General features: G+C 34.1%; 5 protein-coding genes and 1 long non-coding RNA gene across 7 annotated transcripts; 2 read left to right on the plus strand and 4 right to left on the minus strand.

Annotated features, from left to right (window-relative positions):
* Positions 1 to 13,916: 13,916 nt before the first annotated feature.
* On the minus strand, positions 13,917 to 18,176 carry LOC107941183 (gamma carbonic anhydrase 1, mitochondrial). The gene is made up of 5 exons (XM_016874734.2): positions 17,788 to 18,176; positions 17,473 to 17,616; positions 16,432 to 16,557; positions 16,199 to 16,350; positions 13,917 to 14,505 (listed from the first exon to the last, which is right to left on the minus strand). The coding sequence occupies exons 1-5, from the start codon at positions 17,900 to 17,902 to the stop codon at positions 14,227 to 14,229; spliced, it is 816 nt and encodes a 271-aa protein (XP_016730223.1). The 5' UTR covers positions 17,903 to 18,176; the 3' UTR covers positions 13,917 to 14,226.
* Positions 18,177 to 19,993: 1,817 nt separating this feature from the next.
* LOC107959933 (ARS-binding protein 1-like) lies at positions 19,994 to 20,515 on the plus strand. The gene has a single exon (XM_016896106.1). The coding sequence runs from the start codon at positions 19,994 to 19,996 to the stop codon at positions 20,513 to 20,515; it is 522 nt and encodes a 173-aa protein (XP_016751595.1).
* A 716-nt stretch (positions 20,516 to 21,231) lies between these two features.
* On the plus strand, positions 21,232 to 21,552 carry LOC107959942 (uncharacterized). Its single transcript, XM_016896117.1, has one exon. The coding sequence runs from the start codon at positions 21,232 to 21,234 to the stop codon at positions 21,550 to 21,552; it is 321 nt and encodes a 106-aa protein (XP_016751606.1).
* An 11,587-nt stretch (positions 21,553 to 33,139) lies between these two features.
* Positions 33,140 to 36,457, minus strand: LOC107901303 (putative glucose-6-phosphate 1-epimerase). The gene is made up of 10 exons (XM_041081499.1): positions 36,147 to 36,457; positions 35,918 to 36,031; positions 35,626 to 35,739; positions 35,355 to 35,406; positions 34,948 to 35,085; positions 34,648 to 34,746; positions 34,295 to 34,392; positions 33,931 to 34,038; positions 33,767 to 33,848; positions 33,140 to 33,382 (listed from the first exon to the last, which is right to left on the minus strand). The coding sequence occupies exons 1-10, from the start codon at positions 36,212 to 36,214 to the stop codon at positions 33,317 to 33,319; spliced, it is 939 nt and encodes a 312-aa protein (XP_040937433.1). The 5' UTR covers positions 36,215 to 36,457; the 3' UTR covers positions 33,140 to 33,316.
* A 1,704-nt stretch (positions 36,458 to 38,161) lies between these two features.
* Positions 38,162 to 39,186, minus strand: LOC107901310 (uncharacterized). The gene is made up of 2 exons (XR_001685222.2): positions 38,929 to 39,186; positions 38,162 to 38,621 (listed from the first exon to the last, which is right to left on the minus strand). It is a non-coding gene; the product is annotated as an uncharacterized lncRNA (long non-coding RNA).
* A 25,970-nt stretch (positions 39,187 to 65,156) lies between these two features.
* On the minus strand, positions 65,157 to 69,436 carry LOC107901313 (U-box domain-containing protein 5). 2 transcript variants are annotated; one of them, XM_016827271.2, is made up of 6 exons: positions 68,568 to 69,436; positions 68,344 to 68,427; positions 67,904 to 68,045; positions 67,642 to 67,749; positions 66,376 to 67,538; positions 65,157 to 66,170 (listed from the first exon to the last, which is right to left on the minus strand). In XM_016827271.2, exons 3-6 carry the CDS (start codon positions 68,039 to 68,041, stop codon positions 65,411 to 65,413), a joined length of 2,169 nt encoding a protein of 722 aa, XP_016682760.1. In that variant the 5' UTR covers positions 68,042 to 68,045; positions 68,344 to 68,427; positions 68,568 to 69,436; the 3' UTR covers positions 65,157 to 65,410. The 2 variants fall into 2 exon arrangements, with proteins under 2 accessions (XP_016682760.1, XP_016682751.2); XM_016827262.2 differs by having other exon boundaries at positions 67,904 to 68,089.
* Positions 69,437 to 72,089: the final 2,653 nt, after the last annotated feature.

Genomic DNA, 72,089 nt, shown 5'->3' on the forward strand with positions numbered 1-72,089 from the left:
TCTCGGTTTTTTCTTGCCCAAAACTCTCCGTCTAGCTTTTCTTCTCATCTTCCCTTTCTTGACGCTCGTAGACTCTTTTCAGATTTTCATTACTTTTACCGGTTTCTTTCTCCTGCCGTCCATTCTCTTTCTGTTCCATAGCTAGCCCAACTTCAAGTTCATTGTCTTTTTGTTGAGCATATACCCCTTTCTCATATTTTCCTAATTCATCAACTCTAGTTGATTGCTCACAATTTTCTAAAGGATTCGTGCTATTATAAATTGCCCATTCTCCTCTAGTTCAGTGACATTTTGAGCTGCTTTTACTTTTTTCTCCTGCTCTTTATGCCTGCAAGCCTCTTTAGGTGGTTTCGTTATTGTAGGGAACTTCTCTCTTCCATGACTTTCTTTAGTTGTTTTCATATCTTTCTCTGCTTTCACTAGTTCATGGCCTTCCCTGACAGCTTCTACTTTCATATCACTTTTTAGTTGATGCTCCAATTCTCTGATGCTCACCTTTTTGGCTTTATGCTGAAGCTCATGATATTTCGTACACTAGACCAAATCCTCCTCATTGTTTGTCTGCTTGAAACCCATACTTGACTTATCAGTTCTAAAAAATTCAAAAAACTGGGTTGCTTCCTGCCATTCATTAGTTCCATTAAACTCTTGAGTTGATAGAGAATCCTTCCTGTGCACCTCAACTGCAAATCTTTTGGGCACATTACAGAGTTTTTTGCCTTCTAGTGACTCAAGTACCTGGCTTTTCAGAGCTTTTTGACTTTCCTCTCTAACAGGTATTTTCATGGTACTGTCTTCTTTTCTGAAAATGCCCTTTGCTCTCTCATCTTTTATATCTCTGGACCCATCAATAGCCTTACCTACCATTTCCTTCTTAACTTTTCCATTAGATTTTGAGCCTAGTTTTGTAGAGCTTTTAATGCCATCCCTCTTCCTATCGAGTACTTCTTTCGCGTTTTTTAGCTTTACTTGAGTTTTGTCCATAGTTTCTTTCACAGCAGAGGCAGAGAACACAGCAACTGAGCTCACATCTACCTCAACATCTAAGAAAGGAGGTGAGTTATCACCCAATCTCCTTCTAGAAGGATCATATTGACAGCCACCACTTTTGACATTAACAGATGGCGGAGGTCTAGAGGGAGGTGGCACATGTAACAGCACCGTTCTTAGGTTGATATCTGAAATTGTTACAAACATCTCATTAGAACAAGTGTTATTTCTTCTGCATTTTTTTGGGTCAAATCGTTTGTAGATATTTGTTCACTAGTAGTCCTGCTAGAAGGATGGGGCGTAATTCTTCTAAGCTATTTTTTCTTTGTAATTCCCCTGGTGATCGCAAAATCAATATCATTAGTCACATGCAATGGTGGATTCTTATTGTCTGCCTTTTGCAAGGGAGTTTCGATTATACAAGCATATTCAGGATTAGTATGCAGCTAAGCAACCTGCCTAACCCCATTTGACATGCATTCGTTGCTTCTAAGATTAGCCTTATAGTATGATATATTGAATCCCATACTACTATCAACTGGCTAGAAACAACTTCCATCGGTGACGTACTTATATTTTCCAGAACGATCTGATCCTCCTGAAAGAGACTCAGTTTCTGGCTGCATCCTATGAGAGGAAACAAATGGATATCTATCATCAAAATTTACCCCTTTTTACATTGAAAAATCAGTCATGGAATCTCAAAACATAACATATCCAGAAGTTTTACATAGAACACATAGAATCAATGTATGTTTATGTGCCTCAGCTCTGTCGATAGCCTAAGAACATGCGGTGGGTTCATAGGCCAATGGATACATCAACAAGCCATGTATTGTGTTCTCACTACTCCGTTTCAGGCCCTTGGGCTCTCGACAAGCCCAGGTACATCAATAATGTGCATCAATTCTTGTTCGAAATAATGTTGATTCAAACACCAAAAGAACGGGTCTACACTTCAGCGAAGAATAAAAAATCCAGAATCCAAGAACTACAGGTATATAAACTTATTCAAAACAACTCTCTATAACAAGTAACCAAACTACGAAACTCATCTACATTAAGATTTCATTAAGATGAAAGTTCATTCTATTAAAGCCCGCAAACAAAAACATTAAAGTTTAATTACTAAAAAATATGAATAGAATTCAAAACTTTACACTGCAGCGGCTATCATATTTATTTTCCTAGGCAGTAACCACCAAAGAAAGAAAAAAGAAATCAATATTTGCTCATTTCTAGTTGTAAAATTAGCATAAAGCTAAAAACTAAGATAAAAATAAAAATAAAAATAAAGATATTAGAACATTAAAAAAGAAGTAATGAGCATACCAAGCTTCTTCTGATGAATCACCATCCAGATCATGACTATCATCACCACCATTGGCTGATCTCATTAGCTCCTCGTATGAAGAAACGCATTCCAAGCCGTTAAATCCACCGAAAACGTCACCGTAGTCAAACCTAGGGTCCCGTACATCAAACATTACCTCGACACTGTCGCCTACCGGTCGAAGATCCAATACTGGAACCGACACGCCACAAGACGCTTGGAATCCGTTGAAAATTTCATTATAGTCCTCGGGCCTCGGCGACAAAGCCGGACCACTACATGTAACGAAACTCAACGGACCACCAAAAACGTCATCGTCATGGTTTTGCTGGAGAAGTTGGTGGCCACATTGCAAGAAGTTGTTCATTTGGTGAGTGTAGCTTGAGCAAAATCCCTGTTTGGTTTTCGAAAATGCGAGAGATTTTCCATGAAAACGAAAGTTTCAAGGTTTCTCTCACCGAGAGATTTTTTTTCCTTAAAGCAATATATTATTTACAAGAGCCACTAGCAGACTGAAGAGAGTGTCGAAGGGACAACGACGAAAAAGAAAATAATAAAAACAATTTGTATGAAATGACCAAAAACGTCTTAGGATAAATATAATTAAATTACCTAATATATTTAAATTACCTAACCTTTTTACCTCTATTAGAAAAATCAACCAGATCAAGTTACGAGAATAGGTCGTTTAATAGTGTAACACTCCTTACCCGTATTCGTCGCTGGAGTAGAGTACAAGGCATCACCAAAGTTTACCAAATTAGTTTTTCATTATTACAACTTGAATACTATTCATTTAGCGAAACATGTCATGATGTCCTTTAGATAGGCCTCCAAAGCCCAAAACATACTTCGAGAACAAACCGAAATTAAATCGAAACCATAGGAAATTTTTTGCAAAATCCCAAAGTTTTTTTTTTAAGCTCAATATAACCCCTTTATAAATATCTAACATTCCATACAATTTTAAAACCAAGACCAATCTAAACCAACCAATTCATTTTAACCAATTTGATACCAAATCATACTTTTATTATAACTATACCATTTAGCATATTCATCACTCTTTACTTTAATACATATTCATTAAACAAGTCTTAGCATTTATTTAATCATCAAACCATATACATGCCATATAAATCAAAAAAGAAATTTACAAAAGCTACCGGAGATAATCTGGATAGTGTGATCCTCAGTGTTGATCCGATCCTCCATATATTTTCACGTCAATCTACAAGAGACATTGAATACACTCAAGTAAGCTTATAGAAGCTTCATAAAACATAAATCTTACCAAATATTCATACACTTATACAATATACACAATTATTAAGTTCATTTGTTAACCACAATCATTGGTGAGTTCCCTTGTATAAACTCACTACCACTTATCCATTTACTTTAATTCTTTTGGGCCCATTTGTCACATGCCATTTTTAATCAAATTAGGGAACGGTTACGAAAAATTGAGTACTTCATTTCCACTTTGTCATAGTATAACTACAATCTTGCGTATGATCACTTATCATTTTCCAAAGCCATAGTCCTGCCACGATCTTACACGGATCACATTTATCACTTGTCACTTGTCACTGATCAGATAAGTGTAGCTGAGGCTACCACTTATCACTTGTCACTGATCAGAAGTACTTAAATCCGACGTTCCGCTTAATTTGATCATTTATTCGATTTTCATATTGTTATTTTATTCTCAATTCATCAATAAATATACCTCATCATATATTATATAATTCATAAAATTAACATGTAATCATTAAATCGATTTGTAAAATTTGTGAAAGTTCAGGGACTAATTAGCTACTTTTTCTTTTCCTTGAATTGATTCGGGTTCTGGATCTATCATTGTAAAATCATTCACTTATCAGTATCGACTTCACTCACTCTATTTCACATCCTTAATGTTTATAACCCGCTTATAAGTAACATTATCTATAATTTCACTATTTACTTATGTATATTCAATGCTGTCCATCCATGTCATAGCACTAAATTATTTTTATCTTGAGATACAGAACTCCAAATTAGGATCCGATAATTTTCCATGAAACTAGACTCACTTATACTTTTATCATAAAATTTTCATAATTTTTGGTTTAGCCAATAAGTACAGTTTGTTCTTTAAAGTCACTCCTATTCTGCAGTCTAACAGTTCCGACCCTTTTGCACTAAAAATTAATTATCTCCTTGTACGGAATTTAGATGATGTTTCTATTTGTTTCTCATAAAAATAGACTCATTCAGGATTTTAAAAATATAAATTTAAGCCCTTAATTATTTTTATCCAATTTTTTATAATTTTCCAAAGTCAGAATAGGGAAACCCAAAATCATTCTGACCTTGTCTCACAAAATTTATTATATCTCATTATTTACAATTCTGTTGCTTACACCATTTCTTCTATAAGAAACTAGACTCAATAAGCTTTAATTTAATGTTTTTTTTATCCTCTAATTCGATTTCTAAAAATTTTTGTGATTTTTAAAAGTTATACTATTGCTGCTATCCAAAACTATTTTAGTGCAAAATGTTGATTTCCATTTTGCCTCAAATTTAACAGTTCATACAATTCAGTCCTTGCTCAACTAACCTCTCAATTAAGCTAATTTTTCTCAATTAATACTTTACCTAGACATTATAAGTTATTTCACAACTATTGAAATTCAAAATTTCCACATAAAACACTAACTTCAAACTCTTTTATGATTAGGTCTCAAACATTCACTTTCTATTCAATTCTTTCAATAAAATCAACATATAAACAATTTAAAGCTCTAATACTTCCAGCACATATTCATAGCAACTTTCAATTTCTTTCATAGATTCAAAAACTAATGAATTCAACAAGTGGACCTAGTTGTAAAAGTCACAAAAACGCAAAAATTTCAAGAAGTAGTCAAGAATTGAACTTAATTGCAGTAAAATATGAAAACCCAGCTTAAGGAAACCCTTATATGGTGTTTTTGCTGTTGAGAATGCAGAAAAATAAAGAGAAATCTAGATAATTCCACTTTAGTCCTAGCTTTATTAAGTAAATTTTGCAATATTCCAAATTTTCCCTTAATTCTCCTTATTTTCTTATTGATTTCATGCCCTTGCCATCCAGCCCAAATAGACCTTGGGTTTATTTGCCTTTTAAACCATCTTCATGCCCTTGCCGTCCAGCCCAAATAAACCTTGGGTCTATTTGCCTTTTAAACCCTCTTTCTTTTATCATTTAAGCTATTTAATCATTTCCCATAATTTTACATTTGTTACAATTTAGTTCTTTTTGTTCAATTAACTATCGGAACTTTAAAATTTCTTGACCAAACTTTAATACTAACTTATTAACACTCCATAAATATTTATAAAAATATTTATGGCTCGGTTTAAAATTTCCAAAGTCTCGATACCTCGTTTTTTATTCTAATTATTTTAATATTTATTTCTAGTACACTATTCACTATTTCAAAAATTTTCCTAGCTTCACATTTAACTTATACTCACTAAATTAATAATATTTTCTACTCATTTTTCGGATTTAGTGATCTCGAATTACTGCTCTGACACCACTGAAAATTTAGGCTATTACAAATAGAGGTAAAAATGTCATGTTTTTTTTTCTTTTATAAAATCAACCAAATCAAGAAAAATGGTTGATTTTTGGAGGCATTTTTCTTTATTATTCGGTAGTTAAAAAAACACGGCATATTTCAATAATTTAAAAAAATCGGTTTATTTAAGTTAGAAGCATTTTCCTTGCGTTACATTAAGATTTTTAGGGTTATTAGGGTTTTTAATGTGTTAAGATTTAGGGTTAGAGTTTTAGAGTTTAGAGCTTTAAATTGATTAAAATTTTAACATAATAATTGTAATTATTGAATTCAATATTTAAAATATTCGTATTTACATCAATCGTATGTAGCTGCCTATATCGAGCACTTCGTTTAAGTTGTTAACCAATAGTTCATTGCGTCGCAAACAAAAAGGTCGATCGATGTTGACTTGAATACGCGACAGCATGAATATTCGGGACAAGTCAAACCAACAGAGCAAGATGCAAACTAGAAAACAAATATCAATTCCATTGTAAAATGTAAACTCATGGTTCTGTGAAATGATAACAAATATCAACTTTCATTTTGTAAAATGGTAAAAAATATTCCTCTAAAAACATAATAATAAAGATCATCAATACAATATAAACATTCGATACAACAATAAAATTAATCAGCCTAGATGTCGGTCAGAATCTATGCCACATCGGGGTGGTCGACAGTTGCACGCTAGATTCCATCTTGGTTCAGCCTCTGGGCGAGGTTGTGGTCTCGATAGCTCCTTTTCTTTGCCTTTAGTTGATTGCGATCCTTGCATTCTCGATTGTCATTGTGAATTCTTCGGTCTAAGAATAGATGGTTGGGAAGATGACCCAGCTTGGTAGATTAAAGATCCCGAAGGTGTTTGCGTCACAAACGAAAAATGAACATAACTATGTTGAGTCTCATACACTGATGGAATAATGAGTGGACTCTCCATCGGTGCCTGAGACATAGACAACTTATACATCATCATCGGCATTTTCGTTGGCAGAGGTGCCGATGGCATAAGCATGTAATACATCGAGGACAGATGTATTACATTCCAACCTGACATAGGACTAGAAGCAAAAAAATGTGGTGCAATATATGGTGCTTGTGTGAAGATGATAGAGTTAGAATACGCTTCAAAATAAGATGGTACAACTGACTAGTGGGTGGTGTAGGCATCGGTTCTACAGCCGTCGGTGCTGGTTCTTGCGTGGGCATTGATGATTGACTAGTCTCGCCAGCCCTTGAATTTAAAGGGGGCTGTCATAGCCTACTCATATGGGGATGCCGACACCTCGCCTCTTCTCCATACAAATATGACTTTATCATGGATACTAAACTATGACATGTACTCCGGATCGCATGCTAATTCCGGAACAATAATAGGTTCGCGAGTAGGTAAGAAATCATACTGATTATTCCACATGTTGATATGTTGGGAGTGGAGTACCTGCTAATTCTCACCCAACTAACGCAAGTCGATAGGATGCAAATCATCAAGGTCTTGGGGTGCCACGAGAACCGATTGTTGGAATCCAAATTGCTGCAACACTCTATTGGTTTCGTGCATCTCAATGGTAGCGTACATTACCAATAAGACCTTTACATGCTAGATGTTGAGATTCACAAAAAATTCCTCAGGAATGACTTCTTGAATTGTTGCATCCTCGTATAGTGTCCATTCAAACTATATTAATGTGTTAAAAAATTAGTTATATATATACTAACTAAATATGAAATAAACTACGTTAATAATATATAGTTCAAATTTAAATAAATAGATACATCCGCTTCTGATCGTTGGTCTAATAGAAGCCATATATCTTGAAACTCAATAGGTAATCCCACGTGACTCGGCCATGGTTCCACCTATTTAAATAACTTGTTAACATAATAATATTAATTTAAATCAATTTTATTATTAAAATATATACTAAAATTTACCTTGTTACGAGTGGGAATGTATACGGGTAGTTCGCTCAAGGACGTAAAAATGAAAATCGGTATTGTCCTCATGATTGCAATAGTAAAATGCAACCACCAATTTTGATTTTTCTTGGTTGCGTCGACCGACACATCTCCCGGTACAATGTCGCCAACACAACGGACCTTCAATGGAGTTCGCCCACTCCTCTAAAATCGACGAGTTTCAATAGCCACCTTAGATGGACGAGTGTTCGTGACATGTCCGGCATCAAGATACCCCGATGATCTGAAGGATGTACACCCGAGCGTGTCGTTCTCTTTTGACTTCAGTCAAATCTTAATCTAGCACTGCGAAAGTTCTTTGTAATCAAGCCATTTCGATCTGACCTCCGCAAATCGTCCCCGGGACTGAGCCTAAAAGTTCGCCACATATGCCTAGCCAATCACCAGACTGAATAGACCCGGTGACTATCGACCCATCCACGGGTAACCCCAACTATAAATGCACGTCCTACAGAGTGATAACATACTCGCCGTATGGAAGATGGAATGTGTGTGTTTTGGGTCTCCACCTCTGCACTAATGCGCCTATGAGTTTCAGGTCAAACTTACATCCCTGGCTTACAAGGGCCACGTGCCAAAACCGGCTTCCCTCAAGTATGGTTTAATCAACAGTGATGGAGGACCGAGTAGATTAAGAATATCGCATTGTAAAAGTCAACCTGTCACCTATTTACGTAAAAAATATACAAAATATTAATTTAATAAATAACAATGAAATAAAAAATTAAACAAAATTGAAATTTATTAAAAATTATTCTTACCATTTGCAATTGAATGACGAAAATGTGTTTGTCATCATGACGAATTAGAGAACCAGTCATTGCTAATTATACAGAATACAAATTATTTTTTAAAATATTTTCAGAAAATATTAATAAAAAATATAATATAAAATATAATTTGGATTTTTGAGAGAATTTGAGAGAATTTGGTGAGAAATGAGTAAGGGCGGGAGTTTTTATTTTTGTTTTTACCGTGGGGGGGCAACAACTATTTAAAATAGTTGTTGGAAAAGTATCCGTTGGGGGTTTTTATTGGTGACACGTAGAAAGCGCTTCTAGTTGGAAGCGTTTTTTTGGATTTCCCCTAAATTAGCCTATACCCGTAAATATTTCAAAAATTGGCCTATTTAGGTAATTTTGGGAAAAAAATCGGCATTTTTTTGGTAATTTAATCAATATATCAAATAATTTCAAAAAATATAAAATATAAAATTCTAATAAAATTAAAATATGTATGAAAATTCAAAAAAATTATTGTAAACATATATTAATTATATAAATAAAAAATATAATACATAACTAATTCAAAAAATATTATTTAAAAATTAAAATATATATATAAATAAAAAATTATAGAAAATATATAGAAAAACCAAAATAATTAGATGCTTTTAGAAATTTTAAAAAATATATAAAAATTCGATATATTTAAAAAAATAAAAAATATTCAAATTAAGTTTGATTAGCATTTATTGATATTGACTAGGGGTTGACCCCTTCGTCAAGTTTTAATTTGAATTTTTAATTTTAAAATTTTAAGGATATATCTCAAAATTATATATGAATTATGGTTTAATGTGTAATTGTGTATACAAACTTTGATTTTGTATAATTTTATACATGAAATTTTAGTTTGATCCAATTCTTTTAAATTATTAATACAATTATTGATATAATATAATATTATGTTTATATATTGCATACATAAATAATTATATTTATCCAATATAAAAATAAATTAATGTATTTATTTTTTAAAATGTAAATGATTAAATAAAAAATAAATTTTAATTATACATTTGAACCACAATTAGAGTTTCACGTGTATAATTTCACCAAACTAAAATTCATGTATACAATTGCACATTAAATCAAAGTTTATGTATAATTTTGAAATTTATCCCAAAATTTTATATATTTGAGTTATTTATATTATGTAATTACTTTTAATTATTTATTTTATATAATTTATATACTATAAAAAGTAAAATTTAAAAATTTAATTTTATATAATTTTTAATTTTATTTATATATTATAAAATTTCAGAATTTTTAAAAATATATATAATTTTTAAAAACATATTTTAAATTAATTTTATTTTATATTTTTAAAATTTTATTTCAAAATTTAGAATTTTTCATTTTTTTTGGAATAACTTGTTATAAATAATTACATGACAATGGCTATATATGCATTTTTTATGTGAAATGTCGCACTAAGGGTGTAAAAGAGATATTGGTACTTGCAAGCTACTCAAGTTCAATTCGAAAAAAATGAACTCAATTAGATAGTTATTGAGTCGAGCTCAAGCTCGAGCTATCGATCAAGCCGAACTTGAGCTTAATAATACTTGACTCAAATGGCTCTCAGACCTTATTGAGCTTTTATATTATTAAATTACATTATTACCCTTAATATATATTATTAACCCTTTTATATTATTAAATTACATTATTACCCTTAATATATATTATTAACCTTAAATTTAATTATTGAGCCAAGTTGAAGTTCGAGCTGAAGTACAAAATTTGGTAAACAAGTTTAATTGAGCTCAAATTTGAGTAGCTCGATTATATCTCTAGTCGAGCTCGAACTTAAAAATAGATGTTTGATTGAACTTGAAGCAAATATCGAATTCCAAATTTTGAGTCAAATTTAAGTTTAACAGTATTTGAACTTGGCTCAATTACACCCATATATCACACATGATTTAGCGACATTATTATTTGCCATTGTTAACTAACCATTAATACCGTGATGCAATAAAAAATTACTACTTTTAATAAAAAGAATTTCAATAAACAAAGGGTGAATTATATTTAAGCCTATTATTTATTACTATTAATCAATTTTAAATTGCTTTGTTTTTGCTGTTTGAATTAAGATTTAATCATTTATTTTGCATTGAGGAAGACGATGAAGAAAGAAAATTTAAAATCTATGATAAAAATTTATGTTTTAAGAAAAAAAAAAGTTGCAATGAAACAAGAACTAAGGAGTGAAATCAGCTAAAATCAGTAGCATTAAATAAAGGTCATCAAGCAACATGCACACACCTTTGGTGGGAGCTTGGGAAAGGAAGTGAAAGTGAGTGTAGATTTTGCAGCATAAAGGAAAAGGAGTCTCCATGTGTTGTCAACATGCAAAACAAGGTTTAGCCTTGGTTGCACTTGCATCCATGTATGCAACCCTGGTTCCAAGCGGTCCATTAGACAGCTTCATGCAAGCTCCATGCATTTGTACCAATGTTATTTTTTACACATATTTTAGTATATAAGTAGGTAATTCTATTGGTAATATTTAGTCACTTCTCTGACTTATTTTTAGTGAAGAGAAGATAATTTTTTCATTTATTTAAAGATGTCTTAATTTTTACAAAACTTTTTATTCATTTTTAAATTTTAAGTTTAAAATTGTACCTCTTATATTATTACATTAAATGGAAGTTCCCTTGTTAATATGTCCGGGAGTGGAACTGTGTAATTGATCTGTTTGAGAGAAAAAAGAAAAGTAGAATTATTGGAGAGTTGAAGTACCGAGTGAGGGTCGGGGACCCTTCAATTACCTCAGTCATATATACACCAATTACCAATACGACCATAACATAGAAGATGGCTAATTGGGGCCTCATGCTTGCCACTTTTTCATCAATGTATACCTATGCACTGCTCAAAACTAACTCATTATTCTTGCACTTAAACTTGTCTCGTTTTGCTTAATCATGTAACATCTCTTAATGGTTACACATTAAGAAGCCTGACCAGTTAATGCAAAAACATGGTCAATTACCGACTATCAGCCCAACATAAACCATGTATGAAGCAGTTTAGACCAACTTTATTTCAGTATTCAAGTGGCTATAATTGGTTCCATTATTGTTAGCCTGTTTAAAAGGATTGGAGTTGAAGGTTCCAGTTTTACTTATTTCATTCAACATCTCCACCAAATAAAAAAAAAAAGAAGAAAAGAATTGATTTGAAAGAAGAGTAAAGGAGGGTGGGAAACAATATTATCATACGAATGGAAATTGCTTGGCAAAGAAAAAAAACACAGTGGAATCGGTCCCATACATCAGAGATGCTGAGTGGTTGATATGGAGCAGGTTTGGTTTCGGAACCAAAAATATCAGAAGGAACTACTAGTCTTACAAGTTTCGCCATAGGTTTGGCAATTGTTTAGAGAGAAAAGGAAGGGAACCCAACAACCAGGACCAAAGACAGATTACGGGCTCAATGTCGTTATTAGGGTTAATACACAACAATTATCAATAAAAGTAGGTTCTGTTGGTTGGATGATTTGTAAGATGAATATGATGTTTGTTATGAGTTCAGGTAAAAAGCTATAGAGTTGGCCATCCATATTCGTCTCCGAAGTCTTTTTTTGGATTTAAGAAACATTCTAGATGGACGGTTTCTATGATTTTTTTTTTTGGTGCATCCATTTATATGGCTTTTCATACCCTTTTCTTCAGCTTATTAATTACTACTTTAAATTTCATTTTCTTATTTTATCTTTTTTTCTCGAGATCAAACCGATTGGACCAGTTGTATTGGGAACCAATTAGAATATCAATCTGGAGAAAGAAGTTCGATTTTTTTTGTTCAATTTATTTTTTGTAAATTTTTAATAATTTATTTAATCAATCAGATCAATTGATCGAACCGATTGGTTTGAGAACCAATGACCTGACTGGTGATCTGGTTACAAAAATATTACTTTTCCTTTTAAACGTGTTTAACCTATCATTTAAATTTTAAATTAGTATTCACAATATCAACATTGTATTATTTAAATTCTTCCATCTGCCTGGTTATTAATTTAGACATTAAATTTCTATTCAAATATGTCGTGGGATATATTTAAAACACATGAGTTAAATGATAAATGTATATATACTTACCTAATGACCAAATTGAATCTCAGATATTTAGAGACAATATCATTAAAATTTAAGAGACTATTTCTTATCTTCTTCATTTTTAACATGTCGGTCCAAACTATCCAAATAGTAAATAGAATATATTTTAAATATGTTCCATGAAATATATAAACTAAAATTTAACTCTTACATTAATGACTGAACTAATAAAATAATCTGATTGATATGATATTAATATTTTAAAAAATTAATTAAAATATTTTAAATTTTGTGACTGAATATAAAAGTTTAAAAGTTGGGCTATAATTTCAACAACTTCTCGTTGAGTTAACCTTAATTATTACTTTCATAAATTAAGAAAAGTAGTAGCAATTACTACCATAAAGTAGGGAAGTGGACACAAGTAGTATATATTTTGCTTTAACTAGAAGCAAACTAATGCTAATGGAGAAATATGGTAAGCACAAATTAGTTAGACTGGTTTGATCAGAATCAATCAAGAGATTAATCTAGAGAATGATTTTAAATCGTTTAGATTAGAAATCCATACAAATAGGTAGAAATTATTAAAAAATCGATTGAATCTATTAAACTGATTGAATCAGATTTTTTAAATTGATTGAACCTATGAACTAATTATCTAACCAATTTAATCTCGGATTTAAAAAATAAAAAAAAATGAACACAAAATCTGAAGGATGGGATGGTTCAGTAAAGTGGGTAGTTAGCCGCATTGTGAATGATATTTGTTTTCCTTATTTCTTTTCTTTTCAAACAGGAAGAAAGAAAATTCAAAATTTTGGGGATTAATCAACCCTATACTGGCAAATTACTCGTCAAACACATACGTATTAACCTAAAAATAATATTTATCTAATAAGAAAAAGAAAGTTAAAATTAAAAGAAAAATCAGCACATAAAAATAGTAGTAAATGCTTATCTCTTAGAAAAAAATTTAAGTATTTCACAAATTTCACCTTTAGTGTTGGGTTTTGAAAATAAAATTTTTTTATTTCAAATTGTAAGAACTTTGAAAATTCAAATATTTATTTCACCAATCGATGAAGAATCACCTCTGAATTTTAAAAATCCCTCTGCATCTTTGGGATCCTCAAACACCAGTTTGCAGCATAACTGGAAACAACTACCTGCACGTTCTTATTGGCAGTAAACATGATCAAAGCAATTGAGCTCAATTACAAATACATAAGACATCACATTGGATGACTTGGAACATCCAGAGATTAGTTTGCAAAATGAAGTTCGACTTCTAAATAGCCAAAACGGATGATAAGGTTAGCCGAATGAGTGTGCTCTATAATTCAACTTTCAACACCTCAGCCAGCACCACCAAAATTATTGCAGCTAAAATGCAGCCATTCTCAGCTGATTACAAAATATCCAGTAACATTGAATCTCAAAAAAAAAAAATTGAATTACCACTCCTAAGCAGCTTTTGGCGCTTTATCTGGTATAATGTTATCAGGAAGGATAAGCTCAGGAGGTGTCTCACGAACAACCCCAAGCATTGAATCATATTCCTCATCACGGCGTGCAAATTTCTTGCGGAGCATCGTCTCTAACTCAATTTCATCAAAGCTCTTTGCATTTTCTGCTGCATGAACTTGCGCCAAATTGGTATAATTGAGAGCTGACTGAGAAATGAAGGTCATCTCTTCTTCTGTTAGCTTTCTTAGGAACTTGGCAGGATTACCACCCCAAACCTGTATTTGTAAAGGAAAATATATGTTAACAAGTTTAGAACTTCCTTTATAACGTTTGCATTTTGAGCTAAAAGTTGATCCAATTCATCTCCCCCCATGTTAATCTAAAAATTTTAACTCTGAGAGGACCACGAGCAAAGCCACCACCAAGGTTTTCTTGTCTAATAAGTGCTAAAACTAACATGTTTTAACCTCATTTTTAATGCGTTTTTGAATATTCGATGTTAATTGTGAGTTTTATACTCCTAATCCTTTAAATTCATGATTTAATGTTTAATAGAGCACTTAGAAGCAAAAGGAGCAAAAACTGAAGCGCCGAAGCAAGTTGCAAGATCCACACGGGCTGAACCATTTTACACAACCGTGTGACCCAAACGGGTGTGTGGTAGACCGTGTCGATTTCGCGGAATTGCACACCGAACAGCGAAAAATCACGATTTTGGAGTTTTTTAGGCCTTCTAAGATGTATATATGACAAAAATAAGAAGATAGAAGAGAGCCGTCAGAGAATAATCAAGAAAACAACTCGAAAAAAACCATTGAAGCCGACTTCGAAGTAGATTTCCATTAATATTGAAGATTCTCAGTTGACTTCTTAGAAAAATATCATGACTTTCTTTGTTTCTTTCGATTGTACTATATTTTGAATGTTTTCATTTTCAAACATGAACTAATTTTTTAAATACTAGGGGAGATGAACCATATGATGAATTTTGTCATTTGATTTTCATTTTATGCAATAAATAATTAATTCTTGTTCTCAATTATGTATGTTTAATTCTTGGTTTGATATTTCTAATGTATTGATCCATGTTTCATGTGCTTAAATCGAAGGTTGAATAAACCCTATTTAAAAGTAGATCTTGCGTAATTGAGTGGAATTGCATGCAATCCTAGAAATAAGACGATATAAATATACTGGATTAAATTCAAATCTAACAGGGGAATTCATAGTACGAATTAATGCAATAATAGGAGTTTTAATTAGAAAAAAATTTCAATTAATCAAAACCTAAAGTCAGTTGCCCTTATGCTCGACGAGATGTGGATAATTTAGGGATTTCTACGGATCAAGATACTAAGTAAAGAATTTGCTTAATTTAGATTGATAGTGACATATGAAATTTAAGTGAATTCTTTCCTGGCTATTATTTTACTTATTTGTTAATCAATTACTTTTGTGTTTTGTTATTTATTGTGTTTGTTAGTTAATTAATTTAGTTAATTTTAGTTTTAATCAAACACTCGAATTATTCGGTTAAATAATAGAAAAACGATAATTACTAGTATTTTTAGTCTTCATAGGAACGATATCTTTGCTCACCGTAGCTATACTATTAATTGATAGGGGCATTTGCCTTAGTTTTGTGAGACATTATTGTCAAAGCTTGACAATGGCGAGTTTCCTCACTCCACATTCATAGTAGCTGATATGAGAATGCAGGTTGGCTCAAGCTTCAACTTTCGAAAGTGGTAAACCCTACTAGTTATGACTACATTCCCTAGCTTTTAGCAAATGAATCATATTTATTGCTCAATCTTGTCTTCAGTACTATCATATCTATTTTAGTTATTTCATATATCTTTGAACTATAAAAGTTGCATCTAACAAGAAAGTTATGATATTAAAATAGAATCTATAAGATTTAAATCAAGATTAACACCTAAATGTCAATGAAGAAGTGCCACTAACCTCTCCACATGGAATCCTAGTATTCTGCCTCACAAGAGCTCCTGCAGCAACCATGGCATGCTTCTCAACATAAACACCATCTAATAGGGTAGCCCCCATACCAACAAATGCTTCATCCTCAACAGTACATCCGTGTAAAACAGCACTATGACCTGTCCAGTTTTTATCAGTAATTACTTTTTCATGATACTAAAACCACAGAAAAGTACCACTTCCAAGGATGGATCACTCACCGACGGTAACATTACTTCCAATAATCGTTGGTAAAACCTTCCTGCTTAAGTTAGATTTTGCAACATGAACAAGGGAGTTATCTTGGATATTTGTTCCAGACCCGATACTGATGCTATTGACATCACCTACACACATCAAAAGTCAGATTCAGAAAAGGAAATCCAGGATGGACTTATAGCATGGCACAACACACAGAGATGAGGGAGACGAAGGACTCATAAAGTTCCTTAAGAAAGAAACTGAGGAGTTTTACATCGATCTCATTTTTCAATAGAACACCATAAATGGATGGATCAATGAGAGATCATGACTTTTGAAGTCTCTTATCCTGTGATATTCATATTTTTATTTGTCATAGAAGTAACACAATCCAACACGTACTGACTTACAGGCTTACAGCTTATGCGACTTTAGTAAAAACAATAGATGAACTTTGCCATTAATCATACAGAATACAGTTTAACTACAAGTTTCTAACCAACCCCAGCTCCGCCATTCAATAATCCTTAGTTTTGCCCTTATGCCACAAGATGTCATAATTTTAACAAAAGGATTAAGAACTAAGATCATCATATCATACTAACACGTTCATTACAGTCATTGGTATCATGGTGATCATCTCATCTATGTGCTAAAACATATCCTTTCGCCTAACCACATAATTGCTTCCAAACATCAGCAGTGTTTGGGACATCAGAAGTGTTTTCAAATTCCATGATGGATATTGATTGTAAAATGGTCCCATCTTTGAGACAAGAAGTGCAATTTATGATTAAAATACCAAACAACATTTGCTGCATGCTTGACACAGAATACCAAACAAACATCCTTAGCTTCATTTTCCTAAGACAATAATGATTGTAACCATGCATTCGGAACTTTGGTTTCAGAAATTAAATTAATTATTAATCAAGAACAAAACTAGTTCAATTATAAAATCCTCAAACCCTAAACTTCCAAAAAAAAAAAGTGACCTGATTTACAACATAAATGCGTGCGTTAACACTCATCAGCTAATTAAAAAAAATGAGACTGCTTACCTCTCAAAACACAGCCATACCAGATAGAAGAACTCCGTCCAACCTTAACATCGCCGATGACAGAAGCGCTAGGTGCAACAAAGGCATCCCTATCAACAATTGGAGCTTTGTCGAACACGTTCATCAACGTCCGATGCCTCGACACTGAAACAAACCAAATCCGAACAAATTGATCAAAGTCTGCTCCTTTTCGATTTAAGAAGTAATTTTCTTTAAACTATAAAATCACAGTTGAAAATGAAGCATATATCCGTCGAAGAAATCGATCAAATTATAAAATTGAATGAAGGGGGAGTTAGGTTTTAAGGCACCCACGCTGTTCTTGGAAGTAGTAATTGCCTTGGAGGCGACATCCAAGGCGATCGAGGGCTTGGCCGGTTTCTCGGATCCAGAATCCAACCGTGTAGATTGCTTTCCCCAATGTTCCCATCTTCTTATCCTTATTCTACTTCAGATTGACGGAGATAATTGTTTTCTCTTGAAGATCTGAGAGAAATCTTTTTTTTTTTTTCCTCAGCTGAGAAAGTAAAAAGCTTCGAAGTGGAGAAAAATGGAAAGAGAACTATCCCCCGCGTGCAGCAACCATCGTCTCCTTCCCTACGGCTAATTGTATTACAGTATATCATTTGACTCAATTATTTTCTGCCACGTGTGTTTCCGCTTTGACACATCGGAACGCCGTCGTATTGACCACTTTCCTTCTCTTCTTTAAATTTTTACTGTTTCCCTTTCAATGCCTATATTTCTCTCCAATCCTAAACCAAATATCAACTTAAACTAAATTATGGCGGACCCAATTGTGTAATAAATTTAATAAAATTGATACAAAAATTAAATGTGGTTATAGTTAAAATAATAAAATTAAAATAGATAAAATTATGATGTTTTTGGTTTAAACCTAGTTATAGATTAAGTTTAGATAAAAATAATAATTGAACTTATTTAAAATATGGGTTGCGTTTAAGTTTGAGCATTTAAGACTTAAGCTCAACCTCGCATGTTATTAAAATTTTAATATATCATATTATTTTATTTTTATATATTATGAAATTTATAACAAATAAAAATTTAATCTATAATAATATATAATAGTATAATTTAAACATTAAAAAATGTTAAGATACATATATATAATTTTAGTAAATGAAAAGTATTAAATTAAAATAATATAAAAAAATTTTTAAAAAAATGAACAAGCTTAAAATGAATTTGAGTTATCAATTTACAAATATGCAGGGTGAAGCCAAGGGGCTGGCATGGGCCCCGACTCCCCTAAAATGTAAAATTGTTGTTTAGGCCTTTAAATTTTTTTAAAAATTTTAAATTAGTAAAAGTAAAATTATACTTTGGCCCCCTAAAATTATAAAAATTTGATTTAATCATTTACAAATTATAAAGATATAAACTATAAAAAATTAAAATTTCATCTGGCCCCCTAAAAAATTTTCTGGCTTCGCCCCTGCAAATATGTGCGAACTTAAACAATTTTAGGCACATATTTTGGGGTGAGCTTGTGCAAACATTAAGTGTTAGTATCATGCTTAAACTCAGACTTGAACTCAGCTTAGTTCATGAACACCATTACTTTGGTTCAAATATCACATAAATAAAAAATGTAAATACCTTCAAAATAATATTTATCATCATATAAATAAAAAAGTATTTGGTAATTTCTTAACTAAGTTGGAATTGATGAAAAGTTTATTGTTGAATGACCACATCGAAATACCAACTTTTATTACTCATATAAACTGGGATAAGGTTAGGAAAAAAATTTTGAACCAGAATTAAATTATATATTTTTAAGATAGTAAAAATATAATTTTATTATTTTAATAATTTATATCTTTATAATTTTCAAAAAAATAAATAAATTTTTTATTTATTTTAAAAGGTTAAAGTACAATTTTATTATTATTAATTTAAAATTTTATAAATTATACATAAGACTGTAGAAAATTTTCCCTTACGCAACTGCATATAAATTCTTCACTCTTTTCTTATCATTTCTAAGTCATATATATATATATATATTATAGTCTTTAACTTTCTCGTGTCCTAAGAGGGCAAAATGATCCAACATGTTTCATATCTATAACATCTATAATCTATAAGATAGATAAAAAGAGAATACAATAAAACCTCTATAAAAAACTACTTTGGGACTCGAAAAAATTATTATTTTATCGAGATTATTAGTTTATCGATAAATAAATATTTTATTAATTTATCGATAAATTAATTTAGAGAATATTTCATATTTTATGCATGGGTTTTTTTTTATCAAAATATAATATGCATATGTAGGTGCAATGAATCAAAGTTAATTGGTTCATGTAATCAAAAAAAAAGAATTAATTAATTAGTTCATGTAACCAAAAAGAAAAAAAAAGAAGAGATAATGATTTCAAAATCTAGTACGTATATATTCATTGGATATATTAAAAAATTTATTATAAATAAACATACGTCCGTATCAAAATATTGTAATAATATTGTAATTCATATAATATTTTCCTCCATGGCTTGCCATTTGAAAGATATAAAAAGTCATGCATTGGCATATGAGATGAGAAAAGCATTATGTGGGTACAAAAATGAGCATCCCTCTTCAAGTCAAAAAGATTTGCAACAATGGGTTCAACAAACATTTAATCTCTCTGTTAGCCAAACAACAATATCAAATACTCCTAAAAGGTCATCTGAATATTTGTCAAAAGAGATAAAGAGTAACGATGTTAAAATGCACAAATCAGCCAAATATCCCGAATTAGAAAAGGTATTGTATGAGTGGTTTCTCCAATATCAAGAGAAAGTAAACATGATTGGAGAAATGATTCAAACTAAAGCAAAAAAGTTTCTGCAAAAAATGTATGGTGATTCAAATTCCAAATTTAACTTCTCAATTGGTTGGCTAGAACGGTTCAAAGCAAGACATGGGATTAAGCCTTATAGAAGATTTGGTGAAAGTAGTTCAATTGTTATGGAGAATACTGAAGATGCTTTACCTCAAATAAGAGTTAAATTGGAAAAGTTTGATTGAAAGGATATTTATAATATGGATGAAACAAACTTATTTTATCATTTGCAAGCGGATCATTCACTGCGTACAAAGCAATTAGGAGGACGGAAAAAGGACAAGGAAAGACTTACTGTTATGGTTTGTTGCAATCAAGATGATTCAAATAAATGCCTCTTTGGGTTATTAGTAAGTTTGCTAATCCTAAATGTTTTAAACATGTGAATATTGACAATCTCAACTATCATTATTGAGCCAACCAAAAAAGCATGGATGACTGGATTACTTTTTCAAGATTTTGTTTGCTGGTTTGATGCTAGAATAATTGGCAGAGAGGTGTTGATTATAGTAGAAAGTCGACCAGCCCATCCCAAGGTTATTGAAGGCTTGAGAAACGTTGAATTATTCTTTTCGCCTCCAAATTCAACATAAAAAATTCAACCATGTGATGTTGGAATTATTAGAGCAGTTACGATTTATTATCGGCATCGCTTTTATTCTAGCATCTTGGAAGGTTATGAGAAAGGAGAAATAAATCCTGAAAAGATTAATGTATTAGATGAAATCCACTTTATTAATACTGCTTGGAATATTAATGTGAAGCCTACAACTATTGCAAATTATTTCCGACATTACAAAATTTGATCCGAGGAGGATATGCCTCTCGAATAAGAAATTAGTGATGTTGAAGGCATTTATAAATTAAAAGAAGTAATATCTGATTTACATATAGAAATGCCATGGATGCTGAGAAAATTTTGAATTATCCAAGTGAAAATGAATCTTTGATAGAGTCACTTACGGATGAAGAAATTATTCAAGGAGTAATAGATGTGCCATCTGATGACGAGCAATATCCAGATGATCATAATGTTTTATCACGTGTTTCTCCAAAAGAGACTTTTCTAGCTGTGGATATCTTGAAGAATTATTTAATACAACAGGAGAAGAATATACCAAATTTGGTTTATGCCCTTCTAAAAGTTAAAGATGAAATTGTATTTGATTCACATGCAAAGAAGAAGCAGTTAACTATTGATGCATATTTTAGCAAAGAATAAAATTGAAAAAAAAATAAGAATTGTCTAGAAAGTACTTTAGTTTTATTATTGTATATAAAATTTTCAATAAATTTAATGAATTATTATTTTATATTTTCATTGGGCCCTTAATGATTTTTCTAAAAAATTATTATTTTATACATTTAGCGAGGTTATTATGTTATCCCCTTGGCCCAAGTCGGGACTGAAAAACTTATTATTTAACCGAAATTAATAATTTATCAAATATTTATTTATCGAGGTTTTACTGTACATTAATTACTGTAGTAAGTACTTTAGAAGTAAGGCCTTTAAAAAGCGACACATAACCTTTCCTTCTTTCTTTTTTTATCTCTTGGCTGGGCAGCCATGTAACGTCCCCTAACCCTATACCGTCACCGGAACAGGGTTACGAGACATTACCAGTCAGTACAGTCCAATTTCGGTCATTAATTAAAATAAATATTCCCACACATCCTAGTTTTAAGATGTCGTCCCTTTAATGGGCCCTCACAGTCCAATATGAACAGTAAATTCAATTCGGGACTAATTTAGAATCACTACGAATTTTTAGTAAATTTCAAAATTCATACTACATACCGTTGCCAACCATAATTTACTCAATTCATCAATACTTTTACAACTTAAATGACTCTCATTAAACATCCTGGGTACATGCCATTATCAATACTCAACATACTTTACCTTAATGAATTCGGGATCGTCTTGGGATGCTGATTCAACGTACTATCTTTACTTAACCTGCGCACGGAAACAAACCGTACGCTGAGTATGGTATACCCAGTAGTATTTCTATAATCCGAACAATTAATAATATAACAAATACTTAAGATCATAATAACAATTACAATTATACAATTATTTATTCATAGATAAATTTCAACTACTTACCATATAAATTTTATACAAATCATATAATAAACACAATAACATAATTGTTCAATTCTTAACTAAATCCATTATTATTTATTCCATTCTTTCACTTACTACTCGGTATAGCTTTCCTTAATTTACTCACAATTCAATATCATTAAACTATATTCAACTATACACTTATCAATCATATTCCATTTTAATTCATTTCAATAACAGTCAATTTTATTTATATCATATCAACTTACTATCCCTGATAGCTTTCAGTATATACATACGATTCATATATCTCAAATCACATTTCAATCCATCAAGTGGCATCATATATCATCAATTCGAACTCCAATCATTTCATGAACCTTTGGTTCATATTTTCAATTTCATCTTTAAATTTTCAATTCTCAATTCAATTTCTCGTTTCATTTCAATAGCTTGATCAATCAAATTTATTCGATTTATCTTTCACTTATTTACCCCTATTAACAAACCCGGACTTTGACGGATACACGGATTCCAACCCAAACACACCAGTACGGCACATTGTGCCTAAAATGGTACATAGTACCTGATCAGTATACGACACATAAAGTGCCTAAAATGACACACGAGGTGCCTGATACGACACACGAGGTGCCTAAAATACGACACATAAAGTGCCTGATCGATAAAGCCGGCAAATCCCGTACACTTCCAGATCCTATGGCATACCAATTATATCCGACTCAGCCCGACTAGTTAATAGGGTATTTCATTCACTTTCTCAATTTAATAATTCTTTCATCAATATCTCATTCCGATAATTACACATATATACCCATTTTCACAATTCATACAATTTCATTCAATTCAACAAATATATTTCAATTATGCACATTAATTCATAATTCAATACAATTCAATTTACTTTTCAATACCAAATATTTAAATATCACAATCTCATATATTCATATCAATTTCCTCATATTTCCAATCAATATATTTTTCAATATAACATTCATTCAATATTCAAATTTCTACATAAGTCATATATATTATATAATTCAATCAATATAAATTCAATCAAAATAATTTCAATCAATATAAATTCAATAAATTCATCGCATACTAAAATCAATCCATTCCAATTGTAAAACATCATAATTCTAACACTAACAATTGCCATATGTATATAAATATAATAAATAATAACTAAGTTCGGATTATAGAAATACAAACCGTAATTTTCGAGCTAACTCCCGTTGACTTTGTCTTGTCCTTTCTTAGCCGAGATTTCCGGTACCACATTGACTACGAAATTAATACAATTCATAATCATTAATACATTACTAATTCATATCTTGAGTTGCAGAATTCTAAATTAAGATCCGCTAATTTTTCCTGAAACTAAATTCACAAATCTTCTTACAATAAAATTTTCAGAATTTTTGGTTTAGCCATTAAGTACAGTTTATTCTTTAAATTCACCCCTATTCTGCTGTCTGACAGTTTCGTCCCTTCTTCACTAAAAATTAATTATCTCACAGTACAGAACTCGGATAATATTCCTGTTGATTTCTCCTGAAAATAGACTCATTAGGGATTCTAAACATATAACTTTAACCCTTTAATTATTTTTCTCCAATTTTTGGTGATTTTCCAAAGTCAGAACAGGGGAACCCGAATTCATTCTGACCTTGTCTCACAAAATTCATTATATCTCATAATTTACAATTCAATTGCTTATATCGTTTCTTCTATAAGAAACTAGACTAAATAAGATTTAATTCCATATTTTATTCATCCTCTAATTCAATTTCTACAATTTTTGATGATTTTTCAAACTTAAACTACTGCTACTGTCCAAAATAGTCTTAGTACAAAATGTTGATTTACTTTAATTTCAATTTAATTCTAACTAAATTCACTTACTTTTCTATCTTAATTCATACTTTATTTCTACTCAATTTTTAATCAAACTTAGACATAATTATCTATTTTTCATCATAAAACCATAATTTCAAAATTCTTTCAATTTAGTCCTTAAAGCATAAAACTTATGAATCACTTTACAATTCAATCCTTATATCATTTCTAACTTGAATTTCTATCAATTTAGCCCTTAATTCATCATTTTATTTAACATGGACAATATCTAGAAATCTAATAACTTTTAAAATATCAACTTAATTTCATCAAAATCTTGTTCCAAAGCTTCTAAAATATCAAAATTAAGTAAAAATGGCTAAATTAACTTACCAATTAAGGTTTAAAGCTTCAAAACATTGATTTTCCCTTTTCTCCCTTTCTTTCTTTCTTTCCTTTCTTTCTCCCCTGTTCTTCTCTGTTTCGTTTCCTTTCATTCTGTTTCTTATGTTTCTTTACTTATTTATATAATATAATATATAATATAATATAATATAATTAAAACATAAATATCTTTATTATATAATAATATAATAATATAATAATATATTAACATAAAAAAATCTTAAATTTTCTTCACGGTACACCGCCTCAATTTATACTTTTTGTATAATTTCCTTTTTAGTCCTTTTTTATTTTCTTTTAATCTATAATTTAACTTTTACCCCTTATTCAATTTAGTCTTTTTTCTTAATTACTCTTAATTAAATTAAATTCACTTAATTAAACTCTAATTAACTACTCATTTTACTTCGTAAATATTTTTAATAAATATTTACGAATCCATTTTTCAGAAACAGAGACCCGAAAATACACTTTTTCGGTAACGGTAAAATTCGGGTCATTACAATTCTCTCCCCCTTAAGAAATTTCGTCCTCGAAATTTGCCTAAAAGAGAGGTGGGGGTTCAGTGATCTCACTGTTTCTTTCGGTTCCCGTATTGTTTCCTCAATATTATGACATTACCGCTCAGGCTAGTATCTTGACCGGCTCTTTTTCATACTATAGATTACATCAAATCTCAATATCATTTGTCGATATAACATGCAAGAGATTTGATCTCTATAATCTTCTGAGCTTCAAATCATGAAAAATTATCATAAACTTTCTGTAACTTCAGAAGCAAAACCAAACAATATTTTACCGGTCCGAATTTTCTACAACTTCACATAACCCAACAGAACAAGAACTTAATTTCTCTTTCAACCCAATCTTCAAAATGTTCTTCCAAGGTGAATCTCTAAGAAATACCATATCACTAACAAAATACTCAATATCCCAACGTTTCAAGTCTATATATAATTTCTATTTGTCAAAACTGCTTTCAGTCTATCTCGAATTACTTCTACTTTTCTTCAATTTCACGAATCAAACAGCTCCGCATATTTTTTTTCAAAACTAGAGATAATTCCAACTTAGACTTCATAAAAATTCTATCACATTTCCATTCTGATGTCACCACTGGTTGTAACAGTTTTGAAGATATTTGTACCTAATATAAATATTTATATACAAATTCAAAGTATTGCTTTTCTTTTCTCAGTCTTCAATACATCTGTCTCAAATCACTGTACATCTTATTCTTCCAGAATGCATAGACATAGTACTACTATAATTTCATGCAAATTCTCCTATATAAGTTCTGAATCTCTCTGTTCAGCTTTTATTTCTAAATAGCAAACAACCATCATATCCAATCCGAAATGTTTAATCAGAAATCTGTATACTATATCCATTTAACCGATAACTCATTACCACATTTCTGAGCTTCGCAGATCTGCTGGAAAGAAGTCGGTTTAATTTTTTTATCTCTAACAAAATTGATCCATCTTCAAATGATAACAGTCAGATGTTCATAGCTCATAACACAAAACAAATCTTTCAATTTGAATATACATGCATTCATTTGTCTTCTCGGATGATAATTAATTATCATATCTTGATCTTTTAATGCAAGAACAATAACTACCACTTCCGAATCAGGTATCAAATAATTCTTCCCATGTGATTCTAACATTTCGTAACATAAACCATTACTTCACTTTTTTTTTTGCATCAAAACACTGCTATCCCTGTAAATCACAAGTTTCTTTATCGGATTTCAGACTGAACCAGAACTAGTGCTTCAGTTAACTGAGCTTTCAACTAATCAGAACCTTGCTAATGTCTATCAGATCATTCCAATTCCACATCTTTCTGTAATAACCGACTAGTTTTAGAAAACCTCTGATTTCAAATATATTTTTCACTATCATTTCAGTTACAAAATCTATAGCTCATTCAACTTCTTCAATCAACAGTAGTTCGGGCAACTCTTCTGGAAACACATTAGAATTCTCTTGCACTATTGCCATTGATTTAAACCTTAACTTAAATATTTTAATATTTAATACATAAACAAGGTAAATACCATGACCCCTTTCCGGCATATATCTGTGTTGGCATGTTCAATATCACAATAGACAATTAGCTCAATCTTCTCTGATTCAACAAAACATTTCATCATCTTAATCTTGCAACATATTATACTTCTACTTATAATTTACCACCATATCATGCAGAATTAACCATTCCATTATTGAGATTATATCAAACAGTAAGAATATCAAATCGATCAGAAAACAGTAGTATCATTGTCAAACAATTCCTGCAGATCTTATCAGCCCATAAATACTAATCTGAAAAATTTAATGCTTCAGCCCAAAAATTTCAGCAAACCCAACAGGCAAACCTTTACTAGATACTGAACTTATGTAATCATAGGAATAGTGAAACCAAGATCAATTTAAAATAATCATATTAGTGTCGATAAAGAAGAAAGTACCTGTAATGACATCCGGTAGAGAAATATCTTCTTATATACAATTAACATATACCCTGGCTGATGTTCATTCTCCAGATTTTACAGTGAAGTCATTTGTCACACTTCGGCTTTCACTCGTATTTCTGAGATTACAGGGTAACCTACCTCTGTTAACTACATTACTCGGTCTTGAACTCTGAATAATATCTTTTTCAATTTTCTTCAAGCAATCACTAAGATAATAATCAGAAGAATCATATCTAATCACATATGCCACTCTTTATTCTACATTCCTCAACTTTTTATCTTCTTTTAAACCATCTTCAAACCATTTGTACCTTACAGTTTCTATCAGAATATACCCTCTGATATATTTATTTAATCAAACAAATTCCCTTCATACACAGTTGCAGTTATATGATCCTGTTTAAGCTTCAAGAATTCTGTACGTTTCTGATCAAGAAATCTCTGACTGATATATATATTTATTTCAGAACTCATCTTAGAAAATTTCCAAATAACCCTTTCTTAATCACAACATAATCAATTTTTCTACCACTGATAACCTAAATCTTTTAACAGAAATATCATACCCTTCTAACATTTAATCGGTGAACAGAACAATTCATTTACAATCCCGATAATATTCTCTAACCAGATTTCAGTTCTTTCAAGATCATTCTCAACTGTAATTCTCAATTCATCCACACTATATATATACATGTACAGATCATTAACAGCAGATAACTTACCCGTTCAGACAAGCTCTATACCTTGAAGCACTTCGAAAACCAAGTAAGAAACAGGAGGGATAGATACTGTAGCAGATACAATTTCTTCTACTCACTGAAGAACATCAGTTATAATTCTAAATAATTATTTATTATTTCTTTTTCTATTATTTTATCAGTCATTATTCAGTAATTAATTACCCATTGAGTTTATACCCAGTGTTGTTGATTCAGTTTTCATCTAATTCACGAGACTATTCGTCTCCAGTACACATTTCATAATCAACACCATTGATATTTTCCTCTAACATTTTCACTATAAAACAGTACCAAACAAATATATCAACATCCGATCCCGACTCAATTTCGACTCAATTATGGCATGTACCTCTAGACTCAATTCCGAGCTCGATTTAGTCTGAGAATCGGCTAAACCTGAATAGCTCTGATACCACTAATTTGTAACGTCCCCTAACCCTATATCGTCACCGGAACAGGGTTACGAGACATTACCAGTCAGTACAGTCCAATTTCAGTCATTAATTAAAATAAATATTCACACACATCCTAGTTTTAAGATGTCGTCCCTTTAATGGGCCCTCGCAGTCCAATATGAACAGTAAATTCAATTCGGGACTAATTTAGAATCACTACGAATTTTTAGTAAATTTCAAAATTCATACTACATACCGTTGCCAACCATAATTTACTCAATTCATCAATACTTTTACAACTTAAATGACTCTCATTAAACATCCTGGGTATATGCCATTATCAATACTCAACATACTTTACCTTAATGAATTCGGGATCGTCTTGGGATGCTGATTCAACGTACTATCTTTACTTAACCTGCGCACGGAAACAAACCGTACGCTGAGTATGGTATACTCAGTGGTATTTCTATAATCCGAACAATTAATAATATAACAAATACTTAAGATCATAATAACAATTACAATTATACAATTATTTATTCATAGATAAATTTCAACTACTTATCATATAAATTTTATACAAATCATATAATAAACACAATAACATAATTGTTCAATTCTTAACTAAATCCATTATTATTTATTCCATTCTTTCACTTACTACTCGGTATAGCTTTCCTTAATTTACTCACAATTCAATATCATTAAACTATATTCAACTATACACTTATCAATCATATTCCATTTTAATTCATTTCAATAACAGTCAATTTCATTTATATCATATCAACTTACTATCCCTGATAGCTTTCAGTATATACATACGATTCATATATCTCAAATCACATTTCAATCCATCAAGTGGCATCATATATCATCAATTCGAACTCCAATCATTTCATGAACCTTTAGTTCATATTTTCAATTTCATATCTAAATTTTCAATTCTCAATTCAATTTCTCGTTTCATTTCAATAGCTTGATCAATCAAATTTATTCGATTTATCTTTCACTTATTTACCCCTATTAACAAACTCGGACTTTGACGGATACACGGATTCCAACCCAAACACACCAGTACGGCACATTGTGCCTAAAACGGTACATAGTACCTGATCAGTATACGACACATAAAGTGCCTAAAATGACACACGAGGTGCCTGATACGACACACGAGGTGCCTGAAATACGACACATAAAGTGCCTGATCGATAAAGCCGGCAAATCCCGTACACTTCCAGATTCTATGGCATGCCAATTATATCCGACTCAGCCCGACTAGTTAATAGGGTATTTCATTCACTTTCTCAATTTAATAATTCTTTCATCAATATCTCATTCCGATAATTACACATATATACCCATTTTCACAATTCATACAATTTCATTCAATTCAACAAATATATTTCAATTATGCACATTAATTCATAATTCAATACAATTCAATTTACTTTTCAATACCAAATATTTAAATATCACAATCTCATATATTCATATCAATTTCCTCATATTTCCAATCAATATATTTTTCAATATAACATTCATTCAATATTCAAATTTCTACATAAGTCATATATATTATATAATTCAATCAATATAAATTCAATCAAAATAATTTCAATCAATATAAATTCAATAAATTCATCGCATACTAAAATCAATCCATTCCAATTGTAAAACATCATAATTCTAACACTAACAATTGCCATATGTATATAAATATAATAAATAATAACTAAGTTCGGATTATAGAAATACAAACCGTAATTTTCGAGCTAACTCCCGTTGACTTTGTCTTGTCCTTTCTTAGCCGAGATTTCCGGTACCACATTGACTACGAAATTAATACAATTCATAATCATTAATACATTACTAATTCATATCTTGAGTTGCAGAATTCTAAATTAAGATCCGCTAATTTTTCCTGAAACTAGATTCACAAATCTTCTTACAATAAAATTTTCAGAATTTTTAGTTTAGCCATTAAGTACAGTTTATTCTTTAAATTCACCCCTATTCTGCTGTCTGACAGTTTAGTCCCTTCTTCACTAAAAATTAATTATCTCACAGTACAGAACTCGGATAATATTCCCGTTGATTTCTCCTGAAAATAGACTCATTAGGGATTCTAAACATATAACTTTAACCCTTTAATTATTTTTCTCCAATTTTTGGTGATTTTCCAAAGTCAGAACAGGGGAACCCGAATTCATTCTGACCTTGTCTCACAAAATTCATTATATCTCATAATTTACAATTCAATTGCTTATATCGTTTCTTCTATAAGAAACTAGACTAAATAAGATTTAATTCCATATTTTATTCATCCTCTAATTCAATTTCTACAATTTTTGATGATTTTTCAAACTTAAACTACTGCTACTGTCCAAAATAGTCTTAGTACAAAATGTTGATTTACTTTAATTTCAATTTAATTCTAACTAAATTCACTTACTTTTCTATCTTAATTCATACTTTATTTCTACTCAATTTTTAATCAAACTTAGACATAATTATCTATTTTTCATCATAAAACCATAATTTCGAAATTCTTTCAATTTAGTCCTTAAAGCATAAAACTTATGAATCACTTTACAATTCAATCCTTATATCATTTCTAACTTGAATTTCTATCAATTTAGCCCTTAATTCATCATTTTATTTAACATGGACAATATCTAGAAATCTAATAACTTTTAAAATATCAACTTAATTTCATCAAAATCTTGTTCCAAAGCTTCTAAAACATCAAAATTAAGTAAAAATGGCTAAATTAACTTACCAATTAAGGTTTAAAGCTTCAAAACATTGATTTTCCCTTTTCTCCCTTTCTTTCTTTCTTTCCTTTCTTTCTCCCCTGTTCTTCTCTGTTTCGTTTCCTTTCATTCTGTTTCTTATGTTTCTTTACTTATTTATATAATATAATATATAATATAATATAATATAATTAAAACATAAAATATCTTTATTATATAATAATATAATAATATAATAATATATTAAACATAAAAAAATCTTAAATTTTCTTCACGGTACACCGCCTCAATTTATACTTTTTGTATAATTTCCTTTTTAGTCCTTTTTATTTTCTTTTAATCTATAATTTAACTTTTACCCCTTATTCAATTTAGTCTTTTTTCTTAATTACTCTTAATTAAATTAAATTCACTTAATTAAACTCTAATTAACTACTCATTTTACTTCGTAAATATTTTTAATAAATATTTACGAATCCATTTTTCAGAAACAGAGACCCGAAAATACACTTTTTCGGTAACGGTAAAATTCGGGTCATTACAAGCCAGGTGAGAGAAGGAGTGACACGTGTTATTTTTTTATATAATGTTTAAAATTATTTATAGCAACTGTTTTAGTGCACTTAAACTCACATTTATATTGATAATAATGTTTAGACTCAATTGACATACGTGTTATTTTTTTTCCCTCATTTGGTTGTATGGGAATTGTGGAAAGATAATAAAGAAAGAGAAACGGAAAGAAGAGAACCGAAAGGATAAAAAGGGAAAATTACGGAAAAGATAAATAGAAAGGAAAAATATGTTTTTTTGTTGATTTTATTTTTTAATATTATAAATTTACGAATAGTTTTTTATATAACATTGGAGCGTGACAGAGTGATAAGATTTGAATTTGTATAAAATAAATATATGATAATAATTTAAGTATCACTCTATATAAGTCAATACAATAATTTTACTTCAATATTTTTTTGTGCATTTTAATACATTTATATATTTTGTATTATGATTATTTTTATTATATTTTAATTATATCATTTATGTTATATTTATGGTGTATTCAATTCATTAAATGAAATTCTTTTAATTATTATTCAATTTAGAGAAACTTTGTGTTGATCATGTATAAAAAAAAAATTGCGTTGATCTTTCTAAGTTTAACATAATTTTTTATGTATTAATGATTTATTTTATATAATTTTTTGTAAAGTTTATATATTGATGTAGCATCACTTCTTTTCTGTGTCATATTGTGTTGTTGATATAATAATATAACAAGGAAGAGGTATATAGACGAGAGTGGTGGTTGTCATGGAAGTTAACTCAACTGAGGCAGAGGTTATAAAAAGTGGAGGCATGGAGAGTGCTAAGGTTGAGAGTTGGAGGTAACTTGATCGAGTATAGGATTGGTATCTTTTTAGAATCAATCATTTCTTCATCAGTTTTAGAGGTATTTATAGGTGGAGTCTCATGTAAAGTGATTTTAACATATTGGATTTGCTATCTAGTTATTAAAGAACATATGGGCATATGTTTTTTATGGGACAATATATGTGATGAGACAAATTTTGTCATTCATTTTGATTTGATGGTATAGAGCTGTTGAATCCATGTTATGTTTAGTGATCAACGACATCACATTCCCAATGGAAGCTTGAAGGTTTGGGCACGGGATAGTTTGTGCTTGCCCAGATGATTGTGTCAAAAGATAGGGTTTATGATGACTTCCCGAGTTGCTGTGAATTGACTTGCTGCTCAAGTGTCCTTCCGACGTGCCACGAGGGTATAACACATGCTATTTGTATATGACTTTTAACTATTTCTTACTGTATTTTATCATATGTCAATTTATTTTATGTTTTTACATAAAATTTTAAGTTCAATAATAATTATTTAATAAACTAAAACTTAAATTTATTTATAAATATTATTTAAATTCCCTTGCGTAGCTGGATGAAAATCTTAGTTTATTTAAAATAGCTTGAGTATGTAATATATTAAACTCGTTCAAATGATTAATCTGTTTTCGATCCATTAAAGGGTAAAATGATCAAACAAAGAAAAACCTGGCGAGATCAACAGTGAGAAAAGAAGAACAACACTACAATATCATCAACTCATTTATTAATACAGAAACTTCAGCATGAAGCTACTAAGCTTTGCTAAATCGAAGCCAAAATCTTTTGCCTCCAAAAACAAAAGAAGGGACTGCACTTATTCCATTTACTTTGGAAACTGTACAACCTATGCTCGAGGAATTCAGGCAATGCTGAGGTGTTGTTTAGCTATCCAAGACTGTTCGGGCTCGAGCTGGATGGTTCCAATCTGAGTGACCATTAATAAAAATGAAAAACATCAATGTGGGAATAAGCAGTAGATAATGCCAAATGCAGCTTAAAAATGGTTTCAATCACTTGATATGATTATTTTGGATGCATTGACTGAACCCTTAACAATGTTACTCAAGGGTAAGCATTGGATACAGGTATAAGTTCAATTTTTCGAAGTTCATTTTTCATATATTTCAAGTATCTTTGGAAGGGTATATCCCCACAGCCAAGTCCGAATTTGAATCTGGCAGGGGTATTTCAAGCAAAATGAAGAATCTGAGCGGTGCAGCTTATTAACAAGCCAAAAAAGTTGAATCATGAATATAACCCATCACCCACTAAGTTTATCAAGTTACTTTTGAAGAAAGTATGTAAGTACCTTAGCATTTTCAACACAAACAAAATCTTTGTAACATGCTTCCATCTGCAGATGTGGGTTCCATAGAACAGCATCTGACCAACTGCAGGGCAAAGTAGAAAGATGAGGAAAATATTTTGACTTGCTTCTAATAAAACAGAGATGCGAGGCGTGGATTCACGTACTTTGTATTCCTGATGGATATTACATCACCTAAGCCATTATCAAGGTGCACCTCATTAGGAGCATCAAGGTAAATGCAATCTACAAATCCAGGAAAAGTGATGGCATCCCTGAGTTGTGAATATACCAGTTAGAAAGTGCAGGAAAAATTTTCTCACAAGTACCTTTAAGACTAGTATTCTCAAATAAGTTGCAAAAAGTAGAAATATAAAGATGATAAGAGTTGATAAATTTTCAGTTCATAAGGAAGCTAGTCATTGTCAAAAAGAAAAGGAAGACCTAGAGATCTTAATATCTATGGTTTGAAAATTTGTAGTCGAGTTATCCTCCACTAATAGTTCTGTGCACAATGCACTGATGACTGACCTTTCCTCCCTACCCTCAATCGGATTCTTAGGATCAGGATCTTTATTCAGAGTTTTGCAACCTTTCAAACCTTTCACGGATACCCCTGTTATGGATGCCTGCATCAAAATGTCTTAACATCAATGTCTAACTAGCTTCATCCAAGTTTAAATGCCATATAACTCAATTATAAGACATAAGATGTAATATACATGTGTAAATGTGTATGTCGTTTTCGTTTTCCCTTGCCAATAATAAGTTCTTTTTTCTTTCATTATCACCAAAAATAAATCTCCATTCTTATACAAGGAAAATGTCAATTTGGAAATGTTAGAGAAACTGCATTTATCAACCACAGAATTATAGGTACTTACACGAAAATACGAATGCAAGGCAGTGCTGAATGTAAATGGCTTGTTGTCTGTGTTTGTTACTTTTAGTTCGGTGGAAAGGCTCTTTGTATTTAGAACAACCTGAAGAAACAAAATGAAAAGAAGTGCCAATTTAATTAGTAAACATGACTTACAATTGCATGGATTAATCAACATACCTACTCTGGACTATTCCAGTTACCTTTAAACTAATGCATAAATTAGCAAAGAAATTACTGTTGTCATAACTCATAAGCATAATATCATTGCCCTGCCCATACTGGCAAGTAATCGATAACGGACCTTATATCTAGCCTGAAAACTGAAATCCCACATGGCTCGGCTGTAAGGACCATCTTTTAGCTCAAGAGTTACATTCGGGTTGCCTTCCACATTTTCAGACTCCACAAGGGACCAATCCATATTCCTTGCAAATCCATGCTGTGAATCACATGAACATTTACACAGCCAAGAATAACATTAGTTTCGATTGTTCCTTTTCATTTTTCTAGATGGTCTTTCGCAGGCATAAAGTAATGATGATAACAATCATTCCTCTAGTATCAATTCTCGAAAGGATATTAACCAGGCCTCACAGACCATTTTAAATGGCTCATGAGAAACCAAAGGAACTAAATATGAAATGCAGCATAACTAATGAAAGCAACTAGAGGTTTTTAGAATTTTGAACAAGAATTCGAAGGGCATACCTGCTGCATTAGACCAGGTCCAAACTGTGGGAAACAATGTGGAATACCTCCACTATCCAAATAAAAAAACTACAGTTAGTATCTGGGAAATTTACCATTTATCATCTGTCATTAACATGTTTCTAAATTTTGGAAATGAAGTGGTTTAAGATCAAATTCTAGCCAAAAAATACAAAACATAATCTACTTCTTTAATCAGCTAAATTCTAGCAAGCTTTACCAATGGCTTATTAGAAATCACAATAAGTAGAGTAAGGGATGGAGAATCAACCTGATTGGCTTCTTCTTGTCAAATACAGCATCAGGCCGTACAAATAGAAGGTCTCTCCCACTTGGAACTTTCCAAGATGTAATGCAACCACCAAATAGATAAATCTCAGCTTCACTAAAACAACCAAAAACAAAGACAGATAAAATTTCTTTCAGACCCTAATCAATGAAAAAGAAAAAAAGACCCATCAATTAAACCAGCAAGGGAGTTGAATAAATTAGGAAAAGACCCAGAAAAGAAATTCTTGCAAAAAGTGCGTCATTTTTTCAAATTTTGAAGATTTGAACATTACCTGCCATGATCAGAAGTAAGGAGAAGCTTGGGTAAATTGCCTTCCCCTTGTGTTACTGTGACCCCCAAAGCAACAGCATCCTGGTTTGAAGCTGCAACAGCCATGCCTGAGTAACTGCAGAAGAATATGAAGCAATTGGATTCAAAGTTTTAGGAGCTATCCAAGTACTAGAGTTAAAACTGGACATTGCTTGTTGCCTTTGAAAACATGAGAGAAAACGGGAACTAACCGCTTGGTGGGGCGTAGATTAGGAGAATTTAAGGAAGGGACAAAGAATTTCATCGAAACCATCGCCATTTTCTTCGATTATTAAGCAGAAGGGTCAATGCCAAATGTGAAAGTGAAATGGATGTAACGAGCAAGCGAGTCTCTTTAAAACCAACGATTCAGGACGAGGTTAAAGCTTTGGCCTTCGATCATTTTCCTTTTTGTGGTTATGTCATGTTCGAAGATATTATTCGCATATGCTCCCCTTATTCAGGTTTTTTATATTCGTTGACACCAACATGATAAATAAAAATAAAAAGTAAAAACTCATTTCACCTTTTAAAAAATTTATTTTAGCTGTTCTTTATTTATATTTTTATTAAATCACTTTTAAATATATAAAAGAAATTATGTAACGTACACATATGGATGACAGCTAAGAATTTAAATAATTTTTTAAAATTTTAAAAATTTTAAAAATATATTTTTAAAAATTTAAAATATTAAATTTATTGTAATAAATGTAAAAATTTTAAACTTTAAAATATTAATTAAATGCTGACATATCATATGATAATTCACATGTACGTCACGTTAACAAAATTAACAATTATTAACCTTTTATCCATTTTAGGATGATTTGACAAAAAAATACAAATTCAAAAGCTAAATAAAACAAAAAAAATTAAATGAATAGCTAAAATAACTTTCTTGTAAAGTTAGAGGGTCAAAAAAGTCATTATGTCAAATAAAAACTCCATGTAAAATACAACATATCTCAAATAGAACGGGCAATCTACTCAGCTAAGAGGTTTGGCTCTACTTGGATTGATCTTAGACAAAGTTTTTGTATCTCTAGCCAATTATTTGATCCTATTCAAGTTCAATTTAAATAATGTAAAAATTAATTTAATTTTAATTATAAAATATATATAAAATATTTATATAAAAATATATTTTTTTATTATTTTATTAATTTTAAATAGCAAAACAAATTTCTTATACAGGTCGAGTAAGCTTAAAAACAATGATGACATCAGAAAATTTTTTTAGAGGACCGAAGGTAAATTGTAACTTTTATGATAGTAAAAGTGTAATTTTACTATTTTAATAATTTATATTTTTATCATATTTAAAGGATTAAATTAAATTTTATTATTTTAAGATAACAAAATATAAAGTAAATTTTACTAATTTTAAATTTTTAAAAATCTAAATAATTTAATTTTTTTTTCATTTTAAGGTCACAAGCGCCGTGCGAACCCCTAATTGCGCCCAGCTTAAAATTAAATTTACCCTATTAGCCAATATATGGCTCCACTCATGGAACTCTAGTTACGAACTAATAATTTAGCTAACAACTATTTTCAATTAATGACACAAGCAGTTTTTTTCCTTTTCAATGTTTCATGCAATGCAACTACTCAACACATTCATCAAACTTCTTTTTTTTTTTTTTTTTTAGTATCAAGAGGAGTACATTTCTCTTCCTTAAACTAGAATGGTTTGTTTCGTGTTCTGTTGATTATTTATTTTTATTAAATTATAAAATAAAAAAATTAGAATATTAAAATATGTTATAAATTTATGTACATTTCATACATTTATAATTTAGTTCTTCTATTTTTATTTTTAGAAATATAGTTTTCTATTTTTACCATCCTTCAAAATATTCTATTAAATTCTTTTATGTGACTTTTTGAAATTAAAAAGAAAATCATTTTATAATCATGCAACAATAAAAATAATGTTGAAAATACTTATTAATTTTTTTCTTAAAAACACTTATTCGAATCATCAAGATAAGTTTTTTTCTTTTAGAATCAACATTTTGATTGAAGTAGTTAACAGCATTAACTATTTAGACTAACTAATTACATTATAAAAGTAGATTGACTAAATTATGCAAAAAAATTGAAGTATATAGATTACATATCAAGTTTCAACATAGTTTAGAGGTTAAAATTGAAAATTGACCATTGTCTTATGATTAAAAAAAAGGCTACACAAACCTAAAAAGAAATAGGAAACTAAGTGTCAGTCTTTAAGACTCTTATGGTATTCAAACTGTAAATGGGCAAATTTGCCCGGGCCCACTAGAAACCCAAATATACAACAATAAATAAATATATATATTAAAAACCCAACAGATATTATAAACAGTCCTTTTTTACAGTCCATTACCCAAAACTAAATACAATGGGCCCGATGCCCCAAGTACCATATACAAACCCAAAACATAACCCAAGACCCAATTAAAATCTAATAGTTAAAACCTAACCCAATACCCCAGAGGCCCAAACGATAGCCCAACTACAAGAACAGGCCCAATAAACCCATATCCTTAACAGGTTTCAGAAACCCTAAGTCGTCCCCCTTCCTTGCGTCAAACGCTCAGTACCCTCCAGCAGCCATGCCCGCGCCTCCGTACGGCCCCCTGCGCACCTCCGTACGGTCTTCACGCACCACCCGTACCCGAGCGCCAGCACACCCACACCTGCAAAGAGACAAACAAGCAACAACAGCAAAGGGAAACAAAAAAAGAAAAACATTGTATTTTTTTTATTTTTCGTAAATTTTTCCTTTCCTTTTCGACTATAAAGCCAGAATTTCAGTCTTTGTAAAGGGTTACGCAACAAAAAAAACGAAATATCAGCGCATATTGTATGAATACAGAGACAATAGAAAGCAATCGAAAAAACTGAGAAGGTGATTTCCCTTCCCTTTTGAACTCTCGTTCTTCACTTATTTCAGTGGGCTTTTCTTCATCGTTTTATACTAAAAAAGGGAGAAGCGAAGCTTACCTGCGTTTGATGCCTTCAAACCCTTGCTTGCTTCGCCATGATCGAAATCGAGTGGCGATTCGGGGTTTATGAGCAAGACGCGTGAGTCTTTCGATTCGATGAAGCCTTGATTGATTCTCGAATGAGTCAAAAGGAGAGGCAGGAGAATAGGCCTTCGAAAGACCAGTGAACGGCGAAGGGTGAGGGCACCCTAGTTCTTTTTTTTCTCACCCTTTGAAGATGGCTGCAGACCCTTTTAGGGTTTCTTTCGGTGGTCATAAAGGGCTTCCAGACGTCATCGTTTTAAGCCAAACTAATGGCTCCAAAACGACTGCGTTCAAAGCTAGACCCGACCGACCCGATTCCTGACCCCGATGACCCGCGCGTTTTGGCGGTGAGGGTTTATTTTCAATGTTGGTCCCTCCCTTTTGCGATGTACTCAGATCAGCCTGTATTCTTGTTTCGTTTTTTTTAATTTACCCCTGTGATTTACACCTTTTTGCAATTGGCTCCGCGCCTAAGCGCAGCATTTTGGGATATGGTATATTACCAGTTTTAATCCCTAGCTGTTTTCACGTATAGATTATTAGTCCTTTTACTGCTATTGTTTTATTTTCGAATTGCCCCTGCTATTTTAGTTTAATTATTATTAAGTTTTCCTTTGTTTCATCCCCTTTTCTATTCTTAATAAACTATTTTGCCTTTTTTTAATCACTTTAATAATTGTTTCTTCATCATTTTAAACGTTTTTTTTATATTATTATCACATTTTGTAAGTTTAAATTATTTTATACTTATTTATATTAGTACACATATTCTATATGTATATATATATATTTCTAAATCTATACATTATATATATACATTTTCTTTACACAAAAGCATGTATTTTTATATTTTTACAAATAATTATTTTTAAAAAAAATAAATTATTATTTATACATATAATTTATAGAACCATTATGTTTTTTTTAAGACTATATCGTGTTATACATTATTATTATTATTATTATTTGTAATATATTTTACACATATTTTAAATTTTTCATACTATAAATCCTCATTTTTTTAACCAATATTATTTAATGTTTTGGTATGATATCCGATTAATACGTTCATTTTATAATACGTATCAAGTGTATATATCCCTAGTTTTTTTTATATAGATTTAAAGTATCTCAATTCATTAATTCGCATGTCGTATAAATTATTGGTTCATTAGATCGCCTTTGTTCCGACATCGTTTTATACTACTTTAACTTTTAAATTTTATTCTGTTAGCTTATTTTGTCGATTGTTCTATATTATAGCATATACATTGTCATCGCATGGTATTCATCCTGTTGATATGTCAATTATTATTACGCGATTGAAATTAGGTTAACTTAGATTAATTATATTTAATTGCTTGTTCTGCTAGTTGATTAATATTTTCATTCGTTAAGCATTAAATCTCGTATGTACATATTACCCCATTCATTGTTTTCCTTTTGATTTTTGAAATATGGTTCTAAAACCCAAGTTTTATTATTTAACTTTGTCTTATTTCAAATCGACTTAATACGTCTTAAGCTAGATTTATAATTATTCATTCAAAAATTCTTCAAAATGAAGACGAGATTCGATGTTTGACAATTCGCGGAATCGTGCCCTAACGTGTTGGGTGGCAATTTCGCGTTTGCTCAAAATAATCAAATGTCCCTTCAAGATTTCCCTCATGCCTTTTAAAAGAATTCTTTAAAACGAAAGCGAAATTCGATATTTTGCAATTCGCGGAATAGTGCCTTAACGTGTTGGGTTGTAATTTCGTGTTTGCTTAAAATGATCGAGTATCCCTTCAAAAATTCATTCATATATTTTAAAAAATTATTTAAAACGAAAGCAATATTCGGCGTTTGACAATTCGAGAATCATGCCCTATCGTGCTGGGTTGTGATTTCACGTTTGTTCAAAACGATCGAATATTCTTTCGTATTCTCACTCATGTTTTAAAAAATATAAATACTTAAAAACGAAGACGATATTTGATATTTGGTGTTTTGAGAATCGAGCCCTATCGTGCTGGGTTACGCTTTTTCACTTGCCCGAAATAATTGAATATCTCCTCGGAATTTCACGCGTATTTTATGAAGTAAGGCAATGGTCAATATTCGAAAATTCGAGGAATCGTACCCTACTGTGCTGGGTTTCGATTTTTCGTTGGACCAAACAGTTGGGCATCCTTTTGTTAATTTCAAAATTGTAGGCTTTCGGACGTCGAAACAAGAAGATTTTGGTAACCCACTCGGTTATTTAAACGTTATTGATAAGAACCACATTTCAAAAACATTTTTTAAGCTTTGACATAAGGACAATATTAAATCGGTTTGGTACCAATTTTGGGCGTAGTGAGGGTGCTAATCCTTCCTCATGCGTAACTGACTCCCAAACCCATTTTCTCACATTTTCGTAAGACCAAAATCGTGTTTTAATAAATCAAAAAATGTTTTATTAAACTCACTTCATATTTTAAGTGATCCGATCACACTAAAATAGAAGATCGGTGGCGACTCCATATTTCTATTTTCCAAAAAGTCGATTCCTCCGTTTTTTTATTAAAACAAAAATTTCGAAAATAAAAATTTTTAATTCGAGGGATGGTTTCGACAGCTTGGCGACTCCACTGGGGACTGAACTTGAGAGTCGAGCCATAAAAATCGATCATCTACTGTCCTTTTGTTAAAAGACCGAAAATTTATTTTAAAAATCATCTATCTTTTGATTGCATTTGATTGTATGATTGTTTTGGTGCGGGTCTTGTAGAATAGCATTACATTTCATTGCATGGCCACTGTGGTCACACCTTCTAAGTGGGAGTAAGAAACTACGCTTTCGTGAGGTTTTCACCTCCGCATGGGCTAGTGGATTGCTTCCGGGGTATATCCGTACCTATGATTTCGTGAGATTTTCATCTCCGCATGGTCATAGGGAAATGTATCCCCCGAACCGAACTCGATCTATATGAGCCTATAATGGGTGAGGATTGAGGAATCTGCTGGTTCGAGTACCCCTTTTCCTGGAACTAAACCACATATAGTGAACCTTAGGAACTATCCTTGGGTGGAGCCGCGTCGAGCCTTAGTACTTACCTGTATATGCGTTATAATCACCGTTTATGTGCTTGCATTCTATCGTTATTATTTGATACTAACCGATGTTTTGTTTTGATTGTCTTTTTTGCATGACATTGCATACTAAAGGAGGCGTTAATCTACATTCAATTACTAAGTTAGAAAATTTGACATGGAGAATGAATTTCTTAGTAAAGTTGAGGATAATGCGGCCGTTCATGCTTGGTCGGAAAGGCTATAATCTGAGAGAGGGGATAGCTTAGCAGAAGGGCATATATCGGAGCTACGGGATTTCACTCGCGCCAATGTAGTACAGAATGAGCTGCAAGAGTTGAGAGACATTTGGGCTAGTTGGGATGAAAGGATCAAGCAGTTGTTTTACCAAAGTTATGGTGATATATCCTACCTGCTAGACATTAGAGTGGATAAGCATTTGTTCCGAGCCTTGGTGCAGTTTTGAAATTCCGCATATAAGTGTTTCACCTTTGGAGAAGTGGATTTGGTACCTACTATAGAGGAATACACTACGCTGCTTAGGTGTCCAAAGATTCAGGTCCGAAAGACTTATGCCCGGGTTTTTAGTAGTCAGGCTTTCGTGAAGAAACTGATGAGCATTTCTGGGATGAGCGAGCCTTGGATCACCGCTCGGATTCAGCAAAAAGGAGATAGTAAATGTGTCTCTTGGGAGAATTTGCGAGATTTGATCTTGACTCATCCAGATAAAAGAAAGAGGGTCGATATATTTGCCTTAAGCATCTACGGATTAGTGATCTTTTCTAAGGCTTTGAGGCACGTGGACGAGGCGGTCATCGACTTGTTCGATCGCCTTGAGAAGGGAATCACTCCAGTACCAGCGATATTGGCAGAAACTTTCAGATCTTTGAGTTCATGTCGGAAGACGGGCGAGGGGCGATTTATTGGATATGCTCAACTATTGATGGTATGGTTTCATGGGCACTTTTGGAAGGTAGACAAGGTTTCCTACCGAGTCTTTTCCGAAGGTTATTCCCCTTTGAATGAAGAAGCAGCTATACAGAGGAGAGAGGATATCTCAGAGGAGAAATGGATGGATATTTTTCAAAACCTCAAGGAGGGGGATATCGAATGGAGAGCTTATTGGATGGTCCCTGACGAGATCATGTACCGATGTGGTAACTTCGATTGGGTGCAACTGTTAGGAATCTGGTGAGCAACCGGGTATACTCTGTTGATAGCCTTGAGGCAATATAAGTCGAGGCAGTTTGTACCCATGACCTACAGACTTGCTCAGAGTAAATTCTCTTTTAAGGGTGCTCATTATAAAAAGAGAGTTCGGAAGTTATCGGATGCTTGGAAGCAAACTTGTTGGATGAAAAGGTTAGCCGTTGGTTCCATGGTAACGCCCGAGTACAGCGAGTGGTTTAAGAAGAGGATTAATGACAATATTCCTAGGCCAAACTTAGAGAGTGCTCGACCTATCAGGGAACAATTACAAGTCGCCCCATCAGAATTGGAAATTATAAAGCAAGATTTCGAGAAAAAGAGTTTGGAGCTTGGGAAGAAGATCGAGCAATTGGAAGAAGAAAAAATGCACTTAAGGTTAGATGCTGATGTTCAGAGGTCAGAGGCTGAGAAGTGGAGAAAAGGAAAAACCAAGGCCGAAGAAGACCTATACAGCCTGAAGACGGACTACAAGAAGCTACGCCTATCTATGAGGACTGCGGGCTTAGGTAAGACTTCCGAACAATGGCGCCATGAAATTCAGGAAGAAAATGCCAATACCGACCGGTGGGAAAGAAAATTTTGAGAAGCTTAGGCACGAAACGAAGATTTGGAGAAGAGTCTATCGGAAAGTAGAAACGAGCGTGGTGAATTAAGGGCTAGAGTAACAGAACTCGAGAAGTCTCTGCATCAGTACCGAAATCGTAACACCGCAATAGAGCTGAGGGCAAGTTTGAGCAAGATAGAAGAAATGAAAGGAAGAATAGGAGAGTTAGAGGCATCAGTGCAGAACTGTGAGATGCGGATCCAGTTTTTCGAGGCAAACGAGGATCGTTGGAAAGAGCAGCTTCACCATGTGTAAGACCAAGTCAGAAACAGAGATTATCTTATAGGGGAAGCCATAACCCAAATTCGAGAGGTAGCCGACTACTTGCAGACTTTAGCGGTTCAGGCGGACACACTGAGAGTGAAATATGAGTTGGAGTCGGATCGCGGACAAGAGCTGGCCTCGTTGCTTAAAAAAATTAGGACTTTAAGTGTTAGAGCGAAATTTTATTTGTAACTCGACTTTATGTAAAAGATTTTATTTTCAAGTAAAACTTTCTAAGGGCAATTGAATCAAAAAATTGATGCCTCCTTTGCATTCATGCATTTGCATTTGTATCATATCATTATGCATAAAAGGCCATAAAAGTTTTCTAATTAATTAATTAAAAATTATTTTAGTAACCTGGAAACCAACGAAAACCAACCAATCACACACTCCTACGGTACAAGAAAAAAATCAATAGATAAGAGACTCGAGAAATTGGAACAGATGTAAAAAAGAAATACAAGAACAAATGCAGTCTCAGATGCAAGAGCAACTAGCCAAGATTCAGCGAGAGATGAAAGAGCAAATGATGGAGTCCCAGAGGGAAATAATGAGTCAGTTATCCCAGCTACTGTTGGGAGGAACGGATAAGGGAAAGGGCCCTATGGACAAAGTTGAAGAAACTAACGAGGATCCTTAATACCCCCTGGCTTCACTCCGACGCATGTACCGATGAAGCCCGAGATTAATTTACCGAAACCATCTGTCACGATCATGCCCCAACAGGTTCAGGCCAGAGCTTCAGCACCGATGAATTTCCAAACCGGCTCAGGCTCTAACTTTGTCAACAACCCAAACTATCCGCCCGTTCCTGACTTGGATGAAATTGCCGAAGAGGAAAAGGCGAGGATGGATTCGCAAAAAAAATTGGAAGAACGATGCAGATGGCTCGAGGAAAAATTCAAAGCCATGGAAAGCGCGGATCATCATCAAGGGGTTTATGCCAAGGACCTGAGTTTGGTCCCAGATTTAGTCCTTCCCCCCAAATTCAAAATGCCCGAATTTAAGAAATACAATGGAACGAGCTGCCCTGAAGCCCACATCACTATGTTCTACAGGCGAATGACGGGATATGTTAACAACGATCAGTTATTAATCCATTGCTTTCAAGATAGTCTGGTCGAGGCGGCGTCTAAGTGGTACAACCAATTAAGTCGCTCTAAGATTAACTCATGGAAGGACCTGGCCCAGGCCTTTATGAAGCAATACAATCACGTAACAGACATGACCCCTGACAGAATCACACTTCAGAATATGGAAAAAAATCAAATAAAAGCTTCAGGCAGTACGCACAAAGATGGAGGGAGGTGGCCATACAAGTTCAGCCACCACTTCTAGAAAATGAGACAACGATGCTCTTTATTAATACCTTGAAGGCTCCTTTTATCACTCATATATTGGGAAGCGCCACCAAGAGCTTTTCTGATATAGTAATGACGGGAGAAATGATCGAAAATGCTGTAAGGAGCGACAATATAGAAGCCGGAGAAAGTACCAGAAAGTCAGTCCCGAGGAAAAAAGACAATGAAGTGAACAATACGAGCACATCTAGCAAAGGTCAGCCTAAGTCATTCACCATAAATCAACCCAAGGCGGTGACCACCAATCAGCAAAGCTCTGTAAGACAAGAATCCAACGCGAGGGAGAACACAGAAAGACCACAATTCACCCCTATACCCATGACGTATAGGGAGTTATACCAGAACCTGTTCAACGCTCATGTGGTCTCCCTTTTCTACCTGAAGCCACTGCAGCCCCCGTATTCCAAATGGTATGACGCGAACACCCAATGTGAGTACCACGCGGGAATCACTGGGCACTCTATCGAAAACTGCACAACGTTTAAAAAATTAGTTGAAAGACTCATTAAGATGGGGATCGTGAGATTTGACGACTCAGCCACATCCAATATAGTGGGAAATCCGCTCCCCAATCATACCGACCAAGGAGTGAATGGGATATGTGAAGGCTTGAAGAAGAAGACCAAGTATGAGGTTACGGAAGTCAGGACTCCGTTGAGGCGAGTATGGATGGAGATGGTCAAGAGAGGATTGATCACGTTGGATTCGATGGAAGAACCTGAAGAAGAGAGAAACTACTATGAGTTTCACGATGAAGTGGGGCATGAAATCCAAGATTGCGTGGAGTTCAAGGCCCTAATACAAAACATGATGAATAATAAAGAAATGGAATTTTATGGAGAAGCCAAAAACCCCGTAGTGGGAGATATATGCGCATCAGAGGGAGAATTGACGGTACAAAACCGAACACCTAACTATCCTATGGTGATCATTTCGAGACCCAAAAATAATAAAGCTAGAGTACAAATGCCACCGAGGGTCATAATCCAAAGACCTGCAGTCTTCCCTTACAAAGACAGCAAAAAGGTCCTATGAAATTATGATTGCAGTGTGATGACGCCGAGAAAGGAGAGCCCGATTGACGCTTCAAGAGGGGATCAGGACAAGGGATCCTATACACGTAGCGGGAGACGTTACGATACGGCAAATGAGGAGGCACAACCCATGAATGGAAAAGCCCAGATGGTCGAGAAAACGAAAGGAAAAGCAACCGAACCTGTTAACGAGCCAGTTAACGAAGAGGAGGCCAAGGAGTTTTTAAAATTCTTAAAGCATAGTGAATGCAGTGTGGTGGAACAGCTACGCAAACCACCAGCCCGCATTTCAGTGCTGGCCTTGCTTCTGAGCTCGAAAGTCCATCGCAGCGCGCTAATGAAGGTCTTGAATGAAACGTGTGTTTCTAATGATATCTCCGTTAACAAGTTGGACCGCTTGGTTAACAACATCAGTGCCGATAACTATATCTTCTTTAATGACGATGAGATACCACCCGGGGGCATGGGGTCGACCAAAGCTCTGCATATCACCACACGCTGTAAAGAGTATACGCTGCCAGGCGTATTAATTGACAATGGATCCGCCCTGAACGTCCTGTCATTGACCATGCTGAATAGATTACCTATAGACAGCTCTCACATGAAGGAGTGCCAGAACATCGTGAAGGCATTCGATGGCACGGAGAGAAGGGTGATGGGCAGAATCGAGGTACCCCTTCAGATTGGGCTAAACACATATGAGGTGGATTTCCTTGTAATGGACATCAAACTCTCATATAATTGCTTATTGGGGAGGCCCTGGATACATTCAGCTGGGGCAGTGCCTTCCTCGTTGCATCAAAAATTGAAGCTAGTGTCGGAGGGAAGGTTGATAACGATTAAGGCTGAAGAAGATACTATTGCAACTGTGAGCAATAATGCACCCTATTTGGAGACAGATGACGAAGCAATCGAATGCTTATTTTGATCTTTGAAATTTGTTAACGCAACGTTCATCGCCGAGGAAAGCAAAATTTTGGTGCTGAAATTGTCCAAAACTACGAGGATGAGCCTCCAGCTGACATTTGGAAAAGGGGCCCTACCCGGAAAAGGACTTGGGAGACATCTACAAGGAAGAACTGAAACACCAATGCTGAAAGACAAGAGAGACCGCTTCGGCTTAGGATTTAAGCCGGATGCGAAACAAAGGAGAAGGGAGCTGGAAAAGAAGTAGGAAAGAAGGAGAGCTAGATTAACGGGGAAGGAAATCAAGTGGGAACCAATGATATTCCCCCATATATCGAAAACATTTGTGTCCGGAGGAATCATCCATCCCGAAAGAGACACATCAATGATGGGAGCTATAGAAAAAAGCCTGAAAAGTTTGGACATCAACGTCATGTACGAAGAGGAGACCGGAAGAGAAAGTTTCTCAGACATTGGCCCTTACACACCTAGAAGTGTTCTGGACAACTGGACTGCGGAAGAGATCCCTGTAGTTTTTAGAACGAATACAGAGTAATGTCCAAAACACACTTATTGCTCTAGGCCTAGGAGTGATAAGAATCTATTGTGAAATAGGCTGATGTTTAAAAACGATATTTCAATAAAATGCACGGTTATTATCATTTTTGAGCAGATGTTATCTCGTCCTTTCAATTTCATTCATAACCATACAAATGATTACTTTCAAATTCTTTTATTCTTGAAACATTCTTTTAAATACTCTTTCATTCGTAATTCATAATCATATCACGCAAATAAACGTTTCAAATTCTTTTGATTCTTTGTATCTGCCTTCGTCCTCATAACAGGTCTCCAGATATTAATGATACGAGTGACACTGCTAGCGACTCAGAATTTTCTTTCGAGAAAGATGTGTGTATGGATGATTCTCAGGATTTTGAAGATGACCAAGGCTATAACCTATCTCCTGATTTGCTGAGGATGGTAGAACAAGACAAGAAACAAATCTTACCTCACAAAGAATTAGTTGAAATTGTGAGTTTAGGAGAAGGACAAGATGTGAAGATCGGAACATGTATCACTATGGAGATGAAGCGAGACCTCATTGAATTACTTCAAGAATTCAAAGATGTCTTCGCATGGTCATACCAAGATATGCCCGAGTTGGACACTGACATCGTGGTGCATCGACTCCCCATAAAAGAAGAGTATAAGCCAGTTCAGTAAAAACTCCAAAGAATGAGGCCCGATGTCTTGCTAAAAATAAAGGAAGAGGTCCGAAAGCAGTTTGACGCTGGATTTCTGAATGTGGTAAAATACGCAGATTGGGTAGCCAACATCGTCCCTATCCTTAATAAAGATGGAAAAGTGCGAATGTGTGTGGACTACAGAGATTTGAATAAAGCCAGCCCAAAAGACAATTTCCCACTACCTCATATCGACACCCTAGTGGAAATACGGCGGGACATTCACTGTTTTCATTCATGGATGGTTTCTCGGGATACAACCAGATCAAGATGCATCCTGAAGATATGGAGAAAACCACGTTTGTAACCATGTGGGGCACGTTCTGTTACAAGGTGATGTCATTTGGACTGAAGAATGCGAGGCCAACTTATCAAATAGCCATGGTAACCCTTTTTCACGACATGATGTATAAAGAAATCGAGGTCTATGTTGATGACATGATAGCTAAGTCCCGAATAGAGAAGGAGCACATACAAGTCCTGAGAAAACTATTCTTAAGGTTGAGGAAGTTCCAGCTAAAACTCAACCCAGCCAAATGTACCTTCAGAGTTAAGTCTGGAAAGTTGCTCAGATTCGTGGTTAGTGAGAAAGGGATTGAGATCGATCCAGACAAAGTTAAAGCCATACAAGAGCTATCCCGTCGCGAACTCAGAAAGAAGTTCGAGGCTTTTTAGGAAGATTAAATTACATTGCTCAGTTCATTTCACAACTGACCGAGAAATGTGACCCTGTCTTTCGCCTCCTTAAGAAACGTAACCTAGGTGAATGGGATGAAGAATGCCAAAGGGCTTTCGACAAGGTCAAACAGTACTTATCCAACGCCCCGATGCTGATGCCACCTAATCCCGATAAGCCGTTGATACTGTACTTGGCAGTATTTGAGAATTCCATGGGGTGCGTATTGGGTCAACATGACGAGTCGGGGGGGAAAGAAAAAGCCATTTACTATCCTAGTAAAAAGTTCACAGAATGTGAGACAAGGTACCCGTCAATAGAGAAGTTGTGTTGTGCCCTAATTTGGACAACCTGAAGGCTGAGGCAGTATATGTTGTATCACACCACTTGGCTCATATCAAAATTGGACCCTTTAAAGTACATGATGGAGTCAACAGCCTTGAATGGAAGGATGGCCCGATGGCAGATTCTGCTTTCTGAATTCGACATAGACTATGTGAACTAGAAAGCAGTAAAAGAAAGTGCAATAGCCATAGAACGCAAGATTAGAGTGCTAGAGGTGTATAGGGATTCCGTGCTAGTGATTTATCAACTCAATGGAGAATGGGAAACCAAAGACCTTAAGTTGATCGACTATCGAAAACTGGTCCTTGAATTGGTTAAAGAGTTTGATGACATCACCTTCCACTACCTTCCACGAGACGAAAATCAGATGGCTGATGCTTTGACTACTTTAGCCTCCATGATCAAGGTAAACAAACAAGAAGATGTAAACCTATCCGGATGAGCATTTATGAAATTTCGGCCCACTGTTACAATATTGGAGAAGTTGAGGAAAGAGATAATCACCCTTGGTATCACGATATATTGCAATACGTGAAAAATTGTGCATACCCGGACCAGGCAAGCGAGAATGACAAAAGAACGCTAAGAAGACTGGCCATCGACTATGTCTTAGATGGGGATATATTATACAAAAGAAGAAAGGATCAAGTGCTACTAAGATGTGTAGATGCTGTAGAGGCTAAGAAAATCTTGGAAGAAGTCCATAAAGGCGTTTGTGGGACACATGCTAACGGCTTTACAATGGCCAGGAAAATTATGAGATTCGGGTACTATTGGTCCACCATGGAAGGAGACTGTATCAATTACGCTAAGAGATGTCACAAGTGCCAAATCTACGGAGACAAAATTCATGTGCCTCCTTCACCGCTGCATGTCATGGTTTCTCCATGGCCATTCTCTATGTGGGGCATGGATGTGATTGGACCGATATCGCCGAAAGCTTCCAATAGGCATCGGTTCATCTTCGTGGTTATCGACTACTTCACCAAGTGGGTAGAAGCCGCTTCGTATGCTAGTGTGACCAAGTCGGCAGTGAGCAAGTTTCTAAAAAAAGAGATTATATGTCGATATGGAATGCAGGAGAAGATTATATCTGACAATGCATTAAACTTGAACAATAGTACGATAGCAGAAGTCTGCAGTCAATTCAAGATCAGACATCACAACTCGTCGCTGTATCGCCCGAAGATGAATGGGGCAGTGGAAGCGGCCAATAAAAACATTAAGAAGATTATAGGAAAGATGACCGAAACCTACAGAGACTGGCATGAGAAGTTACCATTTGCCCTCTTTGCTTATCGAACGTCAGTCAGAACTTCAACCGGGGCAACCCCTTTCTCCCTGGTCTACAGAATAGAAGCAGTGTTGCCAATCAAAGTCGAGATCCCGTCTCTTCGAGTGTTGTCGGAGTTAAAGTTAGAAGAAGCCGAGTGGATGCAGTCTCTATATGATCAATTAAACCTAATTGAGGAAAAGAGGTTAAGAGCTATCTGTCATGGTCAGATGTACCAAAAGCGAATGATGCGGGCTTATGACAAAAAGGTTCGCCCTAGAGAATTCCACAAATGAGACTTGGTTTTGAAAAATATCCTTTCCATACAGAAAGACTTTCGAGGGAAATGGATGCCTAATTGGGAAGGGCCTTACGTGGTGAAGAAAGCTTTCTCTGGAAGAGCATTGATTTTAGCCGAGATGGACGGTAGAAACTTGCCCAACCTGTAAACTCGGATTCGGTCAAGAAGTATTTTACCTGAAGAAAGAGAGGCCAGAGTGAAAACCCACAAAGGGCGCTCTGAAATCTAAAAAAAAAGAAGAAGAAGAAGAAGGAGAGGCCAAGGTGAAAACCCGCAAAGGGCACTTTGGAACCAAAGGGGTTTTTGAGTTGAAAACCCGAAAATAGGCAGCTCAAATTTTGAATATGGGGCATATGGTAGTTTTGTACTTCCAAAATCAACAAGACAGAAAAACAGTACACCTTGGAGCATCAACAAAATGCGCAGGATCTCTTGAATACACATTTGGTTCAAAGGAACCTCTAAGAAATTAGAATAGTGAAACTCGTGCTGCGATATCTGGGGTATCTTTTTCTCATTTTTCACACCTTACCAGATTCGTTATCCTATGTATTCACATCAAACTTTGCTTAATAAAATGCCATTTGTCCATTATGATAATCACTTTCGAGCATTTTGTTGAAATCGAAATTTTTGAACATGTAATATCTACACACAAGATGTTATGCATATTACTCTAGAAAAGTCTCTAAATAGTGCAAGGACCTGAAACAGAGCCACTAGTCAGAACTATCCAGGTTCAAAGTTGGAAAACATTGGAAAAAGAATAGTCCAAATTAGGACTATTTCTTTGAATTACCTGGCAAGAGATAGTGGCTAAGCAGGAAGACGCGATAGCACATCAATGATAGAACCCAGACGAATTATGAGCAATGATACCTCAAGCATTTAAAAAAGAATCACTCATAACACTTCTACATTCATAATCATTCATTTAGTAAGGAGCACTTGATTAATTTCGATCATGGCATTCTAATTGTTTGACATAAACACCACATCTAGTTAGGGACACTTGATTCATCTCGATCATAGCATCCTAGTTTTTTGACATACACAGTTACAGAAAACCCATTCGACACATCATGTCTTTAGAAGACAGTGTGGCGACGTTGGCAAAGCCTGCAGATTTGGCATCTCTGTATTGGCGGAGAGTAAATCGAAGATAGCAGATTTGGCATCTCTGTATTAGCGGAGAGCAGATCGAATATAGCAGATTTGGCATCTCTATATTGGCGGAGAACAGATCGAAGATAGCAGATTTGGCGTCTCTGTATTGGCGGAGGGCAGATCGAAGATAACAGATTTGGCATCTCTGTATTGGCGGAGAGCAGATCGAAGATAGCAGATTTGGTGTCTCTGTATTGTCAGAGAGCAGATCGAAAATAGCAGATTTGGCATCTCTGTATTGGCGGAGAGCAGATCGAAGATAGCAGATTTGGCACCTCTATATTGGCGGAGAGCAGATCAAGGATAGCAGATTTAGTGTCTCTGTATTGTCAGAGAGCAGATCGAAGATAGCAGATTTGGCGTTTCTGTATTAGCGGAGAGCAGATCGAAGATAGCAGATTTGGCATCTCTGTATTGGCGGAGAGCAGATCGAAGATAGCAGATTTGGTGTCTCTGTATTGTCAGAGAGCAGATCGAAGATAGCAGATTTGGCGTCTCTGTATTGGCAGAAAGCAGATTAAAGATAGCAGATTTGGCATCTCTGTATTGGCGAAGAGTAGATTGAAGATAGCAGATTTGGCGTCTCTGTATTATCAGAGAGTGGATCGAACATAGTAGATTTGGCATCTCTGTGTTGGCAGAGAGCAGATCGGAAATAACAGATGGGTGCTCCCGAGTTCTCAAGAAACGAGTTGAGGATAGGCAATTTGACACTCCTGAAGACATCAGAATACCTTTGGGGAAGAAGAGGATCAAGATTTTGAGACTTAGCCAGACCGGGCAAATTTGGTCCTTTTTATAGTCTTTGCTCTATTTTCATTACACGACAATGAGCAAAGAGGGACAGCTGTAAATGGGCAAATTTGCCCGGGCCCACTAGAAACCCAAATATACAACAATAAATAAATATATATATTAAAAACCCAACAGATATTATAAACAGTCCTTTTTTACAGTTCATTATCTAAAACTAAATACAATGGGCCCAATGCCCCAAGTACCATATACAAACCCAAAACATAACCCAAGACCCAATTAAAATCTAATAGCTCAAACCTAACCCAATACCCCAGAGGCCCAAACGATAGCCCAACTACAAGAACAGACCCAATAAACCCATATCCTTAACAGGTTTCAGAAACCCTAAGTCGTCCCCCTTCCTTGCACCATACGCTCAGTACCCTCCAGCAGCCATGCCCGCGCCTCGGTACGGCCCCCTACGCACCTCCGTACGGCCTTCACTCACCACCCGTACCCGAGCGCCAGCACACCCACACATGCAAAGAGACAAACAAGCAACAACAGCAAAGGGAAACAAAAAAAGAAAAACATTGTATTTTTTTTATTTTTCGTAAATTTTTCCTCTTTCTTTTTCGACTATAAAGCCAGAATTTCAGTCTTTGTAAAGGGTTACGCAACAAAAAAATGAAATATCAACGCATATTGTATGAATACAGAGACAATAGAAAGCAATCGAAAAAACTGAGAAGGTGATTTCCCTTCCCTTTTGAACTCTCTGTTCTTCACTTATTTCAGTGGGCTTTTCTTTATCGTTTTATACTAAAAAAGGGAAAGCGAAGCTTACCTGCGTTTGATGCCTTCGAACCCTTGCTTGCTTCGCCATGATCGAAATCGAGTGGCGATTCGGGGTTTATGAGCAAGACACGTGAGTCTTTCGATTCGATGAAACCTTGATTGATTCTCGAATGAGTCAAAAAGAGAGGTAGGAGAACAGGCCTTCGAAAGACCAGTGAACGGCGAAGGGTGAGGGCACCCTAGTTCTTTTTTTTCTCACCCTTTGAAGATGGCTGCAGACCCTTTTAGGGTTTCTTTCGGTGGTCATAAAGGGCTTCCAGACGTCATCGTTTTAAGCCAAACTAATGGCTCCAAAATGACTGCGTTCAAAGCTAGACCCGACCGACCCGATTCCTGACCCCGATGACCCGCGCGTTTTGGCGGTGAGGGTTTATTTTCAATGTTGGTCCCTCCCTTTTGCGATGTACTCAGATCAACCTGTATTCTTGTCTCGTTTTTTTAATTTACCCCTGTGATTTACACCCTTTTGCAATTGGATCCGCGCCCAAGCGCAGCATTTTGGGATATGGTATATTACCAGTTTTAATCCCTAACTGTTTTCACGTATAGATTATTAGTCCTTTTACTGCTATTGTTTTATTTACGAATTGTCCCTGCTATTTTAGTTTAATTATTATTAAGTTTTCCTTTGTTTCATCCCCTTTTCTATTCTTAATAAACTATTCTTAATAAACTCTCAACGACCGCATCAAATTTTGGCGCCGTTGCCAGGGACCGGCAACATACTGATCTTGTTTTTCTTTGTTTTCTATGACTAGATCTTCTCCAGGTACTCTTGCGTTCGACTTAGAAATCGAAAAGACTACGAAAGCTAATCGAAAGGAAACAAAACTAAGGAAAAAGCAGTCAGTGGTGGTTGGAACTCAAAGCAATCCACCGCTAGAAATTAGAATCGACGACGAAGTAGAGTCTAGGGTTAACGAAAACCCTACTCAATCGTTAGAAAGTAAAGAAGAAGAAGTCGATTCCCCTGAAGAAGTGCTGAACACTAGGGTTGACGAAAACCCTAATTTAACACCTCAACTTATGGCTCAGACAATTCGGCAACTGGCCAAAGCGCCGACAGAACAACCGCCACTATGCATCGCGTATCCTACTATGGATACTGATTTTGAATTAAAGTCAGGCTTGATTCAGGTACTGCCAACTTTCTGTGGGTTACAAAATGAAAACCCCCACAAGCATTTAAAAGAATTTCATATGGTTTGTTTGAGTATGAAACCTCAGGGGGTAATGAGGATCAAATTAAATTGCGCGCTTTCCCTTTTTCCCTAGCAGATTCAGCCAAGGAATGGTTATTTTATTTACCTCTTGGATCTATTACAACTTGGGCTGATCTATCTCGTTTATTCCTTAACAGGTTTTTCCCTGCATCACGAGCGGCTGAGTTAAGAAGAGAAATCGTGGGCATAAGGCAAAAAGATGCAGAGACTCTATACGACTATTGGGAGCGATTTAAGAAGTTGTGTGCAAGTTGCCCACAACACTGTATAACGGAATAGTCTTTGCTCCAGTACTTTTATGAAGGCTTGAAACCCATGGAGATGAATATGGTAGATGCCGTGAGTGGAGGAGCGTTAGTCAACATGACTCCACAACAAGCAAGGGACTTAATCTCCACAATGGCTGTAAATTCCCAGCAATTTCGAGCCAATTCTGAACCCCCTAGAAGGGTTCACCAGCTAAGTAATTCTACCATTAAAGATAGACTTGATAGACTTACTAATATTGTGAATTCCCTTGTTACAGAAAAATCAAAACCAGCCCGAGTATGTAGAATATGTGCTACACCTGAACATACGACTGATGCGTGCCCTAGTCTGTGTGACGATCCTATGGTCCATTTAGATGCTGTGGGAAATTTTCCTGGGCCACCACAAAGACGATACGACCCTTACGCCAATACCTGCAACGGAGGATGGAGGGACCACCCTAATTTTAGTTATGGGACTAATCCACGATATAACCAGCCATACCAAAATCAAGCCCCACAACAGTCGCAAGATTCAGGTAATTCTTTAGAAACTTTGGTCAATAAATTAGCAACTAATGTCCTTGATTTTCAACAGCAAACTCTCAATTTCCAAAGAGAAATGAAGGGTTTTCAGCAGAAAACTGAAACATCCATAAGAGAGTTGACCACATCAATTGAGAAATTAAACTCTCAAGGGAAACTGCCATCACAAACAGAACCAAACCCGAGGCAGAATGCGAATGCAGTAACGTTACGAAGCGGAAAGATCCTAGAACCAGTTCCTGGCAAGAATCTTGGTCAAGAAATCGCCCAGGAAACTCCAGGAAACGACGAACAGATCCGAGCGAAACCCTCACTGCCGAAAATCCAACCTCCATTCCCAGGACGATTAAATCAGTGTCAAAAAAGTAAGGAAGACAAGGAGATCCTCGAAACATTCAGGAATGTTGAGATCAACTTACCACTGTTAGATGCCATTAGACAGATTCCGCGGTATGCCAAGTTCCTCAAAGAACTTTGCACCAACAAACGAAAACTAATAGGTAATGAAAAGGTAAGTGTTGGTGAGAATGTTTCGACAGTTCTACAGCGAAAAATGCCGGTTAAATGCAAAGATAGGGGTATGTTCGTTATTCCATGCAAAATTGGCCATTTGGGAATTAAGAAGGCTATGTGTGATCTAGGGGCCTCAATAAATGTAATGCCTTATTCTATTTATGAATCACTTAACGCGGGTTTTTTGACAAAGACAGGTGTTATTATTCAATTGGCAGACAGGTCTATTGTGCATCCCGAAGGAGTCCTCGAGGACGTCTTGGTAAAAGTTAATAAACTTATTTTCCCTGCAGATTTCTACGTAATTAAGATGGAGAAGGACAACACTGCTGGATCTTCAGACCTCCTGTTGGGCCGACCCTTCCTTAGTACTGGTAGTAGCAAGATCGATGTCCGAAGCGGCACTCTTACGATGGAATTTGATGGGGAGATTGTGAAATTCAATGTTTACGATGCCATTAGCCATTCAAACGAAATCTTGAGCGTAAACTGCGTCGACCTGATTGACTCATTAGTGGACGAGACTTTTGAGTCAACTTATGAAGACGAATCTGAATATAGATATGATGATTATGAATTTGTTAAGACATTATTATCACCATCAGAAACTAAACTTCTACCTTCTGTTGTGCAGGCTCCAGATTTGGAATTGAAACCACTTCCCGCGCATCTCAAGTATGCATTTTTAGGAAAAGGTAGTACATTACCCATTATAATTTCAAAAAAACTCTCTAAACTCGAGGAGGAAAGTTTGATCCAGGTACTAAAGAGTCATAAGGAGGCAATTGGCTGGACCATTGCTGACTTGAAGGGGATAAGCCCCTTGACATGCACCCATAAGATTTACTTGGAGGAGAACACGAAACCAAGAAGAGAGGCACAAAGACGCTTAAACCCGAATATGATGGAGGTGGTGAAAAAAAAAATAATTAAGCTGCTGGATGCTGACATCATTTTCCCCATTTCTGACAGCAGATGGGTAAGTCCGGTACAAGCCGTGCCCAAAAAAACGGGCGTGAAGTAAAGAAAAATGCTGAGGGCGACTTAGTACCGGTCCGAGTACAGAACGGGTGGCGTGTTTGCATCGATTACAGAAAGTTGAACGCTTATACTAGAAAAGATCATTTTCCTCTTCCTTTTATAGATCAAATGCTTGAACGTTTAGCTGGTAAAACTCACTTTTGTTGTCTTGATGGATATTCAGGTTTCTTCCAGATCCCTGTTGCGCCAGAAGACCAGGAAAAAACCACTTTTACATGCCCGTTCGGCACGTTTGCATACAGGAGGATGCCATTTGGACTTTGCAACGCACCAGCTACCTTTCAGAGATGCATGATGAGTATATTTTCTGAATATGTAGAAAAAATTATTGAAGTTTTTATGGATGATTTTACCGTGTATGGAAACTGTTTTATTGAATGCCTTGAAAACCTTACGATAATTTTGAACAGGTGCATAGAATTTAATCTTGTCTTGAATTATGAAAAGTTTCATTTTATGGTAGACAAAGGTTTGATTCTAGGTCATATAGTCTCATCTAAGGGAATTAAGGTTGATAAGGCCAAAATTGACATTATAAATTCTTTGCCATATCCCTTTACTGTTAGAGAGATACGTTCTTTTCTTGGCCATGCAGGATTTTACAGGCATTTTATAAAAAAACTTCTCAAAAATAGCTGAACCATTGTGCGAGCTGTTGCAGAAAGACAAAAAATTTGAGTTTGACTCAAAATGCAAGGAGGCTTTTGATACACTTAAGCAAAAGTTGGTAACCGCCCCTATAGTACAAGCACCAGACTGGAACTATCCCTTTGAAATTATGTGCGGTGCAAGCGAACGTAGCGTGGGAGCCGTATTGGGACAAAAGATAGCGAAAGAGCCTCATGTCATCTGTTACGCCTCAAAGACCCTAGATGCTGCACAAAGCAACTACACAACCACAGAAAAAGAACTTTTAACTATTGTGTTTGCTTTAGATAAATTTCGATCATATTTACTGGGATCTAAGGTGATTATTTTTTCTGACCATGCAGCTCTTAGGTACTTAATCGCAAAAAAGGAAGTAAAGCCAAGGCTCATTAGGTGGATTTTACTGCTCCAAGAATTTGACATCGAGATTCGTGACAAAAAGGGGTGTGAAAACCTGGTGGCCGACCACTTGAGTAGGATAAAAGCTCCATTTGATGATGATCCCATAAAGGATGAGTTCCCCGACGAAAGCTTATTCTCAACCGAGGCTTACTATCCGTGGTATGCAGACATAGTTATTCTCTTAACCACGGGATTGCTGCCCACTGAGTTAGCTCAATCCGTAAAAAACAAGCTTATACGAGAAGCTCGGTATTACATATGAGACGATCCATACTTGTGGAAACATTGCTCAGATCAGATAATACGACGATGTGTTCCAGAAACTGAGGTAACCTCTATCCTTACTTTTTGTCACACGGAAGCTTGTGGAGGTCACTTTGGCCCTAAGCGGACAGCTCACAAGGTATTGGAGTGTGGGCTATATTGGCCTACAATCTTTCGCGACGCGTTTAACTTCTGTAAGTCTTGCGATAAATGTCAGCATACAGGTAATATCACTAGACAAAATCAAATGCCCCTATCCCCGATTCATGTATGTGAGATTTTTGATGTATGGGCCATTGATTTCATGGGCCCCTTTATTTCTTCGTTTGGAAACGTATATATACTTCTTGCAGTAGATTATGTTTCTAAGTGGATAGAAGCAAAGCCTACTTGCAATGATAATGCTAATACTGTTGTGGAGTTTCTAAAACGAACTATTTTTTCTAGGTTTGGAACACCTCGAGCTTTGATTAGTGATCGTGGTACCCACTTTTGCAACAAGGTCATGGAGGCACTATTATCAAAATATGGGGTTCATCATCGTATAGCAACAGCCTACCATCCCCAAACGAACGGCCTAGCAGAGGTTTCAAACAGGGAGATCAAGTCAATTTTGGAAAAAACGGTTCGACCCAACCGTAAGGATTGGAGTCTTCGGCTCAATGACGCGCTTTGGGCCTATCGGACGGCGTATAAGGGACCAATTGGCATGACCCCGTATCGACTTGTTTTTGGCAAAGCATGTCATCTACCAGTAAAGTTGGAGCATAAAGCTTATTGGGCTATTCGACAATGTAACATGGAGTTAGAGCCCGCGGGGAAGGCAAGGAAATTGACATTCAAGAATTGGAGGAAATTCGCAATGATGCCTACGAGAATGCTCGAATTTATAAGGACAAAACAAAGATGTTTCATGACAAAAATATAGTTCAAAAGCATTTCTCAGTAGGATAAAGAGTTTTTCTTTATAACTCCGTATTAAAGCTATTCCCAGGTAAGCTTCGATCTCGGTGGCAAGGACCTTTTATTGTGACTGAAGTATTTATAAATGGCGCAGTTGAAATAGAGAGTGAAGAATCAGGAAAGCGGTTCACAGTCAATGGTCAACGGCTGAAGCCATTTTACGAGAATTTCCAGGCCCACACGGTCGAGAAAATTCAATTAGAACCACCATAAAACCGTTCAAGGCGTCGAGCTAACGACGTTAAACAAGCACTTGTTGGGAGGCAACCCAATCTTTCTTTTTATTTTTCTTTTTATTTTTATTATTTATTATTTATTATCTTCTTTTATTTTTATTTTATTTTAGTTAAATATTAATAAATTTCTCTTCTTCCATCTAGGTGAAATGAAGCGAAAATACGAAGAAAAAAAAAGACAGAAAGTGTGCACCAAAACAACCCTATCCATGCTGCCAAACAGTTCTATTCCAGCCCAGAATGCCATACTCTGCAGCTAAACAGTCCTATTCCAGCCTTAGAATCCCCAAAACCTGCAGCCAAACACCCCTTTTCAGCAAATAAAACCCCCAAACCTTATATTTTTTTCCCCAAATTTCTTCATAATCGTCGACTCCTTTCTCCTCCACCACCCACCGCCGATTTCTTAGCCACCATGGTGAGAACCCGAAGCCGAACCAACATTGCACACGTCACCCACCCCGTCTCCAACTCTTGCCGCTTCACCATCTTCTTCTCCACCGTGTGCGCCAACCGACGGTAACTACATGGGGAGTTTTTCTAAAAAAAAATTTTCTCCACCTATTTGTTTTCCTTTTACTTTCACATTGAGGACTATGTGTTTTAAGTGGAGGGGAGGCATTCTTCGTTGTTACTGTTATTATCTGCTATTTTTGCTGTCATATTGTTGTTGCTGTTGTTTTGTGCTCGTTTCCGCCTATTTATTTTAAGAATATCCTGCTGCTTTTCATGCCCAAGATTTTACCAGGAATTGCCTACTGTTTGACTTTCATGCATGATTCTTACCTTCTAAGGAAGTTATGATTTTTCCCATAATTGATTCCATCTCCACTGTTTTATTTTTATTAGGCTAAAAATAATTGTGATTAATAGGGTTAATTCTATCTTGCTTTTCGTAAAATTGATCAAGTTTAGTATAAAGTGAACACTTAAATTGATTGCATGCTTAATTAATGTTCATGGCTATTAGGTGATTATTGAAACTTATTTTTGACACTTAAATTTTTTCTTTCCTGAGTTCTCAAGAAATTTAAATATCGTTTAATTTTTAATAAATGTTTTCCATGGTTATGAGTACAGCTTCGATCGTGACTGACTAAGTAACCGAGGTAGGGTGCTTGGGTTGTCATTCTACTTCGCGTCAAAAGGTTGTGTGACGTGACAAGTAAAACTCCGCTAGCCGAGGTTATGAGTATGGCTCAAATCGTGACTGACTGAGTAACCGGGGTAGGGTGCTTGGGTTGTCATTCTACTTCGCGTCAAAAGGTTGTGTGACATGTTGGGTAAAACTCCGCTAATCGGAAATAAATAATTTTAGGAGTATGTTGGGCTGAGTAACCGGGGTGGGGTGCTTGGGTTGTCATCTCTCTTCGCGTAAAAAGGTTTAATATATTCCTAAGTAAATAAATAATAATAAAATTTAAAAAAAATCAAAAAATCAAAAAAGGAAAAAAAAAGAAAAAATAAGTACTAATAAAGTTGCACTTCGGGGACTAAAGGAGGAAATAATTAAGGTGTCTTAGTAGGTTTGGTAATTTACCTAAATGGCATAACTCAAGTCGATCTTAATTTTTGTGTGAAATAATTGGAATACTTTTTCTGTTTTACTTAAAGCAAGCTTAGAGGTCTCTTTATTTTTCATATGAGTTTTTAACTAATTTTTATGAAACTTTGGAGTGGTATTTCTTTTATGGCAGAATCTAGCTTTCACAGTCGATAGGAACCATACTTGAGGGCAAGCATGGGCTAAGTAGGGGGGAATTTGATAATACTCTAAAATGACGTGTTTTTATATATTAATCATGTGTTTATTTTGAGCTTGAGCCTACTAATTTGAGCTATTTATGTCTTTTTATCTTTTAGGGACTAAATTGAAGGTGAAAAGTAAATTCAAGGGAAAAAGCGTCAATTTGGAGATTAAATGGGCCAATATGCAACGTGGGACAAATATGATGCCAAAAGTGCGAACATGGAAGGCACAAGGACTTAAAAGCAAATAGAAGAGATTTTATTTTGGAAGACTCTATTTTCTTTTATTCTATTAGGATAATTAATATTAAGATAATTATTAGGATTATTCAAATTTAGAATTTTATTTTAATTATCTTTGTTTATCTTTAATTAAATGTATTTATCTTTTTAGAATTTAAGTTCAATTAGACTATCTCCCTAGCACTATAAATAGGGGGTGAAGTGACTCTATTTGGAGGATCTTTTTCTGTAAACACTCTCCCCCAAAAATCTTTTGTTCTTTCATATTTTTTTTCAATAAAATTTCTTTTTCCATATTTTTATTTATTTTCTTTCCCACAATTATCATGAGCCACTAAAACCCTTCTAGCCAAAAGTTGTCAATATTTCCCCAAAAAAGGTTCTTGAGGCCTAGAATCCGTACTTAGCCTTCTCGCCAAGTATTCATCGTTTCTCCGCACTACGGGCTGACGCTTCCGTCCATGGCCCTTAAGAAGTAAGCTTTTCAGCATATGCAAAGGCGGCCGCTTTGTATGTTTTGGAAGGATTGCATAGTCGGTTCGTTAACTTACTGCGTCAGAGGTTGGCGAGCCAAAGAGACAAAATGGCGTGGGATTCGCCATTGAGAAGCGTTGATCTAGCATAGATTACTGGCTAGAGTCAGGTTCCCTAAAAATCGTAAGTCTAATCTTTGGAGCTGGTGGTCGTAGGCGTCCTCTTCCACTATAACTGGCTTACTCGAGTCGAGAAGGATCATCCGAAAGCCAAGGATTGAGCCCAAGGCGGAATGAGACAACCGGAGGCTGGAACTTTCCCATAAGAATTTCTTTTCATTTAAAACTCTCTTTATTATTTTTATTATTTTCGTAATCATAATTTTAGTAAACTTTAAAAATCTGTTTTAATTTTATTTTCGCTTCCAAAATCAATTCTTAAAATCTTTTTTTATTTTTATTTTTTCCAGGAACGCAGGTTTTCTTGGGCACAATTCTGCCCAGGATTTCGAGAAACAAGCATTCGTATAATCCGGTCCCTGAGGATTCGACCCTACTTTCCCTTTACTATTCTTTTTCTATTTTTATTATTTTACAGGGAATAGGTTATTTTTTGTGCTCTCAACGACCGCATCATAAACCGACTATCAAACTATATTATATTATTATTTTAGATTTTAATTTTATATTATTATTTACTCTAATTATTTTACATTTTGTCCTCAACCCTCTCAATTGTTTAGTTCAATTTTCTTTTGTATGGTTATGTTTAATAACTTAAATATATACATATATATATAGTTTTAAAAAAGATTACATAAAAATAAATAACATCAAAATTATTTTTTAAATTTAAATATATTCAATTCGACGACTCATTTTGATAAAATTTTAAATCAAATTAGGATAATAAAATAAGATTCATAAACTCGATTAACTCGAAATTTTTCCATACAATTAGATTCGATTGAACAATTAACTTTACTTCATATTCTTCATGACAAATATATAAAATTTATAGATGAACACAATAAGCATGTATTTTTATTAATCAGCTGCTTCTATACTGCCGGAATGATTAAGTTCTTTGGTAACATCAGAGTTAAGGTTTTTACCATGGTTTGAAGCATTAGAAGAATTACAATTTAGCAAGGCTTACTTCTAAGCATTTTGTCGCATTTCTTTGCAAGGCCAGTTTGATTATTTGAAGGACATATATCATTTATTAAGATGCTCTGTAGAGAAACTTTGTATTGCTTGTAGCCAAACCATTTCTCAAAATGGTAAAAAGAAAGTAGTGGAATGAGATAGAAGCTTGTAATAGTACTTCAATTCAGATGACATAGCTGCTATCTATGTTAATCAGTTTCAAGCAGATATACGTTCGCATTCCATATAAGTAATGTTTGATTTTTTCATGTATCTGAAAAATAATTATCTCCTTATACTTATGTTAACAAACATATTTAACATGAGTATTGGACACATATACTTTAAAAAAAATAAAGTGAAATAAAGTGTTAAAGTACGTAAGTTATTGTTGCTATCAAATCTCATACAGCTGATACGAGTACCAAATATAATCACCCCAAGAAAAATAAAAAGTTAAAAAGAGTAACATAAACCGTTATTATTGTCACATCTGTCACGAGGTTAGTACTTTAGTTTCACAATCTGTGCGGCTTTAGGCAATTTATATTTTTTAAAATTCTTCTAGTCAATCCAACTCTTGCAAAGTGAGAATTCTCAATAGAAATTCTTCAAGACACTGCAACTAAAGCAGAAGCAACTCAAAGACAAAAGAATAACGAAAGATAAAAAAGCCACAAGACAACCCAATCACGTCAAGTGTTTGAGTGAATGCTTTCAATAGTATTCAATTACTATGAATGATTACATTTGAGTGATTACAAATAAGGAAAAACTTCTATTTGTAGTTAAACACCTTCAGATCGAACAGTACAATTTACTCTACATCAACGGTTAAGATGAAAACATATTTACAATTTGAGATTCTTAAAAGGAATTTACATGATCTTTAGGATTACAAAATAAAATCTTAACAGATTACATATATTTTAAGATTATTTTTTATATTTACCAAACTTGTCCTAATTTTCTTTAACTATTTTATTGGGCCACCAAGCCTTCAAGTAAATGAACTTCTCCATATGTTTCACGAATTAGACCAGTTCGAGTGGATTAAATAAGCCCCATTTAATCAATTGATTTCTATGAAAACTTTTTGTTCGTTAGTCACGGATTTTAATCCACAGCCTGTAAAAAATCTGCCTTCTTAAGTGAGTTACATCAATAGTCACATGGCTATGTTGCCGAAGTTGCACATGTACTTGGGGGTAAAAACGTGAGAAAGAGCTAGCGGCTAAAGCATGGAAGCATGTCATTACAAGAAGACATTTTGGAATAGGCCAACGATACTAATCCAAGTTTATTTAAGAAGGCAACAGATTTTCGGTTGAACTGATTATTTTGGTCTTTTGCTAAAAGTAGGTGTCTTTTGATCTGTTTTCCTACAGATCACTGTATCTATGTTGGAAAGGACAGTTAACATATTGTGGGAAAAGAAGGTATAGAGACAAACTCCAACTCTTGCCAAAAACTATATACATTTAAAAAAACAAAATCTTACAATCAGATAATGACAGCAGATACCTCTTACATATGATCAAATCTAAGAAACTATATCATGAAAATCAATGTCGGAGTCAGACAAATTCAATAATCAACTAACCGCCTTTAGCTACGGTATGATGATATTGGCGCCACATCCCGGTAAGCAAACCCCCTACCAGGCAAAATATTTGTCAATACCAAAGTCAATTGAGAGCAGAAAAATCCATGTTTCATTTCTTCTTTTTTGTTGGGATGGATTTTGAGAACATGGACAATTTCACTCCAAACAGTGCCTTGGGAGACTTCTTGTCTTTGGCATTGTCATTAGCATCTTCGGGTGCAACATTGTCGGATTGAAAGCATTCTTGTCGTTCACCATCATAGTTGGTATCTCTTAGTAGCCGTAGCAATTCCAATGCGCTTGCCTTCCCTTTTTCACTCCCATTAACGGATACATCGAAAAGGGCGGGGAATATATCACTCTCATCCTTCACTAAATGACAATATTCAACACATTGCGAGCACAACGAAAGGAGAATACCCAAGGCATGCTCTTGATCCTCGTGACTGTTGGTCTCCAGTAATATAGCAACAGAACCAATGCATCCAGGAGTTTGGGCGATAGAAGCCCTAGCCGCTTCGTTACTGCACAAATTTCGCAATACCACTATACAGTGCCTTGCGAGAGTGGTGTCTTGTAAGAATGGAGCCAATTTTGGGATGCACTCCAAACGCTCCAAATTGGAACAAACATCGGGGCTTGAGGACAGGTTGCGCAAAGTTTTAATGGCTCGTTCTTGGAAATCTGTGATATTCAAGTCAAGAATATTTAAAAGGGAAACAAGAGCACCAGATGCAGCAATCTTGGATTTACAACTGCTATGGCAAGACAATACTTCCATGGCATCGAGAACCTCTTGAGTTACTTCAGAGTCAAGGAACAATGATAGCAGACTATATGCATCTTCATTTAGGTATCTTATGCCATTTCTGCAAGAAGCTCACAAAGCAATGAAAAAAATAAGCCCCTCTATTCAAGTAAAGGATAGCAGAAACTAACAAATCATGCTTTAAAGGATCGAAAAGACATACAGTTCTTCAAAGAAAAACGAAAAAGGAAACACGCAAAATAATGACCTTTCACATGATAAAACATGATACAAGAACTGCTGCAACACATGCTAGAACATATTACCTGTTTTTGCGAAGAAAGGTCGATAACAACTGAAATCCAGCTCTCTGTGCTCTTACATCCTGTAAATAATGACCACTGCTCAAAAACTTAATGAGAGGCTCGATGAAGTTCTCGGGTGACAAAGAAAAACAAGATAGCTCATCACATTCCAAATGATTTTTCATATCTTCAACTATCTTATTTTGTGCTTCCCAATCAAGTTCAAGAAGGCTAGATAGAGACTCCAAATCCATCTTACTTATGTTGCTGGGAGATTGATATCGGCAAAGATCATCACTGTTCTGCTCTGGTACCAAACTTAAGCCATCTCCATTCTGTTTACTGGAAGTATAACTAGCATCTAAAGATCCTAGCGATATATTGCTGATGTCCACTGGAAAGCGCAGATCATTTATATAACTGCCAAAACTAGCTATGGAGGTGTAAGAAGTTTCCAACAAGTGAGACACATCAGGTTGGCTGCTTGGGTCCTGAATGGTGATCCCATATGCGAAACACCATTTTAATATTAGATCCTTCATGGTAGAATTTGGAGTAAATGACAGATGGGCCAGTTTCACTCCGGTTTTTGGGCACGAATCATTACCATCATCAAACCACTTCTGGATCCAAATCCTCTCAAATGTTTGTCCAGAAGCAATGATAACAGGATCATACATCAATCTTGAAGATATGGGGCATTTAAATTCGTCAGGAAGAGTGGCAATACTTGACTTATCAGCAAGAACATCATGTTGCTTATACTCCATATGAGATTCCGCATTAACCGAGTGAGTATGCATACAATTAGTACTAGGGTTGTTACTTGCAAACGCTCCTTCATTCCGATCAGTCTTGTCGTCTGTTTGCTCTTTGATAATAAGGTTCGAATACTTCCTCAGCAGATACAAAAGACATCTCAAGATATATTTCTTTTGTTGGTCAGAGTCACTGACTTTTTCCAGCAACTTCCTAATAGATCTCTTCTCCGTTAAGATGTCTTTTGAAGTCGTAAAATGAAGTTGTGATGCTGCAGTTTGAAGAGCTTTAATTTCAGCACAGTCCATTGAATCCGACTCTGCAACTCCCCTCAGGAGCAATTCTCTTACAACCTTCCCGATCTCTTCTTCAGATTTATCAGGGATAAAATTTGCAGCTCGTAGATCATCAATAATTTGAGAGATCTGCAATAATATTTCAATGTCAGCATGAACAAAGAACATGACCCTAACTAGCACCACAAAGAAGGGTGAATATAAGCTTAATAGGACAAGTGATTTGACAAACCTCGACCGCCAACATAACTGGAACCATGTTCTGAATTTGGCATAAACCTTGTTCCAACAAGTTTTTTGATTTTTGAAACCTTGAAACTAGGACATCCGTTGTTATTACCTGAAAGCAATTGCAGAGAACTATCAACCAAAAAGTATCAAGTTGACCAATCAAGAAGTTCAACTCTCTAGAAGACTATTTAGCATCAGATTGTCATAAAAAACTGGCCTTCCAAGAGCCAGGTCATAAACTCAAAGGGAAAAAAAAAACACACCAGATAGAGTTTACTGGATTCGCTGCAGTACTGGAGAAGCAACTTTGCTCTGTCAATTGCACTGATGAGTGAGCATAGTGCCGTTATTCCCGAAGTGCATCGAGGTCGAGCAGCTTCGATTTCTGGGAATATCCTCATAATCCTATCAACCAACTTCCTAAATTCAGTGCACATCACGTGATGCACCTACAAACATAGTGTCGGCGGTGCAATAAGTAAAACATACTCATATGAGATGAATATCAAACACCTTAAAAGCAAACATGGGTACAATGATATGATCCTCTATGTTTAAGCAAATATATGTTTTCTTACACAGTAACAATTAATCTGCACAGGCATAGATGAATTGTATAAGATCTATTTTCTAGCTATACTTTAACCCCAAAAATTCCATGTTGAATCAGAAAAAGAAAACCACACTCAGTAATTACTTGTACCTTAAAGGGACTGGGATGGCATGGAGTCTCCACTACTTGGGCAGCATCGATCCCCATTAAGAGATAGTATACTGATTAAAGAAACTGAACAAGAAGTAGTTAAACAGATCAGAAACTGCTTAAGATAATCATATATAGTTTTTCAAATATTAAACTGTAAAAGATGGAAAGGGGTTTTATTTCTTTCATTAGGATGTGAATTTTTTTTTTTAAGAGAAACTCACCTAGTGATGGAGAAAATGGAGCACTGATGAAGAGAAGCTTTTTTTCTTTTTCTTTTGGTTATTTGTATGTAGCCACACCAAATATACAGAAGTTGAACCACAACAAGAGGCAAATACGCTTTATTTAGGAAAATAACCACAACCAGATACTTGGCCTGTTGGCCACTTAAATTAAAGAGGTAAGCACTTCAGAGAAGATATCATTGCAGCCACCACAGAAACAGTGACTCACGCTTGAAAAACAGTCAGAACCAACTCTTAATTTTTTCAAACCAAAGATGAGCAAGGTGAAAAGGAAGCAGTAATTCAAAGAAAAGAAAAGAAAACTCCCAACACTCAAAGAACCATGTTAACAGCCATAGGTGAATATATTGTAAAAGAAGAATCTTGAAGGGGAGGACAATTCCACAAACGAGAACTCTTGTTATAACCCAACAAACGAAAGAGAGTCAAATTTAGCTTTAGAGCCCTCTTAGACCAGGCAAGCAAGAAAAATAAAAGAAACCTTTACATCAGGAAAGTAACAGTTGCCTGTGGGGAGAACAGGACATGGAAATGCTTATGAATGAATGAGAACTTACCCTAAAAGAAAGTTTCTTCCTTTTTTTTTTTTTTTTAGACTTTATGATCAAAGGAATCAACTACGTTCCCCCACCTATTTTTATTATAATTGCTTGTACTATTAAAATAACAATTTAATGTATAAATTTAAAAATGATCTATCAATTGTACAGATAGATGAAATTCATGAATAAAAAAATTTCGAATAGGGTTCTGGAAGAAGAATTGCATTTATGATAATCAAGATAAGGATAAAACAAAAACAAAATGGTCAAAGGGATCATTTTCTTCGGTCTCTAGACCAGGTTCTTCTTCCTCTGGTTAAGCTTTAAGACAACGTTTACGACAGTCACAGGACTGCTATAGCACTTGCCTATGATTCTGTGATGATTTTGTGACCGTTGATGCTTCATTGCATTGAATCAACGGCGATTAAGGTTTAAGTAGTAGTTCGTATATTGACCAATGATAGGCTGATGTATCCGTGTGCGGCCTACGCAGTCACTCTTGAATGGTAAAACGGCAAGTGGGAGCTTTGGCTTCAATAATTCAAAAAAGTCAACAAAGTTCAAAAGTAGATAAAAACTCCCAAAACTGTATATCTCAACTACTAATTTTATTCATGAGATTCAGATACCCAATTTTTTCTTTTTAAATACATAAAAATGAAATTGAACTACTAATTTATTTTTGGGTTAAATTCTACTATTAATTTTGTTGTGTTAAATTTTATTATTATCATATGTGTAATGTCATGTCAGTTTGTTATTTTCATATATAATTAAAAATCCACTTGATAGATTTACAACGGTCTTATGTATTAAGGCTGAAATTTCAAAGATAAAAAAGTATAAGGATTTAGAATGATTTAATTAAAAAATATGGATTGAATCTATAAGTTTACACATAATACAAGACTAGTGATTAAATTTAATCGAATAGATTTAGCTGCTACAATTAGGATCAAAATTAAAATTTTAAAATTTTAAAAATAAAGATACTAAATAAACAATTTTTATAAAATATAAAGATGTTTTTAGTTTTTTGTCAGAACCTATTTCAGTTAGGAAAGCTTAAAAAAGGGAAATTTTGATTTGATTCATGGGACCTAGTTGAAAGCCAAGCCAAGCCGGCGCGCACACAAAGGGAGATGTATTCTTCCCTATTTTTTTTTTCTTTTTAAATACAAAAAAGGTGAAAAAGCCCAATTCAGGCCCAGCAGAAGAAATTGACAGTGTCATCATCATGTGAGGAGCAGAATATAATTATGGCGCATGCTTTTTAAGCTCTCAAGGGTAGGATGTTTTTCTGATCATAATCGTGGAATGTATCAACTTTTATTTATGATGTAGTAACCGTCAGGGATTTAACCTTTATATGAAAAAAGAAAATTAGTATGTCATGTGAATTGGATGTTCAACAAATATTACGTGCATGCTGCTAGAATTAACAATTAATTACCATAACGAAAAATAAATAAAAATTGTTACTTTTCAACATCTCTTCTATTCCTTCACCAAATTTTAGCTATATTCCACTAAAATTTTCTTATTTATTTATACAATAAAAACTTTCACAATCTTTCAAATTTAAAAAATGACAAATTTTAATAATTTTCTATATGTTGTAGTTACATTCTTTTGTAATTATAAAGAATTGTAATTTTCTAGACGTGTTTAGTTGACAAAATACAATTATATTTTAATTCTCTATATTATATTTGGTAGTATAAATTGTAATAATTACATACTTACATAATTTATATTATTAAAAATATTAATTACTGTAAAAAATTATTAGTATGGTAAAAGTAATTTCTAACCAAGGAACAAAAATTAAAATTAAAATCAAATCGTCATATATATTATGTTAGTCTAAAAAAGTAGATGATAATACAATTACTAATAAAAATAGTAAGAAAAATAAACATTATATGCAATTTTATCTAATTGTTCTAATGCATATTTGTTGGGTTATTCCAACCTTAATATTTAACATATCATCATCGATCGAGTTCATCATCATCTGAATTTGAATCTACACCATTAAGATTACAAAGATCTCCTTCCTTTGTGTAGTTTTCGAAGTATATGGATAATTTCAATTCCACCTACGAAGTTATAGAATATACATCATGCTACTACGATCCACCTTTTTTATATTATATTAATGTGATGTTATTAAAATGAGAAATATTTTTTAAAATAAAAAATATTTTCTCAACCACATTCGAAGCCTTGATTGTGTCAAATTAAAGAGTTATCAAATTGTCTATAGTGCTTGTGTTTGACACCATTTTCTCAAATTGTGTCATACCACATTATATGATGTAAGAAAACACTTTCTATTTACATAGTTAGCATCCACCTTATAATATTTAGGTCCATAGTTCAAATAATTTGTTGCTTTAATTATAAAAACTTATATAAGCTTAATTTGAAAATGAATTTATACTAAGATATATCCCTTTTCATAATACATAAATTAAGTCAAAATAATAAATAATATTTAACCTTTATAAAAAAAGTTTTTATAAATTGTCCAAAACTTTCATAACACTTCTTATAAATAATATATTTTCCATTACTTTTAAAATTTATTTTTATAAACAAGGATAAAAAAAACTATAACTTTTTTTTTATAAATAAGTATACTATTTTTATAATATATAGCATGAACATATAAATAAGTTATGTTCATACTTGGTCATAAATTTTTATAAATAAATATATTATAAAACTTTATAACATGTAAATTAAATTTTATATTAAATTTTTTATCATAAAATTAATTTTTTTAAGATTTAAATAATATTTTTTATAATTTTATAAAATACACAAAATATTTTATAATATATTTTTTAGCATTTACAATATAACTTTTTTTGTCATAACTATCCCAAACATTCATTTATGTCATGTTTGTAATATACTTTTATAACCTGTATAACAACATTTCTTT

Source organism: Gossypium hirsutum, chromosome A11 (assembly GCF_007990345.1).
Source record: "Gossypium hirsutum isolate 1008001.06 chromosome A11, Gossypium_hirsutum_v2.1, whole genome shotgun sequence".
In the NCBI taxonomy this organism is placed as follows: domain Eukaryota; kingdom Viridiplantae; phylum Streptophyta; class Magnoliopsida; order Malvales; family Malvaceae; genus Gossypium; species Gossypium hirsutum.

What these genes read in the sequence shown, in the direction of transcription:
- LOC107959942 (XM_016896117.1), top strand. Translation starts at nt 21,232, where the DNA reads ATGGATGCTGAGAAAATTTTGAATTATCCAAGTGAAAATGAATCTTTG.
- LOC107901313 (XM_016827262.2), bottom strand. Translation starts at nt 68,400, where the DNA reads ATGGGGATCGATGCTGCCCAAGTAGTGGAGACTCCATGCCATCCCAGT. An exon ending in GCCATCCCAGTCCCTTTAAG is followed by an intron (nt 68,090 to 68,343) that starts GTACAAGTAATT and finishes CTATGTTTGTAG; the next exon opens with GTGCATCACGTGATGTGCAC. An exon ending in AATCCAGTAAACTCTATCTG is followed by an intron (nt 67,750 to 67,903) that starts GTGTGTTTTTTT and finishes AATTGCTTTCAG; the next exon opens with GTAATAACAACGGATGTCCT.
- LOC107959933 (XM_016896106.1), top strand. Translation starts at nt 19,994, where the DNA reads ATGGCTTGCCATTTGAAAGATATAAAAAGTCATGCATTGGCATATGAG.
- LOC107901303 (XM_041081499.1), bottom strand. Translation starts at nt 36,214, where the DNA reads ATGGCGATGGTTTCGATGAAATTCTTTGTCCCTTCCTTAAATTCTCCT. An exon ending in ATTGAGGGTAGGGAGGAAAG is followed by an intron (nt 34,039 to 34,294) that starts GTCAGTCATCAG and finishes TTCACAACTCAG; the next exon opens with GGATGCCATCACTTTTCCTG. An exon ending in TTTGTGTTGAAAATGCTAAG is followed by an intron (nt 33,383 to 33,766) that starts GTACTTACATAC and finishes ATGGTCACTCAG; the next exon opens with ATTGGAACCATCCAGCTCGA.
- LOC107941183 (XM_016874734.2), bottom strand. Translation starts at nt 17,902, where the DNA reads ATGGGAACATTGGGGAAAGCAATCTACACGGTTGGATTCTGGATCCGA. An exon ending in TTACTACTTCCAAGAACAGC is followed by an intron (nt 17,617 to 17,787) that starts GTGGGTGCCTTA and finishes GGTTTGTTTCAG; the next exon opens with TGTCGAGGCATCGGACGTTG. An exon ending in GTATGGCTGTGTTTTGAGAG is followed by an intron (nt 16,558 to 17,472) that starts GTAAGCAGTCTC and finishes TGATGTGTGTAG; the next exon opens with GTGATGTCAATAGCATCAGT.